At 38.6% G+C, this 72,089-nt stretch overlaps 1 protein-coding gene across 5 annotated transcripts; it reads left to right on the top strand.

Annotated features, from left to right (window-relative positions):
• The first annotated feature begins 17,935 nt into the window (after nt 1–17,935).
• Nucleotides 17,936–59,125, top strand: NAB1 (NGFI-A binding protein 1). Of its 5 annotated transcripts, XM_030916522.1 has the most exons (9): nt 22,340–23,128; nt 23,524–23,621; nt 28,502–29,339; nt 37,075–37,208; nt 39,845–39,896; nt 50,505–50,594; nt 52,232–52,394; nt 53,988–54,104; nt 56,599–59,125. In XM_030916522.1, exons 2-9 carry the CDS (start codon nt 23,584–23,586, stop codon nt 56,685–56,687), a joined length of 1,521 nt encoding a protein of 506 aa, XP_030772382.1. In that variant the 5' UTR covers nt 22,340–23,128; nt 23,524–23,583; the 3' UTR covers nt 56,688–59,125. The 5 variants fall into 5 exon arrangements, with proteins under 5 accessions (XP_030772383.1, XP_010378057.1, XP_030772381.1 ...); XM_030916523.1 differs by lacking the exons at nt 22,340–23,128; nt 23,524–23,621 and adding an exon at nt 17,936–18,007; XM_010379755.2 differs by lacking the exons at nt 22,340–23,128; nt 23,524–23,621 and adding an exon at nt 18,132–18,410.
• Nucleotides 59,126–72,089: the final 12,964 nt, after the last annotated feature.

The raw sequence follows: 72,089 nt of genomic DNA, 5'->3' as shown, positions 1-72,089 counted from the left end.
AAGGAAACAAACTTTAGACACTGTCAGAGACCAGTTACAGGATCAAGTGGTTTTTTTTTTTTTTTGAGACGAAGTCTTGCTCTGTCGCCCAGGCTGGAGTGCAGTGGCCAGATCTCAGCTCACTGCAAGCTCCGCCTCCCGGGTTTACGCCATTCTCCTGCCTCAGCCTCCTGAGTAGCTGGGACTACAGGCGCCCGCCACCTCGCCCGGCTAGTTTTTTGTATTTTTAGTAGAGACGGGGTTTCACCATGTTAGCCAGGATGGTCTCGAACTCCTGACCTCGTGATCCACCCGTCTCGGCCTCCCAAAGTGCTGGGATTACAGGCTTGAGCCACCGCGCCCGGCCTGGATCAAGTGGTTTTATAAGATTAATGTAAAAAAATCTTTATATTAATATTTTACTACTTTTATTTTGAATATGTACCAAAGAGCATACATTATATTTTAAAGCTAATTTGGTAATTTAGAATAAGACTTATAAAAGCAACTTTTATCAGATTATATATTAACACATGTTGATTGCAGACTATTTGGATAATATAGATCAATACTGTATGACCTAATCCACAAAACCACTTTATTGTTATAGTCATGACTTTTATTTTTGTAATTAATTTCTCAAATCCTCACTTACCCTATCAGGAGAAAGTCTAATATAGACTCTCCCCAAATTGTCCAAAGACACTATGGGCTGGGTGTGGTCGCTCACGCCTGTAATCCCAGCACTTTGGGAAGCCAAAACAGGCAGCTTGCTTGAGTCCAGGAGTTCCAGACCAGCCTGGGCAACATGGCAAAACCCCATCTCTACTAAAAATACAAAAATTAGCTGTGCATGGTGGCACACATCTGTAGTTCCAGCTACTTGGGAGGCTGAGGTGGGAGAATCACCTGAGCTCAGGAGGTAGAGGCTGCAGTGAGCTAACACCACTGCACTCTCTCCTGGGCAACTGGAGTAAGACCCTATCTCAAAAAAAAGAAAAGAAAAGAAAAAGCCTGTAATCCCAGCACTTTGGGAGGCCGAGGCGGGTGGATCACGAGGTCAGGAGATCGAGACCATCCTGGCTAATACGGTGAAACCTCGTCTCTACTAAAAAATACAAAAAACCAGCCGGGCGACGAGGCGGGCGCCTGTAGTCCCAGCTACTCGGGAGGCTGAGACAGGAGAATGGCGTCAACCCGGGAGGCGGAGCTTGCAGTGAGCTGAGAGCCGGCCACTGCACTCCAGCCTGGGCGGCAGAGCAAGACTCCGTCTCAAAAAAAAAAAAAAGAAAAGAAAAAGAAAAGAAAAAGACACTATGGTCTTACTGGGTCCAAAGAGTGACAAGGGTGAGTTGTGTTTCCATTGCTAGGTCTAGAGGGAAGTGGGAAGCTTGACCATTTCACTAGTGCTCTCCTTCCTTGTAGCCTCACAGGGCTCTCTCTAAGTATTGTCCTGCATGGTCCATGCTGTGGCAAATGCCCTTGCTGCATCTGGCCCTGCCTAGCCATGGTGGGGCTCCAACCTGGGGTCCTACAATTATAGCTCTCTTGGAGTCCCTGTCAGTCAATGATAGTCACTATTTCCCGTATTCTCAGCATAGAACCAGAGTAGCTGGGTTCCAAGAAGCTTCTAACTTAGCCACATGCTGTGCTTCCTCCAAGAATGCCTAGGCCCTTAAATTTATCCCAGGATGTCAACTTAGGTTTGCTGATTCCTAATGATAATTTTATTTCAGGTCCTCATTACTGTTCTCTGAGAATGGGCCTTGGCCTGGTTACCCTGATCAATCTTAAAAGAGCAGGGTAGAAAATGTGTCCTTGCCTTTCCAGGTGGTCAGGGCTCCATCCTCATACTATCCAACCACTTCATCGGGGACCAATTTTGTTAACCCTGGGTTTCAGAGAATAGCATAATACAAGAAGGATGGGTAAACTCTACTCCCAACATTTCCATAGCTAAGGGGGCAACTGGAATGACTTGGAAGGCTACAAATGAAATCCTCTTATGTCAATTTAAAAAAAATCCATGACAAAGCAGTAATATGTGGTCACTGCAGAATATATAGAATGTACAGAATATTACAAAGAAGAAAATAAAAATCCCTCATAATCCCATCCACAGATTACCCGTTAATGCTGTAGAGGACTCTTGTCCTAACTTGCCTTCCCACCCACCCTTGCAGTACTCTCCCATACCCATCCAACAATTCAGACAAGTTGCTGCTCTGAACACTCCATTCTTTACTTCTTTGTGCATTGTATTTCCTTGTCCTGCAATGCCTTCCTTTCTATTTTTGCCTGTTGAAATCTACTTCTTTTAACGTCCAGATTGAATGTCACCTTCCTCTTAAATGCATTCTGCTCACATCCTCTGAATGAAGCTCCACCTACTCGGACCACCCACAATTTGTACTTTACTTGAAGCACATATATCATGCCTTTGAATTGTACTAATTTTTGCAATAGTGTCAACTCCATGACTAAAGTGAAAGTTTGAGCGAATTCCTACTTGAGAGTAAGAATTTTGTTGCACTCAACGTTTCCTTTTTTTTTTTTTTTTTTTTTTGAGACAGGGTTTCGCTCTTGTTGCCCAGGCTGGAGTGCAATGGCGCGATCTTGGCTCACTGCAGCCTCCTCATTTCAGGTTCAAGTCATTCTCTCGCCTCAGCCTCCCAAGTAGCTGGGATTACAGGTGCCCACCACCATGCCCAGTGGAGATGGGGTTTCACCATGTTGGCCAGGCTGGTCTCGAACTCCTGACCTCTGGTGATCCACCTGCCTCGGCCACCCAAAGTGCTGGGATTACAGGCATGAGCCACCGCACCCAGTCTGTATTCAACTTTTCATCTCCCACGTCAACTGGTACAGTGCAAATAGTTATGTACTCAGCAAATGTTTGTTAAAAAATACATGTGTGTACCTAGCAACAGAGAGATAACATATCAATTAAGTTGGCCTAGTCAAATTATTTAACTTTATTAAAATAAAAAATGATAGGGCCAGGTACTGTGGCTCACACCTGCAATCTCAGTGACTCAGGAGACTGATACAGGAGGATCACCTGAGGCCAGGAATTCAAGACCAGCCTAAATAACAAAGCAAGACCCTGTCTCCACAACAAATTAAAAAATTAGCCAGGCATAGTGGTCACATGCCTATAGTTGTAGCTATTTGGGAGGCTGAGGCAGGAAGATCGCTTGAGCCCAGGAGTTTGAGGTTACATTGAGCTATGATTGTGCCACTTCACTCCAGCCTGGGTGACAGAGCAAGATTCTGTGTCTTATAAAAAAGAAAAGTATCAAATGTCTGTTATATGGAAGACTCCAGGTATTTACTGTTTCAAACTTTTCTTAAATTTATTTTTTAAAAGTTCAGATGCACAAAATTATAAATAATAATATAATAAACACCCACATACCCAGCATCCATATTAAGAAACAAAACATTACCAGTATAACTGAAGTCCTGTAAATTCCATCCTTAACGCACCCCTTTATGCCTCTACCATAGTTAGGCAAATTCTGAACTTGGGGATTAATCTTTCTAAGCATTTATTTTTATTTTAACCATACTACACATGTATTTATAATGTATGTTTGTTGGATTATTTAAGAATATTCAATTCTGCTATACAAAATAAGACAAACACATAGGGAGAAAAAAATGAAACTAAGAATTGAAGCAAGTAGCTTATGAAACAGGCAAAATTCCTACAAAATGTAGTAGCGCATTTGCGTAATGAACATAATTAGAAAGAGATGGAAAGAGCAAGAAACACATAATAGTCATGATACATGAGGCCCTGAATCATCCAATTTTCATGACGCACTGAAGATACTTAAGGCATATCAGGCATTCTCTATTCAAAAGGTTTTAATTTGGCCAACCATTGGCTCCTTGCATCCTCTGCAAAAGAAATGTAAATAAAATTCATAGCTGTTGATGGGGTTAACTGACAAGCTACCGCCGTCAACCAGACCTACTTTGCTCCCAAGACTTTAGAGCAAGTGTGTGTTTTGACCCCAAACACCCCTGTCTGTAGGGCTGCTTTGGTTAAATCTCAACTCTGATCTTTGCAAGCAAACCCTTGGTTAGGAAGGCTGATGTGGCAAGGAGAGACAGGACTGAGGATTCAGGTGTTGTCATCTTTCCACCCTGCTTCCTGTGACACATCTTAAATGTGTTAACCCACTCCATGTCTTTCACCTAGCTTCTTATGGTGTGTTTTAAATTGATTTAATAAGCCAAGTGATTTGAGGATTTTGTTTTGGTTCATGAGCCTTTCTTGTTCTACAATCCCTTGAATAGCTTGCCTGTTAGTGTACTTACAGGCTACCATTGCAGCAACAATGGTTGTTGTTTCCCACACAATAGCATTTGCAAGTTTTTAATCTGGATAGAAATATATTCTACACATTCAACAGAAATTTTTTTTTTAAGAGACAGGGTCTTGCTCTGTCACCCAGAATGGAGTGCATTGGTGCAATCATAGCTCACTGCAGCCTACAACTCTTGGGCTCAAGGAATCCTCCCACCTCAGTCTCCTGAGTAGCGAGGACCATGGGCATGTGCCACCAAGCCTGGCTAATTTTATTTTTTGTAGAGCAGGGCCTTGCTATGTTGCCCAGGCTGGTCTCAAACTCTTGGCCTCAAGAAGTCTTCCTGCCTTAGCCTCCCAAAGTGCTCCCAATTTACAGGCATGAGCCACTGTGTCTGGTCTTGCAACCTGATTTTTGGTCAACTTGATCAACACCTTGTTTGTGAGATTCTTCCATGGGAGATATGCATATCTATTTCATTCATTTTCATAGCTATATTCATTGAATATTTCACAATTCACCCATAAATTCTTCTGTTGATCTAATGCACATCATTTCCAATTATTTTCTATGCTGCTGTGAATATTCTTGTATGTATCTCCTTGGGCACAGGTAAGAGAGCTTCTCAGAGAATATACCTAGGAGCGCAATTTCTGGCTCACAGAGTATGCACAGCTTTAACTTGACTAAATACTGCCAAATTGCTCTCCAAAGTGTTTGTGCCAATTTATACACTTACCAGAAGTAAGTTCCTATGTTGTTTGTTTTTTGAGACAGGCTCTCACTCTGTTGCCCAGGCTGGAGTGCAAAGGCATTATAGCTCATGGCAGCCTTGGACTGCAGACTTAAGCAATCCTCCCACTTCAGCCTCCCTAGTAGGTGAAACCACAAGCGTCTGCCATCATGCCTGGTTAAGTTTTTATTTTTTGTAGAGACGGGATCTCACTATATTGCTCAGGCTAGTTGCGAACTCCTGGACTCAGGTGATCCTTCTGCCTTGGCCTCCCAAAATACTGGAATTAAAGGCAGTTCCTATGTTCTTAATCCCAGCCAACACCTTGTGCTGTCAGACTTTAAAATTTTTACTGATCTGATGAATGGATGAGCTCTGCTCACAAAGAATCATCTTATGGCATTTCCTCAGTACTTTAATTATGAGGGAAAAAAATCTGTGCAAATTTTGTGTCAGATTTTTGGATTTTCTCATTCTCTGCTTAAGGCCAAGTAAGGTTTCCTCTTTCTATTTCCATCACTGTCAGCACCAAAGGAAAAACTTTGCAACAAAACTTGTTATATTTTTTCAGAAGGATTAAAGTTTGGAAGAATACCATATTGGAGGCTTTAAGTCTCAAAAATATCCCTCTGATTATACAGGGGCATAAGAAAATGAATTTAACTGCATCCATGCAAATCAATCATCACTAAGCCTATGTCATAATGATGGTAGGTCAGTAGTGGAACAACTATGACTCACAGGCTGAGAATGCCCTCATTTAAGAAATTCTACAAAGTTGCTCCCTACCCCAGAATATCTACCCCAGGGGCTTGTTCCATGCCTCAAATTCAGCTACTAAAGTACTGAAGTCCAAAATTTTCATATTTAAGAAAACTCCAAAAGAGAACACATCTCAAAAAAAATTTGTATAAGTCATTAGCACCTTATTTGTCACATCTCTTAAAAACACAAAAGGAATGGGCCACAGAACCTGCAAGTGCTAATAGGGCATAAGGTGGAGGCCACCCTCAACTTCTTCCCCTCCCTTTATCCACAACATTCAGACAGACAAATCTCTGTTCTTAGCATCTTGCTTAAATATTTTGGATGGCTCCCCAAAAGGGCTACCTGTATTCTCCAAGTGTAGTCTAGGGGTCCCTTCTGGCTTCAGGTCCTTCACTAAGGTAATCATTTAAAAAGTACAGATTTCCCAAGTGCCAGCCCAGGCCTACTCAATCAGTATGTCTGACAGGGAGATCCTGGAATCTGTTTTCAATAAATAACCCAGTTTGATTTTCTTAAAGAGTTTTTCACAATTGAGAAGTACAGTGTACAGTAAGTACAGAAAGCATAAATGTGCAGTTCAATGATTACAAAGTGAACATCCACATAACCATGGTCCAGAACAAAAGAGAGAGCCTTGCTTGCCAGCACTTCAGAAGCCCCCTTGTTCCCCTTTCAATGATTTCTCTCTTCCCTTAGTCATATCTATTATTCTTATGTCTGACACTCACAGCTTGATTCTTGCACTCACTGGTAGCAAGAACTACAGCTACAAGATAAAGTCCAGACTGCTTAGCATGTCAAAGGCAGCTCCTGCACAATTTGGTCTCTACAATTTCATCTTCTGCCTCTGCCCTCTTCGTATGTAATTCTCAAGTCATTTGGAATCAGTTATGCTTCATTTTACAATGATTTCCCTAAGTTACTGCTCATGCTGCCTCACTGCCTCTGTGCTTCTGTACTTGCTGGGGAGTGCCTGCACTTCCTGAGTCTTAATTTCATCCTTCCAGGCCTGTCCAATTGTTGCTTGCTTACAAGGCCTACTGACTTCCACCCCTCTGCCCTACCCAAATCAGAACCATCACTCTTTCTTTGTGTGACTAAGAACATCTTATAATGTGTGCAAGTGCTTGTTTAATGTGTATTCCCCTTTCTAGACCAGGAATTAGGGCAGATATTTTTTAATTTTCTTGTGCATATAGGCTTAGTGTGTATCCCTCAGTCAGTGCTTAATTGTTGAACAAGCAAATAGTCTCCAGGTATAAACATCTTTGGAAAAGTAGCACACGGCAACCTTAATAACTCTGGGTATATTTGGATCAGATCACGTTCTTCCTTGTCAGGAAACAAATGCAGACATCAGTAACACACTGGGTGCCTGAGAGGAAGGTGAAAGCAAGTGAAGAAAATGGGATGAAACACTGCAGGAGCAGAAGCGGGGGAGCTAGTGATGTTGTCTGAAGGGCTGCCAGAGCCTACAGAGCAAGGGACAATCAGAGTGCTCCCGGCAGCAATGAGCCTTCCCTTCTTTCTCTGAGAGGAACTCTCAGTTGTCAGACCACTTTGCTGCATGGGGAGCGTGGACTGTTCCAAATTCCTTACATCTTTTCCTGCCTCTGATTGTCCTCACATTGTCCATCTTCTTCTCTGAGTATCCATTCTGCTTGCAAAATGCCACCTTTTAAGTAAGTAACCTGCCTATTTTTGACCTTAGCATCAAAACTCCTATCCATCCATAGTATGTGAGTGGGAGTGGAAGGCGACAATGAACCAGCCACAGAGAGGGGCCTTGTGTAACTGCTTGGTGCTCAGAGGATCTGGACAGAAGCATCTGGGCAGCCTGCCACGGGAAACTTCACAGCAATGTCAATAGTCCTGACGAAAACGAACCTTGACCATTGGCCAAACTGAGAGGGTGGAAGGACAGGAATGAGCATCACTTGAAATCTACTGATGCTGGAAAAGACACTGTAAAGCAAAATTTAAAACCAAAAAGTAGTTAATAAATTTAGGCCCCTTCTACTGTATAGGTCTGAAAGAGAGCCATCACTGGTGGTTTGATACCTGGGGAAAGGGTGAGGGCAGCTTTGAATGGAGATGATCAAGGCAGGTCTGGAGCCCACACTTGGGAGATGCTTGCATCTGCAAAACGAAGAAAGAACTGCAGTCTCAGAGAAAGGGGGCTCTGCTATCCTCCCCTAAGGAACCATAGCAGCAGATGGGTCTCAAGCAGCACTGGACCAGTTTGGCACATGGTGGGCCAGTTTTCTGCAGCTAAACAGGGACCAGAACAAACAAACAGGGCATCAGAGGTGGCCCAGATGCCAGTTCTGTCATTGGGTGTGAAAGCCCAGTGAACGTCACATTTTGAACTGCAAAAGCTCTGGGACTGCATAGGTCCCTGGAACAGGAGGATCCTCAAGAAGATATAAAGAGAAACATGCTTGAACGATTAATCAGGAAAAAAAGAGACTATTTGTGACATCAGATTTAAAGCCGTTCAAGCCAACTCTATATCTGTAAATATATATAAAATCAATATTAACACATTCAATTTTTTTGTAGCTAGTTGGGTGATAAGGCAACTCAGGATTGTATCTGAATCAGCATGGTGAAAGTATTTGGTGTGGCGGGGTATCTATGTCTTGAGGGTCCACCATGTGTCAGATGGTATACCCTCAAGACATGCAGTTATACAGGACAGATGACATACTAAGTGCTTGACAAATACTTTTTGGCTCCCAGTTTTTGTTGACCTCCTGGTTTTTGTTGCCCTCTGCAAACAAGTGGATAAATACATACAATTTTGTTTTCATTTTTATTTGTAAACTGCTTTTGAAGCAGGACCTTTGTTAAAAAAAACATTTATTTTTTTTTCCAGATTTTCAAAGTAATGCATGTTTAATGTTGAGTTGTGTGTGTGTGTGTGTGTGTGTGTGTGTGTGTTTTAAGACAGAGTCTCACTCTGTCACCAAGGCTGGAGTGCAGTGGCATGATCTCGGCTCACTGCAACCTCCGCCTCCTGGGTTCAAGTGATTCTCTTGCCTCAGCCTCCCAAGCAGCCAGGACTAAACATGCCAGCATGCCCGACTAAGTTTTTGTACTTTTAGTAGAGAAGGGGCTTCACCGTGTTAGCCAGGATGGTCTCCATCTCCTGACCTCGTGATCCGCCTACCTCAGCCTCCCAAAGTGCTGGGATTACAGGCGTGAGCCACCGCGCCTGGCTGAAATTTTTAAAAATTGAAAAAAAGCATAAAGAAGAAAATAAAAATTATCTATAATACCATCACCAGAGATAATTACTGCTAAAATTTAGTAAATTTCCTTCCATGTTTATATAGGTAGAGAGATTACAGGTTGTTTTGTTCTGTTCTATTTTTACCCATAACATTATGAACATTTCCCAATATTATTAAATATTAATTGAATATATTCCATCATATAGATGTAATACAACTTATTTAACCAATACATTTTTGATTTTTTCCATTTCACAAATAATGTTGTAATAAAAATGTATAAACTTAAATGTGTACAAACTTAGCATAGTATCTTAGAAGTGAATTTGTTGGCTGAAATCATATAGACATGTTGAAACTCTTGGTTCGACTTGCCAAACTGCTGTTCTAAAGGTTGTTTATTTTTTTTTACCAGCAATGATAAGCCCCTAACCTCTGCAACACTGTGATTATTTGGAATAGTTTATTTAAGGAATATAATTTATAGTTGGAAAAAACCCTTACTCTGCCACTATGAGAAATTATTATAGTAAGGAATGAAAAAATACAATAGCTAGAAAACATTAAAATTTTTGACTACCACGTATTATTGCTAGTCCTGGGTAAGCTGAGTCATGATGTATAAGTCCAAGTATACAACAATATAATTCAAACTGTAAAGATGTAACTTTGCAATTATACGCAAACAGAACTACGTTTGATTTATCTGTATTTCAGTAGTTTAAAAGTCTCTCATTGTAGGATACATGCATTGTCCTTTCAAAGTATCCGCTCCTAGAAGGCAGTGTTGAGTAATTTGTTGTGACAGTTTGCCAACTCATCAATATTAACACATTCAATTTTTTTTTTTTTTTTTTTGGTAGCTAGATGGGTGATATGGCAACTCAGGATGATATCTGAATCAGCATGGTAAAGTATTTGGTGTGCTGGCATAGTTTTTGAACCCATTCTCCTTTTCTTTCCTTTTCCTGACACTTACCTCTTGTAATCCAAGCGAAGAGAGAAGACTGGCTGCTGTTTCTCTGTCCCTTCTCCCTGCAGATCTGTCCCAACTACTCCATCCCAACACTCCCATCTGTCCCACGTCAAGAGGCTGGTGTAGAGGAGTTTATGTGAGGACGATCTCTTCTTTGCCCACTCTGCCTTTTCTTTCCATTTTCTTTTTCAGGGGAGCCCTGCACTTGGTACTTTTTCTTTGGCTTTTCACTTCTCCCAAAATAGTTATGTCTACTGTAGTCACTTCTTGTAAGTACAGACACATCTTCTGTAATCTCCATTCTCTTTCCCCACTTCCTTCTAATTCTTGCCCATTTGCTTCAAGAAGGGTTCCCTTCCTTAACATGCCCTCTTCCTATTTCCTTGCTCCTTTCATGAAAAAGCCAACATCTTGGCTGACAAGTCACACACCTTTGTCAAGGAAACAAACAAAATCCTCCATCCACCCTCATGTGGAGTGCTTCACAGGGGTACTCTAGCTGCTGAGTCCTTTGGCTGCAGTCCTTTGACCTAGAAGAATAGAGAAGCCCAGAGACTGAGCTGGGAGAGTGGGCACAGATTTGACATTGATCTCAGCAAACCGGGTGGAGAAGGACAAAGCCAAAGCTGGGACTGTGAGGAATAAGGCGGCCAAGAATGCAGTGTGCAGTGGAAGACGGTTTGAATACATTCCAGAGATGGGGAGCAGAGCACTTTAACCTACTCTCCACCCTAGCTTGTGTTGTTAACAGACAATTATTAATGACCAGGAATGAGCGGACAGTAGTCAGTGTGGTTGAGGCCTAAAACAGTGTTACAGATTAGTTAACTATACAAGTCCTCACAGTGGATGCTGGGAGAAAAGGGAAGGAGTGGGAAGAGAAGATAGAGTTGCAGAGTTTTAACCACTGTTGCCAAAGATAGGGGATAGAAGAGAAAGAAAAACAAGGCTCTAATCCTTAAAAAATTTCCCAAATTTCTCTTAAGAAAGTCTTTTCAAAAGTTTCCGTTTACATTTCTTCTGTCTTAAACACAAATTTTAACCATAATTACTATTCAGTCAATTAAATGTTTGGTTGTACTTACTGCCTAATATATTTTTCTACTCTTTCTATAAGCAATGTGTAGTATAAATTTCCTTATCTGTAGAAATCAATTGGATTAGATAATTTCTAGGATCCCACCTAATCCCCCAAAGTTTATAATATGGTATTTTCACTTGTATTTTATAAGCACTGGTAGCCCATCCTAGGAATCTAACCATCTTGGGTTTTTTGTTGTTGTTTGTTTTTTCTTACAACAGAGATTGCATTATAAGTTCAAAATAACCAACTTATAAAGAAATAAACAACTGGAAACTAAACTAGTTGCATGTTGAATTTCTGCAAGGTATTTGAATATATTTTGAATATACGAAAGAAGATGAACTAGGTAAATTTTATAATCCTTTATACCTTAAAATTCTATAGTATTTTGTAATAAAATACAATGGATGAAGGTTTGCTTATTTTTCAGCAAAGCAGATATTTTTAAAGTTGTGGCTCTTAAAATTATGAGTTATTATATATTCCTATTGTCTTTAAGAAACTTATCTATAATCTGTACGTATTTTAAAATATTCCAATTTCCATGCATTTAAAAGTTTATTTAGTTTACAACTTCCAAAGCTTTGAATTTCATATTGCAAAATAAGGGAAATTTTAATTATATTCTGGTAATATGAATATTGTACATGACTCAGTTAATTGTAGGGCTACCACCACAGAGAGTGGAAAATTTGTTAAGTATAGAATTGTTCTGAGGCAATAATAGGCAAGAATTATACTGTATCTTAGATCTTGTAGGTTACAAGCCATAATGTTATTCTTCCTCTCCTCTAAGAACATTTTAAATCTATTCTTTTGTTTGGAATTACTGAAGCATTTTAAAGCAAGAAATCTTTCCAAAAGTAATAAATTAATGCTCTTTCAGTGAGATTTTCATTCAAAAGTCAAAATCACTACCAACTTCCTACATTTTTTTTTCGCTGAAGACTTTTTTTAGTTTCACAAAGTGGAAATTTTTTTTTTTTTTAATTTGTCAAAAGAATCCCCTATTTTTGCAAATGCTAAAATAATGCACTAATCATTGAAGCAGTTTTAATAACAATTTCTTAAAACCCCTTTTAAACATATATTTACTGAATTCAAGAGAAGTATAAGGCATAGCTGCTCTGTCCAAGGGGGCATACTGTATACTTAGGATGAATATAAATTAAGTAAAAATGCATAAATAACTATGAGCCTTCCATGTGGTACAAAAGAGAAGTGGAATCGGAGTTAGGGAAAGCAGAAGCTACAGAGAAAAGTGGAGCTCACGGTGATCTTCAAGGAAGTTAAACTGGACCTTTAAAGATGGGAGAAACACTTGTGTCAGTGTTTCTGAAACCTCCAGCACTGACTTGGCTGCTTAGAGCTATTTGTGTAATGGTCCAGACATAGGCTGTGGGACAGAGCTCTTGGCCTCAAAGCCTGGCTCTCCCATGTTACCTAAAAAGGTTATTTTAGTACCCCACATTTCAGTTTCCTCAGTTCTACCAGAGAATGAAGTGAATAATACTGCACACTTTATAGCACTGTTACGAGGATCAGATGAATTAATACCGATAAAGTGCTACAGCACTTATTAGGCACTCAATACATGTTAGTTATTATTTTCTTGCACCACTAAAATAGCATTTACCCTTGGGAGGTGAGCTTGAACCCAGGAGTTCGAGACCAGTCTGGCCAACATGGTGAAACCCGTTTCTATAAAAAACACAAAAATTAGCCGGGCATAGTGGTGCGCCTATAGTCTCAGCTATTTAGTAGACCGAGGTGGGAAGATCACTGGAGCCTGGGAGGTTGATGCTGCAGTGAAAGCCGTGATTGTGCCACTGTACTCTAACCTGGGTGACAGAGTGAGACCCTGTCTCAAAAACAAAAACAAACAAACAAAAAAAGAGTTTACTTAATAGTTCTCATTTTAAAATTAAGGGTTTTTGCTCAAGGAAATCTATTTAAAAGGTATTTTGAGATCATTGTTCTAAATGCATAATGAATCTAATTTGCCTCAACAGAAGATAACCATAAAAACAAATACAAGGAAAACAGTGCTATTAAATTCTAGCTATATACTGAGGCCTGCCAAAGGCTCTGAGCTGAAGCCTGTTTCCTCGTTGTGAAAAAAAACAGAATTCACCAAGTATTAGAGGGATTACAGACATACTGGCACCAATTTAAATTTCCTCCTTCAAAGGACTGAAAGAATTGAAAAGGGAATAGCTTGTTTCAGTATGTGGTTTACTGCTATTTAATGCCAACGTTCATCTTCCATATCGAATCATCTCAGCATGCTTCTGTGCTTTGACAGAGCCATCAGAAGATAAAAGTGAAGGAGCAGTGTTCATTTACCATTGACTGGTCTTGTGTTCAAAGGTGTGTCATACATACTGACTGTATATTTTCAGTGGCATACATTATATTCTATTTTCCATGAATTTCAACTTCCATTCAGAAGCAGAAAGAAATTATTCCTTTTCTTTAATTTTTAAACCTGAGAGCAACCATAAAAAAAGAACGAGTTCATGTCTTTTGTGGGAACATGGATGGAGCTGGAGACTGTTATCCTTAGCAAACTAACCCAGGAACAGAAAATCAAATACCTCAGGCTCTCACTTACAAATGGGAGCTAAATGATAAGAACTCATGGACATGAAGAAGGAAGCAACAGACACTGGGGTCTACTTGAGGGTGAGGGGTGGGAGGAGGGAGAGGGGGAGAAAAGACAACTATTGGGTAGTGGGCTTAATACCGGGGTGATGAAATAATCAGTACAATGAACCCCAGTGATACAAGTTTACCTATGTAACAAACCACATGTGCCCCTCAACCTAAAATAAAAGTTAAACAACAACAACAACTTGAGAGGGGAAATCTGGTTTTCTGAGAGGGGAAATATATCTGGTGATTTGGCTGTGAACTGTGACACACTCCACAGCACGGATTAAAATTATGAGCAGGCCTGTAAAATAAGCTTCTCCCAAATCTACTCCTAACAGGTAAAAAAAAAAAAAAAACCAAGTCAACAACCTGAAAGAAGGCTTTCAAATTTTTAAAAAAGTGTTTTCAAAATTTAAAACCGTACAAGTGATATTTATTTAAGCCATCAGAAGTAGCTCTGTCTTGCCCTTACTTTTATAGATAAGGAATAAGCCTGGGATGATATTTGCAAGAGATAGAGTTAAGAATAAACACATGAATAATAGATAAAAAACAGAATTTGATATATTTCTCAGGCCACTTTCCAAATGGTGTTAAAAATTCAGAATCTGGTGTATTTATTAACACTTTGTCATTCATTTAAAAAGAAATTCTGTACCTGAAACTCTAATATGAATTACTTTAGGAACATTCTAAAATTACTTCACAATTTACACACTGCTTCAAAACATATTGTAACTCTTAATATTTTATTAAAAATGTTATATATTTAATCAGAAGTAGGTATCACGTATTTTAGACACTTCTATTAGGAAATACAATTCATGCTAATAACATCTACAAAATACAAAAACTGTTAGTTCATGTTTTCCATTTCATTTATTCAACAAATATTTATTAAGTGACTACTATGCGTCAGCCAGTGTTCTAGCCACCGAAGATACAGCAGTTAATAAAATGCCATAGCTAATAAAAAAATTCTGCCCTCTTGGAAATTACATCCATGTCCTTTAGGCTCTTGTTGAAATGTAACATGAAACATGATTTTCCATTTATAAGAAAATTATTTTTATTTTACTGTGATTTGCATTAGGAGTATTACAAAAATAATGTAGTCTCATTCCTCAGTAATTAGTTTTTATATTCATCTTTTAGAGTGCATGAAAAGACAATAAAAACTATAAACAGAGACAAAACATTTTCCTTTGTCTTTTAGACTTCCTTTTGTTCTCCTTATTTTCACTGTTTTATAGCAAAGCCCTGGGGGCAGGGAACCATCCATGACTTACTTGTCTTTGTGTTCCAAGCATCCAGCCCTAAACCTGGCACATTCTTGGTGCTCAACAAGCTGTACTGAATAAATGAATAACTTCAATGTACAGGTATTTATAATAAAATCACACCAGGAGAAACCAAAACTATTGCATGGACGTTTAACAAAAGATATCCAAAGTGGTCTGAATGGGAACTATTTGTGTTACCACATTCTTAACACCTGTCTGGGATGCCTCCAAGAACACTCTAAAGCCTTGAAACTGTTTGATCTCTTCCAGAGGGCCTTCAGAGGATAATCAGACACCATAATTGTTACCTTCCAGGATGGAATGTGCATCTCTTTGCTTTCCTCTAACAAATCCTCAGGGCGTGGGAGTGGGAGAAGACTGTGTGTGTGCTGGAGTCGAGAGGAGGTATTAGGGATGGCATGAGTGACAAAAACTGGTAAGGTAGAAAAAAAGAATCCATCGTCTGACTTGTCTCAGATACAGGCGATGCTTCAGTTCTTTTTGAGCTACCATATTGACTACAGTGTTGTCATACAGACATATAGAATTGGATGCTTAAAAGCTTAAAATTTTATCTTTCCTTCATTTTCCTTCCTCCCACCACTTCCCCCAGCACCATAGGGCATTTAAGGCAAAGTAAAGTGGGCCAAAAATGCCATTGTTAATGTGGGAAGAATACACTATCTAAATGTGCCCAGAAAACAAACAAGGATAGATTCCACTGTTTAACTGTAGAAATCAGTTACAAGTCAGAAGAAAAAGTTATCTGCCCTGACACATTTCCTTTTCAGCATCATGTTCAGCCAGACACAGACAAGCTTGGGAAGAGGATTTAATGTTGTTTCTTCCAACTCTGGAAACAATTCCACTTGAAGGCTCAACACTTCAGGTAAGACTACTAATTTCGTAACTCATGAATCAGTGATTATATATCTTTATGGAAAAAAGTTCTTTTTCTCTAGCTGTTCAGAACCAACAATGTTTGCAAAACATCAAGATTCCAGAGAGAAATTAGAAGAGAATTTTGCAGATTTCGTTGCCTGAACATTACCTTCCCCAAGAGCCAAGAAATTGCCTCAATCTTCTTTAACATAACCACCTTTCTCTTTAGTAGAACAGGATCCACAGCTGCAAAAACCGTGACAATTAGGGAGACTAAGAGAAACTTCCAGCAGTGATTTCTGCAGTTGAAGAATTTCAGGAATTAAGCAGCCTTACTCTTGAAATATCAACTCAACTACTCCAGACAAAACCTGTCACTAATACTGAAAAGATTTAACTTTATATATATATACCATTGTGGCATTACTCATTTCTATAACATGATTTCGCAAAAAGAAAAAAAAGGTTCTGTACTTTATTAAAGTCTTTTTCTTTCAATATCATCATCATCCTATCCATTGCTGCAACATAAAGATGTGGTTTGAAGAATTTCCCATCTCAAAGAATGCCTTGTATCCCCATCAGCGAAGTAGGCACACTCTGGGAGGCCAGCCAGGATGTGGGAATGGCCTCCTATAAAACTGAATTTTTATGTGTATGTTAAAATGGGATTCTACCTGTGTTTGCAGTAGTTTTATATTAACGAATGCTCTCTAATCTTCAAGAACACAATGCTAAAATTCTTTAATTTTTCCATTGTTTGCAAAGAATGGAAATATAGATTTAAAAAACAGACTTCCAAAATTTTTTTGGCAATAGCTTAAGTACTTTTTTTTTTTTTTTTTTTTTTTTTTTTTTGAGACGGAGTTTCGCTCTTGTTGCCCAAGCTGGAGTGCAATGGCACGATCTCAGCTCACTGCAACCTCTGCCTCCCGGGTTCAAGCGATTCTCCTGCCTCAGCCTCCCAAGTAGCTGGGATTTCAGACCTGCGCCACCACGCCCGGCTAGTTTTGTATTTTTTGTAGAGAAGGGATTTCACCACGTTGGCCAGGCTGGTGTCGAACTCCTGACCTCAGGTGATCCGCCTGCCTCGGTCTCCCAAAGTGGTGGGATTACAGGCGTGAGCCCTGGTCAGCTTAAGTACATTTTTAAAGGTGCTTTAATACTCCGGTTAGCAAAGTTTATGCAAACCAAAAAATTCTATATTGTGCCTTGGGAACTCTAATTTAACACACACTAGCACTATACTAGCGCCGTAGTTTTTCTACACCATGGACACAGAAAACATTAAACAATAAAATAAAAGGCAGATTTTCAGGAGGTTAAAAAGGTTGGAATGAAGTTACCCGGCTAGCGCGACAGTTGTCAAAGGTGTACTTCGGACTCCCTGGTTCTAGTCCTCCCTCCTCCTCCGGTCCCAACGCCAGGGCGGAGGTGAGGAGGGGGCATGACGGGCGAGGCAGAGATGCTCTCCCAGCCGCCGGTTCTTTCAGCGCCGCGCACCTGCCGCCCCTTCCTCTGTGCGGTCGCTGCCACCCTCCCGCCGGATGCCTCTCCCCCCCCGGGCAGGGGCGCACCTGGATCACCTGCCTCCCCGCCTCCGCCCGGAGCTTGCAAGGGCGAGGGGAGCCCGGCGCGCTTTTTTTTTTTTTTTTTTTTTAAGTCAGCCTCCTAGGGAATGTTGGATTTGGCGGGTGTGCTCTTTGAAATACTATATCGGGAACCTCACACATAATTTTTTTTTTTTTAATTGCAAATCTTCCCAGTTCACTCCGCAGCTGGAAAGCAGGCCCGAGGCGGCGTCCCCCACCCGTCTCCCTCCAGTTGTCCCCTCCCCGCGCCCGGAGCTGGACTCGCGGGAGCCGCCCACTCCCGGCGCCCACTTGGTTCCTCCCAGCTGCCGTGTGAATGGGCCGCCCTCCGGATTCCGCGGAGGGGGCGGTGGGAAGGGGCCGAGCCCCGAGCCCAGCGGCCGCCCCCGCCCCCGCCCGGCGGCGGCCCACGCCGGGATCTGCGTCACTCGGCCGCGCGTGGGCGGGAGCCGGAGCGGCGAATGTAGCAAGAGCGGAATCTCCCAATGTGACATCGCGGGGTGGGGGAGTGGAGGCGGCGGCGGCGGAGGCGGGCGGGGGAGGGGGAGGAGGGTGCAGCCCGCGCGGGGAAGGAAGGGTAGGGGAAAGCAGGGGAGGGGAGGGCAGGGCGCGGCGGGGGAGGCGCTGCCGCCGCCGCCGCCCGCGCGCCGCAGCCCGGAGGAGCCGCCGCCGCGGCCAAGCGAGCGCCGTCGGGGCGGGTGGGCGGGAAGAAGCGGCGGGCCCGAGCTAGCGGGGGGAGCAGAGAGAGCGCGCCCACCACCTTCCCTTCCCCCTTCGATGGGAGCGGGGGCGTCCCGGCTCCTGCAGCCGCCAGAGGAGGGACAGCCGGGGGCCGTCGCTTCGGAGTTGGGGCTGAGCAGTCCTCGGGGAGAGCGCGCCAAGACCGCTGCAGCCGCTGGCTGAGTACGTACCGGAGCGGACGGTCGCCACTCCCGGTCCGCCAAGTGCGGGACGCTTTCGCGGCAGAGCGGCCGCTGGCGAACTTGGGGCGGCGGAGTCGCGGGGCCGCGCGGGCACTTTGGGGTCGGTGTCCGGGGAGTGGGCTCCGCGCGGCCGCCGCCGGAAGGAGAGGGCGGCCCCGGGCTCGAGTGGGCGATTCCCGGAGACATTCGGTGTGCCAGGGCCGCGGGGAGCGCGGCCCTGACTCGTGCATTTTCCCTCCGAGAAAGCTTGGGGTGCCGAGTCCGTTCTGCCAAGGGGGCTGGGGGCGTCTCGCGGCGCTCGGAGGAACCGTGGGGCGCTGTGGGGGTGTGCGATGTGGGTTGTGAGCGCCAGCCCCAGAGTTTTGCAGTCGCCTTTGTCAGGGCGGTCTTTTTGTTTGTTTACTTTATAAAAGTGCTGCACTTACCGTCTCGATTTTCTTCTTGGGTATCCTCCCCTTACGAATATAGTTTTCTTTTTAAAAGCGGAAGGAGAGTTTTGCGTGGAAGTGGCTTACAGAAACTTGGCACTGAGGTGCAGGGAAGCGAGAAACTCTTTGTGCCCCTAAGGCCGATGAGGAATTTGCAAACATGTGGGACGCACAAGCCTTGGATGCAGAGGTGTGTGTGTGACCTTATCATGGAGAAACACTGAAAATACTATCCAATCTTTGTGGTCTGCAAGCTCAGAGTTTCCAAAGCTTGAGATAGGAAACGACACTTCTGATAAGCCTGAATGTTGAAGGATCTTGGGGAAAGGGATAGTTGAGATGGAATATGCATTTGTAGATTCTGCAGACCAAGTTTTGCAGCAAGTGATCCGGAGGAATCGTAGAGTTGCATGTACTTACTCCTGGCTTCCTGAGATTCGGGAGGCACCGAAAATTTTGCGATGGCTGTTAATTTAAAATTTCATCTGAAAGAGTCGATTTGGAGTAACTTGTCACTACCAGTTGGTTTGCCAGTGACGTGTCTGCCAACTCAAGGAGTGCAAAGATCAGAAGCTGAAAGAGGAATTCTCAGATCTTGTTTAAAAACATTTTGGCAGTTTTAATAGATAATATGAGATTGCATAGGAACAGAGGAAGCGAATTTAAAATAGATTAGTCACGTAGGAAATGCTTAGCTGTTGTTAAAGTATTCACGCAATGACTTACCTTCCTAGGTTTTCACTGTTTTGAAAATTTTTCCCTGAACAACATACTCAATTATGATATTTCATAATCTGTGTGTGTGTTATAAGAAGTATGAGAAGAGAGGATGCATAGGATTTGCTTTTTTTGTTTTGGGTGGAGATTGAGCTTTTCCTGAAGACCTGAAAGAGCTGCTCCTGATCTAATCTGAGTGCCAGTGAAAGTGGCTCTTAGATGAAAGGCTATCTTTTTCTCCTCCATATTTGTGTCCTTTGAGACATTTAATATTATCCTTTCATTTTTAAAAGTATTATATTTTGTCATGGGTATTAACATACAAATAAGGGTTTTCATGAGACTTTGTAGATGGCTGGCTAGGTCAGCCTTTTTTATCCCTGATTTGGTATTACATATTGGAACATTAGGTCTTGAAAGAAAATTTCAAGGAACTTCTGGAAGAAGCGTTCTTGTTTCAATTTTATTATTTTTGCCATTTTGCACTAAAGTTAATATGCCATTTCGCTATTTAAATTTTTTTTTTCTTGGCTCTGATGGTCTCTTGTTACTACTTGTGAAGGTATCAGTAATAATAGTAATAATGAAAACATTGAGGCACTGTAGATTTTTATTTTATTCTGCCTGCTAATTATGAATGTAATTCAAATGACAAATTCTTAGAATTACTATGGCTGTTACAAGGACGTTTAGTAAGCTTATATGTCTAGCAAATAACTTGGTCTATCTAATAAATACTTTATCTCATCTTATTTCAAAATTATTAATTCAATTGAGCAATCTCTTTTTTGTAAGTGGCAAATATCATCCACTGTCGTATGAGAAAGTTAATAGATGTTTATTCTCCTTAGAGAAACAGTGAAAACATTAGGTATTTTCATCACGCTATAGCTAAGAACCTATTGGTTTATTAAATATTTGGGGGGTTTGCACTGTGGATACTTCTTTGAAAGAAAAAATTATAAAGTGGGGGACATCTTTGACGAATTTGTTAATGAACTTTAAATATTTAAAGTTCAGGTTGGATGAAAACAGAAGTATGTCAGTTTCTAAAGAAAATATAGACATGGGGTCTCGCTATGTTGCCCAGGTTGGCCTCAAACTCCTGGGCCAAGGGATTAGCCCACCTTAGCCTCCGAAGTTATGTCAGGTTACATTGGCCTAAGACTTAGGACTCATTTATTCCATTATAACAAGCCTGGAGCTGTTTTTTGTGAGTGCTATTTATGTGCATTTTTGGAAATGAAATCTTTGTAAAATTTACCTTTAAATGCAAAGCTGTGTTTTGGATGGAAGTGACCATTTTATAATATGTTTTAAACAGTTTAAGATCATGCTAATGTGGAATCAACCCGTCTATGCATATTTCATGGTGGAATTTGCTAAACATATTATAGCATAAATACCCACTTGAGCATAATAGAAGGTTGTTAGCCCCTTTGCTTCGGATTTATTTTTATCTTACCTGCTTCTTTTATCCTTTTCAACAATAGAATGGTACAGTTACTATATTAAATGCAAATTCCCTTTCTGATCTGACATGTTCAATAAGTCATACAACAGTAGAATATACTCCTTAAACTTAATGGAACAAGTTGGAAATTTGAGAAGTTGATGCTTGGAAAAAATAGTGATCCTCGTCTTGTAAGAATTCGCAAAGCTAAAACATACCATTAAGCTTTCAAAGAGTTTGTCATTTCTCACTACATTGTATTTAGGGGGTGATCCATTAATTTGCATAGTATATTTAATGATTTTACAGAGAAACTTCTGAAAAGGTGAAAAAACTTATAAATATTGCCTGCATACTCTGTACACAGTGGGTACTTAATGTTTGTTAAATGACTTGATGGTAGGTTGGTTGAGGATTTCCAGCCATTATATGAAATGCTAGTATTTGCTTATTGTTGTTATAGTTAAATGAATACATAGTTATTTAGCAAAATAAATCTGGTTTAGTTTTTTCTAATTTTGGAAAATAAATTTAATCTCACACTGAAAATTTTTATTAAAATTTTAAGGTGTCTCTAAAAAATTTTTTTTTTTGGAGACGGAGTCTTGCTCTGTGCCCCAGGCTGGAGTGCAGTGGCGCGATCTCGGCTCGCTGCAAGCTCCGCCCCCCGGATTCACGCCGTTCTTCTGCCTCAGCCTCCCGAGTAGCTGGGACTACAGGCGCCCGCCACCTCGCCCGGCTAGTTTTTTGTATTTTTTAGTAGAGACCGGGTTTCATGGTGTTAGCCAGGATGGTCTCGATCTCCTGACCTCGTGATCCATCCGCCTCGGCCTCCCAAAGTGCTGGGATTACAGGCCTGAGCCACTGCGCCCGGCTCTTAAAATTTTTTTCCAGCTTCATTCGGGATTTAGAAACAAATCAGTAAGAAATGACATTTTAAGTTTCCCAAATTACCCTCAGTTCACTAGAAGGTATATATTTAAGTCATAGCTAAGATCCAAAAGTGTCTTGATTTATATGGTACACCGCTTACTAATATGTGCCTAGGTAAATCATTTGGAACTTGAAACACACATGGGAGTTAGTACTTAGGGCAACCCCGCAAATGTAGCTGAACTACATTTAATCATTTTAGCTTGAGTTCTGGGTTCTCGGATGAAAATAAAAGCAAAAATAATTAATTGCATAGAGCAAGCTTGTCCAACCTGAGACCTGTGGTTGCACGCAGCCCAGGAGGGCTTTGAATGCGGCCCAACGCAAATGCATAAACTTTCTTAAAACATTATGAGGCTTTTTTGCCATTTTTTTTTAAAGCTCATCAGCTATCGTTAGTGTATTTTTTGTGTGGCCCAGGACAATTCTTCCAGTGTGGCTCAGGGAAGCCAAAAGATTGGACACCCCTGACATAGAGGCTCATCCTTCCCTAAGTCAGATTCTTGCTTTTCGTAAACCTTTTCAGTTTCAGCCTCTGGTGTACCCATTTCACCCTTCTCCCAGGCCCCTATACCTTCAAGCTATATTCTCCTAAACTTGGACTACTTCAGAGGCTCTAAGTGTAGTCTTTCTGTCCTCAGATTTCCTATTTTCATTGTCCCCATTTCTCATCTCAATATTTCATTAACGTGCATCAGATCTTGTCTAGATGTTAAGAGGAAAACAATCTGGTGGAACTAATTTACCTTAATCTGTAAATGACTCATGAGCTCTTAACTCTTTCCAAGGTTTTTCACATTTTTCGTAAGTCTGTAAGAGGTTGCTATTGACTCAGATAATTTTAAAGTAAAAATTGCAGGCTGCGTTGGGGGAGAGAATTTCTAGTCTTCTGCATAAGTAAGTTAAGCCTTACTAGGATTTTGCCCTTGGTTACTTCCCACTCCTGGAAGTGTGTGCATATGTGTATTGCTATATATGTTTGTGTATGTGTATATAATAATGATTCTCATAGCATGGAGGGGAGAAGATGCAAGAACAGTGATTATAAATCCCTTTGACTATATGGATTATTAATGAGATACATATTTGATGATGACTTACACTGTGTTTATAGGAACAGAGAAGCAACGACCTAGGATCTCATGACTGAACTTGAATTCTTAAAAGGCAGGTGTTGGGGCCGGACTCGATCCATGATGTATAACACTAATCACTTGTAGTTCCTGTATTGGGAGAGCATCTTTTGCTTTCTTGGGAGAATAGCCATGTTATAGGAGTGCACCATATAGCTTTTTAAGAAAGAACAAGTATTAAGGATGAGAGAATGAAAAGGATTGTAGCTAAAGTAACAGGATGCCCTGTTATTGGATTGGCAATTCATTGAGATACCAGTTTACACAGAAGGCCCCCGTTTTGGAATATGAAAGGTTGCTGATCAGATTCTGACTCAAGACATTGAGTTTCATTGCACAGCAACCTTTCCAGAAATGTTACTTATCATAGAAACTTTGCTAGGAATAAAGGGAGACAAAAGAGTAATGAAACCTAATTCTGCCCTCAAGGTGCTTATAACCTAACAGTGACTTGTTCTGCAGAGCCAGGCATGTTGCCTTCCTTGTGCCATGACTCCTTCACAGCTGCACAGCATTTACCACATTGTGTCAGTCTCCGCTGCTTGTCTTTCTCCTTGCTGATAACTGACTCTCCATGAAGAACTGTCTTTCCTCTGTTCCCCGGAACTGGCTTAGTTCATGGTGTATTTGAATAGTTCAAAATATAAGAGAGAGAGACAAAATGTTGTGGAGTTGGGAGAAGGGCGAGGACAGCTGCAGCCAGGGGTAGTGGGAAAGACGTTTTGGGAAAGGCTGTGGAGGTTGGAGGGGGAGAGGATACCTGGCACAGGAGCAGGGAAGTGGAATGCATATTTGAGGAATGCCTAATGTATCTGCTTGGAACAAGTATATGGGCATGTTAAGGAACAGAGAAAGGCTGGAAAGAGATAGGCTTGGGTCTGGGGTGCCTATATGAGTAGTTTGGATTTCTTTATGCACTGGTGGAGAAGTTTGCAACTTTGTAAACTTAGCATTGCAGTGCGGGATCTATTGAAGGTGAAGGAGCTTTTTTCAAAGTTGGGGCAAGAAACAAACACTAGAATCTGGTGCTTTTGAGGCAGAGAAAGAAGTGGTGTAGCCTAAGGACATGTAGATTTGAGGAAGAAAGAACCAAAAGCAAAAACGGAATCCAAACTTACTTAAATCCAGGAAACTGAAAAGACTCGCGGTGCAACTGAAAGAACTAAGAGAATTGGAAAGAAGTAGACTTGGGAATCTGGAAGAGGGGAAGAAAATGAGAGAATGTACTTGCTTTCAGACACATCAGATTTGAGGTGTTGACAATGCCCAGGTGGAACGCCAAATTACAGTTTAGAAGAACAATTTGGGCTGATGGTTCTGAACTTTCCAGGTGTGAGGATAGCTTTTTAAATAAAAAAATTGCAAATATTCATGACTACTTTTAGTATTTGTTTTTTGAGAATACATATAAAGACAAAACAAAACTTAAGTTATACTTTTAAGTGAGTTTTATTTTCCTAAATAACAGAAGTGTCTGTTTACCTTCATTTGCAAAGTAGACGTGTGTGAGAGGCATCTTTTTCACTCAGCAGTCAGTGCTTTGTGTGCATTTGGATTGGAGAACACTTGGAGTGACTCCATGGCCCTAGTCCAAGCTGCAAATACAGATTTGGAGGTCATCTGCCTATAGTGATAATTAAAGCCTGGAAATGGGTGAGATCATCAAAAGAAAATTACAGACACACAATAGAAAAGAGATGCAATATAAAAATTTGGAGAATTCTTAGAATATAATGAGAGAAAGAAGGAAAAACAAATAATACAGCATTACCAAAGTAAGGCGAAGACCATCTCAAGGAGTGATACCATGTAGCAGAGAGATTAGTGAGAGAGAGGCCCAGAGTTTTGATAGAATGGTGAGCCCAGAAAACAAGCTGGTCTGAGTCAGGTTCAAAGGAATGGTTCTTCTTTTCCCTAGTGACAAAGGCCTCTGTCCTATCAAAAAATCCTCACATCCCAGCTTGGAGACTGTTAGGGAAATTTTGTTTTCCATAGCGAAACAGCAGTTGACCAGTACTTTGTGGGCCAGACTAGCTCCTTACTTCACTTAGCACAGTTGGAACCTGGCAGGTGACTGATGCTACCCTGTAAGGAGCCAAAGTGAGTTTTTAAAAAAGTTTTGTAACAAATGATTACTGTGTAAAAGATCAGTGAATAACAACAACAAATGGTCTTAATGCATTGTTTAATTCCTCTTCCCCTGACATCATTGGGATTCTTTTTATTGGGCTGAGCAGGGGGAGGAACATTTAAGCTGGTGGAAGTAGAAGTTTGCTGTACATTGGCAGCAAGGCCTCAGAGTTAACTTTTGAATGCAGTTAACTGGTTTCTCTTAACTGGAATTCGTTGAAAAGTCAGAGTGGTCGTTCCAGGATATCTTGAAAAGGTCAGGTAACAGTAGTTTTCAGCTGAGTAGATTTACAATACTATAAGCTACCTGTATGTAACGTGTTAAGGACCCATTTTATATTTACTTCAGATTGGAGAGATACAGGTAGAAGCTTTCTTTTGATTTATTTGACCTTCATGTTGAAGCATTAATGGTTACAGATTTTGTGAAAACAAAATCTCGTAAAAGTTTTCTTTCAAATCACATCAGGTTAATGTATGAAAGGGTGGGTGTTTAAATTATCACAGCAAGCTTTGGAAGGAAACGGAAACATTGTCTTAAAGCAAAAGCTTAGTAGGAAAACTCCTTTCCCAGTAGTAAGTGTGGGCCTCTAGAAAGCCTCCAGGGACTGAATCGGTTACTTAGTTATCTTGCATCTATTATCTTGGCTTTGGAAATATACACTTGGTCCTATCAGTCTTTATGGAGATATTATATTCATAACTACTTTCTTACCCATACAGAGGGCTTTCTCTTAAGAACTAGGGGGTTTCATTTTTTTTAAATCGGTAAAGATGAGAAAGGATAAAACTTGAAAATTGTTTTCTAAAATCATTGCCTTATCTCAGAAGAACAAAATATAAGCTTGGGTGTTTTCATTCGTAAGTTTCTCATTGGTATTTGTCTAACATATATTTTTTTCTTATTGCTCATAAAAAGATGAAAAAGTATTTTTCTAGATGTCCTCATGTAATCTCTCCTCTATTCCATAATGTGAGAAGTACATATGGTGAGTTAATTGATCACCCTGTAAACCTTGCAGAATTACAGTCCTCTTATAGAAAAAAAAAAAAAGACTGTGTGTGTACTACTGGGAAGCCCCACGTCTTGGAACTTCTGTGTCTTCCACAGTCTATTTTGATCATGTGTATGTATATACACATTATACATGTCCTTTTTTTTTTTTGTATTCTTGCATCAAAAGCCTATGAGGAATTGCATGAGGTATATGATAGGAAAGTAAGTTTCCTTTCTTCCACCTCTGACACTTTATAGCAGCCCTTCTATTTGGTATAGTGTAGTTTAATAAAGCCCTAAACTTGGGTCTGTAACTCCTGAAAGCTCTGTTGTTGTGAGTTAGTGCCCAGGTGGGTGATAGACTCTCCCTGGAGTGGAAGGACACACAGAGCCTCCTTTAGGTGATTTAGAAGATGCAGGAACGTTTTTTTATCCGGAGGACTGAGGTGGCATGAATGTGAAGTTTGACCTAAAGAATTACCTGGATCATCACAGGACCTGTAGGAGTTTGTGGTGCCTGAAGGATTTATTAAGTAGGAATCTTGTGCAGTTTGTCAGATTTGCCTAATCATAGGAGTCTCCTGAGATGCATCTCAGGCACCTGGGAAACTGTATTTTTCAAAAGCACCCCAAGTGATTTCCTGGGTGTTAGTAGAAGCTACGGGGCCCTAATTCAGCCTTTGTTGTCTTTTGGGAAGTCATCAGGTAACCTGGTTATGCCCATACTCACCCTTGCAAAGAAAGAGACACAAAATTTGAGGAAGTCAAAACAGATTGTGGATGACACACAGGTTCCAGGAGATGGGGCTTCCAGTAGGCAGTGCTTAGAGTGGTAGGGACACCCATTCTCCTGGGTTGGAGTGGCTGAGACTAGAATTTTGTGTAGCATTCTGATTGGTGGCAAAAAACAAAAGTCCCAAGTTCGGTGACTTCTTGGCTTCCAGGGATGTCCCAGTTAACTATTACTGCATACTGTCAGAGTTGAGAGTGGGCCTTCCATTTTTCTCTGATGCACATGTTCTTTTAGCCTTCTGTTATTTTCTCCATAGAGGGCTACAGGGTACTTTTAATCCTAAGGGTGCATTTGATTACAAGTTTATTTGTTTCTCTTAAATGGAAGTACTTGGCCAACTCCTCTTTGTATGTGGGAGGTCTCCAGGCAACTGTGAACAACTTTTAAAGGCTGCTAAGAGGTCAAGAAGTACTTTGCTGAGTCTTGTTCTGTCTCTTTAAAAACAGACTTCTTTGTCTTGCTTGAGCTCTAAAAGTATGTTTCTTCTTTGACTCTGTCTTAGGCTTTCTGCTGCTGCTTTGGAGGGATCACTCACCCTCCTTTTTTTATCCTACAGCCCTCTCCCTGATACATAGTTAGGTTCTAGTCTATTATTTTGCATGCAGGGCCGTTCTACATAAGCATTCTACCCTGTGCCATGTGCGAGTGCCATGTGTTTGAAAGGGAATCCCATCATCCTTATTTTTCTGTGTCCCTAATGCCTGTTAGATTTCTGAACTCTCAGATGTAATCTCATAGTTACCTGTAACTCTCCTTAAACCACAGAGTGCAAATAAACGGTAACTGTTGTCTTCATCAATAAATGTCAATAAAGGGTAACTTCCTTCCTCACTTAGATCTAAGTGATCACCGAGTCTTCTCACTTACTTGTTTGACTTTTCTCTACCTCTTCTTTCTTGATTCCTGAATATACCACCTTCTATTTCTCATCTCCAATTCATACTGAAAGCTATCTTCCTCTGCCTGCCAGACTCATCTTGCACATTTTTTCTCTATAAAATGGGAATAACTGTACCTGTGTCACAGGGCCCTTGTGAGAATTAAGACATGTGTAATATAAAGTGTTTATTGTATTGCCTGGCACAAAATAAGTATTCAGCAAATGGTAGCATCCTCTGCTTCTTACCTCCTGCTAAATTTGATTGTCTTTCACTCCACCTGCGTCCATACCTTGGCAGTAGCAAAGTATATAGCCAAAAATACAGGACATGAAACCCTTGGTTTGAGCCTTGGTTTGAACCTCCAGATTCCTGCTTACCAGTTATTCTCTTTTGGGAAAATAGGTCAGTTTAGTTACTGACCTATAAGATTGTTAGGAGTGCAGAAAGAGATAAAGTATGTAGAGAGAATGCTGCCTTCACAGGCAGTCACGATGCAGATGCTTCTTATTTTTGTTCTTAAAACCTGTAGTCTAACCTATTTGGTGTAAGAAGTTTGAAGCAAGTATGATGAGTTTTTACTTTTTTTTTTTTTTTTTTTTTTGGCAGGTTAAACCCATCCAGAGTAATGGCTGCGGCCTTACCCAGGACCCTGGGGGAGTTGCAGCTGTATAGAATATTACAAAAAGCCAATCTACTTTCTTATTTTGATGCCTTTATCCAACAAGGTGGGGATGATGTCCAGCAACTCTGTGAAGCAGGAGAAGAGGAGTTTTTGGAAATCATGGCACTCGTGGGCATGGCTAGCAAGCCTCTTCATGTTAGAAGGCTGCAGAAGGCTTTGAGAGACTGGGTCACAAACCCTGGGCTTTTCAATCAGCCGCTGACTTCCCTTCCTGTCAGTAGCATACCCATCTATAAATTACCAGAGGGATCACCGACATGGCTGGGAATATCCTGCAGTAGTTATGAAAGGAGTAGCAATGCCCGGGAACCTCATTTAAAAATCCCCAAATGTGCTGCTACCACCTGTGTGCAGAGCTTGGGACAGGGGAAGTCAGATGTGGTCGGGAGCCTAGCACTGCAGAGTGTTGGTGAGTCCAGACTCTGGCAAGGCCACCATGCCACCGAGAGCGAGCACAGCCTCTCCCCAGCAGACCTGGGCTCCCCCGCGTCCCCAAAGGAGAGCAGCGAGGCGCTGGATGCTGCCGCTGCGCTCTCTGTGGCTGAGTGTGTGGAGCGGATGGCCCCCACACTGCCGAAAAGTGACTTGAACGAAGTGAAAGAGCTGCTAAAAACCAACAAGAAGTTGGCCAAAATGATAGGTCACATCTTTGAGATGAACGATGATGATCCACACAAAGAGGAGGAAATTCGGAAATACAGTGCAATATATGGCAGATTTGACTCAAAGAGGAAGGATGGGAAACATCTCACGCTCCATGAGGTACAAAGCCCACGTTGTTCTTTCTCTGTGTGTGTGTGGCATGCTGCTAGTCGTTAGAGATAAATTTGGTTAATAGTTTGCAGCAAATGTGATACACTCCCTGAAAGCAGTACTAAAAACACTGAGGTGTTAGCAACACGTAGCTCTTTTGTGAAAGTAGACCATGTTTATTGTGTTAGGGGTATATTTGTATTGAACTTGAACATGTTTGAGCTTTGGAACTACAGTATGAGGTGACTTTTAGAAAAATGTCAGAATTTAAGCAGTGAAAGCATAAAGTCTTTGCATTTGAAAGGCAGTTTGTTTTTTAATTAAGAAGTAAAACTAGGTTTTAAATATAACTTTTAAAAAACATTTTCATAGGCTTTTTTTAAAGAAAATAATTTTGTAAAAATAACGAGAACTTAAAGCAGTTCTCAGCTAGCATAGAAAACAATTAGATGAATGTTGGAAGAATTCTTGCTTTGAACATCGTTTTGGTTTGATGTTTGGCATTAAACATTTTTATCTTTATAGTAAGTACTGTAGACATAGTCTGCTTAAGTTCATGTGTGTATATATGTGTGTATAGACACAACATTTTCTCCATATAACATGTATACTTTATGTGTGTGTATAAACTGACATTTACGCCTTTTCTTCTCGTCTATCTGGTCGACACATCATCTTTAAAACTCAGCCCAGAATAAGCTTAAGTGTTTTCTGTTATCTTTTCCTTCAGTTAGAATGACCTTTCCTTTCCATTTTTATCCCTACATATACTTCTGTCACAATAACGTCAACTTCTTATTGTACTTATTTGTGTAGTGGTCTGTGCTTCACAGTATACTCTGGGTTTCTTCAAGGCAGAGATAATGTGTCCTTCATCTTTATATTCACAGAGTCTAATGTACACAATAAGTGCTTGGAAAATAAATATGTTTTCAAAAAATAAAAAGACTATTTCATAGCTAATTTATTTTTTATTTTTTATTTTTTTTGAGATGGGGATCTCGCTCTATCACCCAGGCTGGAGTGCAGTGAGTGCAGCCTCGACCTCCAGGGCTCAAGCAGTCCTCCCTGCTCAGCCTCTTGAGTAGCTTCAACAACAGGTGTGTGCTACCACACCCAGTTAATTTTTTTTTTAAGTTTTTTATAGAGATAGGAGTCTCTCCATGTTGCCCAGGCTGGTCTCAAACTCCTGGGCTCAAGTGATATGACTGCCTTGGCCTCCCAAAGTGCTGGAATTACAGGTATGAGCCACTGTACCTAGTCTGATCTTTTTAAATAAATGATTTTAGATGTGAATTTTGGAGCTTGAGATCAGATAATTGGTTAGCAGAATGACTTAAGTTATAGCCAGTCTGTGACTTGATCTATTTGGGGAGTATCCTTTGAACCAGTAGAGGAATCCACTAAAAGGGCTATATGGCTGTCATTAGTAGAAAAACAAAAGGCAAATGTGTTGGCAATTTTAGTTTCATGCTTTAATCTAGTTTTCTTATAATTTTTAAAACATAGCAGATGAAACTCAACAAAGTTGAGTCAAAATACCTGTATTTTTATCAAAATAAAAGTATTTCTAAAAGATTAACAAACCTAGTTAACCTGAATTTAAAAAAATCACACCCTACTTTTAAAAAATCTAAAAGGAATTATTTTACACTTAGCTTTCGCTAAGGGGCTCTTTGCCTCTTTAGATAAGTAGGTACATATGGTATTTAAGTAATGAGACCGTGGGTTTCCCAAAATAAGGAAATACTCAAACTGAATGCCAGTAGTCTAAAATGTGGGGGTGGGGGCTCTGGGAGTTGTGGCTTGTGTTTTTGAAACTTAACTTAGGCCTACTTGTTACTTGTAACTCCAGTATGTGAATCTGGTTCAATAATATAGTTTAGGATAAATGTTTGTGAATCAGGAAGCTTTCTTAAAACTAGTAAATATCTAAGATTTTGGAAGAAATGACAGAATCCTGAGGCAATTGAAAGAAGGTACTATTAGGTATATCTTTTAGGTATTATGAGAATTTTGCTTTTTTTCTCCTTATTATTTACAATTAGCAGTTTTTTTAGTTCTTCTAAGTTCCTGAGATTAAAGAATGTTGCTAGTTTGTACTCAATTTCCACATAAGGAATATATGACTTATTCTTAATTCATTGTTGGCTTAATCTCACTGTTCTGAGGGTTTTCTTCATATAAATTGTGTGGATACTGTTCTTTTTATCTTTCAAGACATAGAGCTATATGTAGGTCACTAGTGGATGAAATTCAGGAAGCTATCTATACCTGTAAGTTTTTTTCAACTGTTCAGTACATAAGATTATTTTTCTTGTAATAAGAAAAAAATGTTTGTTTATATATTTATAATAACATAACTTGTTTCCAAATGTACACCATAAAGAATTATGGAATGACTTATTGTTAAGCCCTCCCCCCCATTTTTTTTTAAAGCTAAAGAATCAGTGATAGTCCTACCACCTGGCTAAGTCCGGTCTGTTATATAGGTGTCAGATTGTGAAGAGAGTGAGTTCTGAGGCTTAGAACCACTCACGTTGCTGGTGTTCGGCAGGTGCTAAGGGACAAACCCAGAAGCAATGTCAGAAAAAAGCCAGCAGGCAGTGTTGCATCTGTCATAAAAGGTGTTAACAGATAGTAGGTGGTAAACTAGGCAAGCAGTGTGCCCCCAATCTTAAATCAGTGAATGGATGAAGAGAGAGCAACTAAAACTTGGAAACAGCAAGGCAATAGAGAATGTAGAAACTTGTAATACTTAGAAATGTAAACAGGTAATTTGGCATTACAGAATATTTGTCAGCAGATAAATATCTCTCTCTCTCTGTTTCTCTCTCTATCTCTCTTTCTCTCTCCCCTTCTCTCTCTCTCTCTCTCTTTCTCTCTTTCTGTCTTCTCTCATTCTCTCTTTCTTTCTTTGTCTCTCTTTTTGTAGGGACGGGGTTTCCGTGTTGCCCAGGCTGTTCTCGAACTCCTCGGCTCAAGCAATCTATCTGCTTCAGCCTCCCAAAGTGTTGGGATTACAGGCATGAGCCACCACACCTGGCCTATTGCCTATTATATCTTTATGTCATCCTTTTATTTTCAGCCTTTCTGAATCCGTGTTTTATATATATCTTTTATAAATACTGATCAGTTGGATTTTAAAGAACCCAGTCAGACGTTCTTTGTTTTTTAACTGGACCATTTGGTCCATTTACATTTATTATATGACTAATGTTTTGGATTTTTTTCCATTATTTTATTTGTATCTCCCCTCTAGCCCTGATACACTTTAGTTTTTTTTCTGAGAGGGGCCAGTAATGGTACCTAGCCTTCCCAGTGCTGGAAATGAAAGTCCTGATTGCCTTTTGAGCCTCCCTAACACACAGTTGTTCACAGTGTTTTTGTGCCAGCAGTACTTAAAGTCACAATCATTTAATTGTTGGAGATTATAATTTTAACAACCTGTAAAGAAAGTTTTTTTAGGAATCAGTAAATCACTCTTTTTAAGGATAAAGATAACTGTAGTAAGTCCAGTTTTTAAGTCCAGTTATAAAAGATAGAAAGCTAACTTTAAGAGGCCGTGCATGGTGGGTCACGCCTGTAATCCCGGCACTTTGGGAGGCCAAGGTGGGCGAATTGCTTGAGGTCAGGAGTTTGAGACCGGCCTGGCCAACATGATGTAACCCCGTCTGTACTAAAAATACAAAAAAATTATCTGGGCATGGTGGTGCATGCCTGTAGTCCCAGCAATTTGGGAGGCTGAGACAGGAGAATCGCTTGAACCCGGGAGACTGAGTCCGCGCAACTGCATTCCAGCCTGGGTGACAGAGTGAGACTCCATCTCCAAAACAAAAAGGAAACCAACTTTAAGAAATCTTTCGCATAGGCCGGGCGCGGTGGCTCAAGCCTGTAATCCCAGCACTTTGGGAGGCCGAGACGGGCGGATCACGAGGTCAGGAGATCAAGACCATCCTGGCTAACACGGTGAAAGTCCGTCTCTACTAAAAAGTACAAAAACCTAGCCGGGGGAGGTGGCGGGCGCCTGTAGTCGCAGCTACTTGGGAGGCTGAGGCAGGAGAATGGCGTAAGCCCGGGAGGCGGAGCTTGCAGTGAGCTGAGATCCGGCCACTGCACTCCAGGCTGGGCGACAGAGTGAGACTCCGTCTCAAAAAAAAAAAAAAGAAATCTTTCACATAAAGAAATGAGTGGAATTTTGGTATTTTGGGCCACAAAAAGAGGAAATGGAGGAAATAAGTAAACCAGTAAGGGAGAATATCTTGTTACTTTATCCTTTTAGCAAAATTAGAATATTGGCATTCAGAAAAAGCTAACAGTGCTGCAGCAAGTGACGAATTGTTTGGGAATATTTTCATTTTTCTTTTGTAATTATATCATAATAGTTATTGATTTCATTAGCAACTAGGGAGCATGAAATCTAGGTAACACTGACAGAACACATGTTTTTAAGGGAGAGGCTTTATGAATCAGCTTTTTATTACAACTCGGGGGTGAGCTAGAGTTATTTCTCCAGCCTCAGTTTTTTACCAGGTTCACTGAGGGCCTGGAGTTTAGTCTACTTTTTTAGTTTGTGGGAGCCTGAATTCAGTGACAATGAATGCATTGTGTTTATTTTTCTTGGTTTCTGGAAAGGTAATAGAAAGAATACTAGAATATTCTTTTCAATTTATGTTGAAAAGTTACTTTCTGTGGTTGTGCATAAGCTAGTACCTCTGAAACGTTGTCAATTAAAACACCTTACTGAAAATCAAACGTTTCCTTAGTAATTTAGATTTATTAATATGAAAAAGAAATTGCTACATAAAAAGGTATTTGAGAATCCTCTTCAAGGTCATTTAGCTACTGCCATGCTGAAACTGAAGTTGATTTGTTTTGAAAATCATTATTTAAAGTATACATTTCACTTTTAACTCCAATAACATTGTGCCTTTCAAAGGCACTTGGGGAGGAATTTATCTATTGATGACTCTTTAGGAGGAGGGGAGAAGGCTGAAAATAAATTCTTCCTTCAATTGTGCTTTCATATTCAGCTATGGGTTTAAAATAGGAAACTTGGGTTTATTATTATAACTTGCTGTCAGTGGCCAAATTAATTGTTTCAGAACAATATAAATTACAGTTATAAATTTGGGGAGGAGGATGTTAGATGTCTACATCATACCATATACCATAACACATTCTAGACGGTTTAAATACTTAGGTGGGAAAAGTAAAACGATTAGACTAAATTATGGAACATTTATATATTATTAGAGTAGGAAGAGTTTTTCTGTGCCTGTCACCCACAGCATGGAAACTGTATGGCTAATGACAAACTTAAAAAAAAAAATCCCATTACATATGATGAAGAGTTAATGCTGTTAATAAAGAATTCCTGAAGTTCTAAGAAAACAAAACATTGTAATGAGTCAAAGATTTAAGAAAAAACTTTAGTTTCATAGTCAAAGAGATGCAAATTATAACCAAATGCTGTTTTAGAAATGTAAAATTGGTAAAGTTTTAAAAAGATAATAACTAGTGTTGGTCAAGATTGTAGGAAATGTACTCATCATATAATCATTGTGACAGCATTATGATTTAGAGCAACTTCTCTGAGGGTATTTTGGTGGAATGTATAAATTTCTTAAAATTTAGTATACCCTGTGACCTAGCAGGTCTATTTGTAGGAATGTATTGCAAAGAAATAGTTGGGTATGTGTGCAAAGGTGCACATTTAAGAATCTCTTATGCAGCTTTTTAAAAAATAGTACCTGGAAAACTGGAGGTAGTTCAATGTCCAGGGCGATGGTAGTTTAAATAATATATTGCTGTTTTCTACAATGGAATATTGTATGTGTGGGTAGTAAAAGTGATATTATAAAGGATTTTTCAATTCATTCATCAGTCAGCAGATTTATGTTGAACTTCCAACCCATGCCAGATGCTGATATAAACAAGCCGTGTCTCTGCCTTAATACATTGGTAGAAATAAAAAATATAGCATATGTAACTGAAAAAAGTAAATTACAAATTTGTATGTACATATATATTTAATGTTTATAAGTACACTGAAATATTGGAATAATGTATATTAGAATATCGTCATTCTGGATGGAATGATTGCATGCTATTTATTTTTGTTTTCAAAAATTTTAAGTAAGAAAAATTATTCTAAATAAAGATGAGATGCCTGGGTAGGGAGAAAGGGTGACTACAGTAGTCCCCTCTTGTCTATGAGGGACACATTCCAAGACCCCCAGTTGGATGCCTGAAACTGCAAGTGGTACCAAACCTTATATACACTGTTCGTCCCTATACATGCATACCTATGATAAAGTTTAACTTATAAATTAGACACAGCAAGAGATTAACAACAATAACTATTAATAATAATAAAGTAGGACAATTAGAACAATATGCCAGCATTACTGCTCTTGCACTTTGGGGCCACTGTTGAGTAAAATAAGGATAACTGGAACATGAGCACTGAGATATCAGAAGAGTCCATCTGATGACTGAGATGGCCACCAAGTGACTGACGGCCAGGAGTGTAGACAGTGTAGATGTACTGGACAAAGGGATGATTCATCACTCGGACAAGACAGAGTGAGATGGCACACAGTTTAAAACTTATGAATTGTTTATTTGTATAATTTTTCATTTAATATTTTTGGGTCACAGTTGACCACAGGTAACTGAAACCTCAGACAGCAAAACTGTGGGTAAGGGGGTACTGCTGTACCTGATTTCTTATGAAAACGAAACAAGAGCTAACACTAACCACAACCTTGTGCCAGGTGTGTCTCCTCATCTATTCTTGTTAGAGCCTTTTGGGATAGTGATATTATCCCATTTTGCCTCTCAGAATACCAAATACCAAGCCTCTCAAAAGTTTTGCATGTCCAGAGTCATAGCTGGTAAATGATGGAGCAGGACTCTTCTCAGGTCTGTCTGCCATCACGTCCCATTTTCTTTTTGCTAATCATCATGCCTTGGTTAAGTACATCTTTTGCATATTAAAAAAGTTTGATATACCTCTTGACAATTTCCTATATCTATATTGACAAAATTATGTGAAAAATTTTCTACTTTGTTAAACAATTAAGATTTTGTGTTTATGATAACAGAATTTTAGTACAAAGTGTTTGGTCAACTAGCAACTCTGTATTGGCAATATTTAATAATTATTGAAATATGAAAGCGTAGTAGAATTAGATGGATCTTAGAGATTAGTCCAAGACCTTGATTTTCCAGTATAGCCCTAGTACGTGATAACTCTATTTTTTACTAAGTGATTTGATAAATGTTTAAAATCATATGGTCTTGATTCCTTTTTAAGAATTTTCATGTCAGTTCATAGAAAGTCTGTCAGACTATCTACATTCATTTTTGGTTAGAGAAATGGTGTCGGCAAATCCTGTATTCTGATATTTTGGTTTTTTTATAAGCAAGATGCAGAATATTTTACACTTTTTATTTTCTTTGTTGTCTATAAACTCTCCTACCTAACCAAAAAAAGCATATAAATAAATAAAATCAAGATGACTATCATGATTAATTTGGGCTCTGTGAGATGGCAGATTAGTTGATTTTCTTCAGAAATTTGGCATTAGGAATAATTAGGAATAAATACCATTCTGATTTTTATGAATTATGATTTCATTATATAATGGTGTGACATTCTTATATTTTAAGTGAAACCTTTTGCATTTTGATGAAATTAAAATGTTCTTAATTTTGAAACTCTGTTTTGGATGTCCAGCTCACTGTTAATGAAGCAGCTGCTCAACTCTGTGTGAAGGATAATGCCCTGCTGACAAGAAGAGATGAGCTTTTTGCCTTGGCTCGGCAGATTTCTCGAGAAGTCACCTATAAATATACTTACAGAACCACCAAGTAAGTATTTAACTAACTGTCAGTATTTTTGCGTTGCTTGATAGAAGTAGAGTTTGAAACATTTATTGATAGAATAAACATTTCTGAAAAAGTAGAAGTATGATTATTGTTCTATGAAACTAAACGATGCAGTGACTTTTGAAAACATTGCTAAGGTGATTTTTGTTGTTTAATCCTCCTCTTTCTCTTTTGAAAGGCATCATTCTCTGGGTTACTATAGCGTTGTTCTGGTAGTGGTTTTAGACATTCGTCTCACACACACACTTTGGTTTTGAGTGTGATGAGGGGATTTAGTCAGCATTATAGATGTATTTGTACGCCTGCTAACTACATGAACTTGTTGAACTCTGAGGAAATAGAATGGTCCTTTTTGCAAGGTGTTTGCAATCTGATGAGATTAGCTGAATATGTAAAACTACTCTATTGACTAATATCAAGGGAAAATTGAAAGGTACTTCTGTTACTAGCAAATGGGTTATGGAACACAAGTTTGAAATAAAATAAACTGTGATGTTAGAAGGCAATGGTGGTTTCAAAATTTAATGTAAACACAGCATATTTTTCTTCACCTTATCCTTACTTGAGCCATAAGCATTGTCTACAGGATAGGATCATTTGATTTTGTTCACTTGATTCCACACAGACCCTGATTTCCAGCCCACATTGTGTTGTGCCTGCCACTGCCTCTCTGGATGCAGATGACCGCTGCATTAGAATAACTCTAAGTTTTTGTTGAAAAGTCACATTCTGAGCATCCTCTCCAGCCCTAATAAATCACATTCTTTGGGGATGGAACCCTGGAATCTGAACTTTCACAAGCATCCCAGAGCATTCTTGTGCATCCTAAGTTTGAAAACCAGCACTATAGGCATTTGCCATCATTACCATTATTTTTCCTAACTCACAGCAGTTTTATTTTCTGCCCTACGTCAGTACCTACATATTTATAACTGACAAGTGAAATCATGTAGACTAAATGAACAGGGTAAGAATATACAGCACATTCTATGGGATTATTTATGAGGTTTTTTTTTTTTTGGAGTTGGATAATCAAGAGCTGATTCACTGATTTTTAATTTTCTTCATTGTATTATACACCATTTTCTTTCTGAGTATTTAAATAATATTCTTTAATCAAAGTGATACATGTCCACAGTTTAAGAAGTCATACAATACGTAAGGCTTTCAGTGAAACTCGACGATTCCTCTGCTCTGCCTTCCCACTTCTCACTTCCACGTTCCAGAGGCAACTGCCTTCAGTGATTTTTAGCTGTTTCTTCTAGTATTTACCTTCACCTTTCTTTTTTTTCTTTTTCTTTATTTTTTTGAGACGGAGTCTTGCTCTGTTGCCAGGCTAGAGTGCAATAGCTCAATCTCAGCTTACTGCAACCTCCACCTCCTGGGTTCAAGTGATTCTCTTGTCTCAGCCTCCCAGGTAGCTGGGACTACAGGCATGCGCCACCATGTCCAGCTAATTTTTGTATTTTTAGTAGAGACGGGGTTTCATCATGTTGGCCAGGATGGTCTCCATCGCTTGACCTTGTGATCCACCCACCTCAGCCTCCCAAAGTGCTGGAATTACAGGCATGAGCCACCGTGCCTGGCCTAATCTATCCTTTTAAAGTTAAATGTACTTTAAAATATATTAACACTTCTACATAATTTAGAAGCCACCTTGGACTCCTAAGGTGCCCTCATTATTTTTTACGACTGCATGGTATTGAATTGTGTGGATATGCCGTGATTCATTTAGCCCCACACCCTATTGATGGCTACTGGGGTTGTGTCTAGTCTTTCATTGTAAATACTATAATAAATAACATCATACATAGTATGTTTTGTTGATTCTGAAGTGTACTTTTTCACATTTTAACATCTTTTATATTGAAGTATAATGTAATTGATGGCTTGTCATAGTTTAATTAATTTCATAGTGGTACATGAAATAATTATGTGTCTTACCATTGATGGAGCATCATTTTATATATGTGTAGGTACCTCTGGGATAGGTTTTCCCAGCAGAGAAATTGCTGGGTCAGGGTAAATACATCTGTAGTTTCTGTAGATAGACAAAATGCATTTTAATCTCATGTAGCCATAAACATACATCTTAAATGGTCATTTTAGTCATTTTATCCTAAATTATTCCTACTGAACCATAAAGGGATATCCTCCTTGATTTTTTTTTTTCATTATGTGATGATCATTAAATATTTATTAGGTGCTAGGTTGGGCACAGTGGCTCATGCCTGTAATCCCAGCAATTTGGGAGGCTGAGGTGGGAGGATCATTTGAGCCTAGGACTTTGTGGCTAGTCTGGGTAACACAGCGAGACCCCGTCTCAAAAAAAAAAAAAAAATTATTGAGTGGCTTTCATACCAAAGCCAGAGGTGGGGAGTTCTTAGGTAGTGTCCTTTTAAAATGTATGATTATATCTGTACATTCCCCTAGTGTTAATTTGGAAATGATGAAAGATATTTTCTTCATTATTTTAATGTTCATTATGAATATGTCATTTCTGGTGTTGGAGTTTCAGGGTATATATTTTGGTAGAAGATTATAGGCTGAGATGCCGTTGGAATAAAATCTGTTACTTTCTCAAGTTTTTGGTTTTTTTCCTCTCCCCTTTCCCTTAGGTCAAAATGTGGAGAAAGAGATGAATTATCCCCAAAGAGAATTAAAGTGGAGGTATGGTCATATGTTACATTTTCTTATGCTAATAATGTTTGTTTTTGTTTTAAGATCAAGCAAAATCTTAACTAGCTGAGACAAAACAAAAAAGATGGTCCCATAAACTGGTGAAAAATGGCTTTCAATAAATCTTTAAAAAATACAGAATTTTGTAACTTTGAAATACAATATTTACAGTAATTTGAATTAGCAGACCAAGGAAAATTTTTTTAAACTTTTTTTTCTTGTAGAGATGTGGTCTCACTATGTTGCCCAGGCTGGTCTTGCACTTGAACTCCTGGGTTCAAGTGATCCTCCCTCCTTGGCCTCCCAAAGTTCTGGGATTACAGGTGTGAACCACCATGCCTAATCCAAGGAAATTCTTAAAAGAAAACTTTGGTGACTAGTCCAGTCAGTTTATCAAAGGTTGATTTGCAGTTGGTGTTTCTTACAGATTTAAAACTTTACTGGTTAAACCATTCCTTGTATAGTCTTATTTACATCATTAGTCATCAAATACAGAGGAGCTAACTTTTCATTTCTTTATATTAACTATCTAAGGGAAATGATAATTTAGTAACTATAAATTACAGACACTAAAGCCTCTTTTAGAGGGTCACGGTTGAGCCTGCTCTTTTGACTTTAGATTTGCAAGTGGTAAGGTGGGAGTTAAGAAAAGTATACTTTCCTTAGGACTCTCAGAACTATAGAATGGTTTCAGAACTATTATTTCTTACAAATACTTTTTTAAAAGTCTAGGTTGCAGCAGAGTGGAAATCTGGTCAGGCGGCTCCTTCCTTTCTTTTTCTTTTAGGCAGGAGATGGAGGTCAGTGTTCTCTTAACCATCCTATTATTTAATTTCAAGTTAAAGCAAATAACTTATACTTGACCACCCTGAATTTCTATAATCAGTTATATCTACAGAGTATCTATCTGTATGGCAGTAATCCTTTATTCATACCTAAGCCAGAGTTATCTTATAAAAACTTAAATCCCTTTCTTTCTTAAATCTTTTCAGTGGCTTTCTACCGTACCTGGAATAAAATCTAAGCTTTTTTTTTTTTAAAGGATCTAAGACCCCACATACTCTGACTGCAGCTTGCATCTCCTACCTTGTCTGCTGCCACACTCTCCATTCTTACTGTGTTCCAGCCACACTGACTGACTTTCTGTTCCTGAACATGCCAAACTCATTTATGCCTCAACACTCACTATTTTCCCCCTACCTAGACTTCTATGTCTTTAGATGGCTGGCTTCAAGTTAACAGCCGTGTTTCCCCTGACTTCCCTGCCTCTCTTTCTAAAGGGTCACTCTCTCCCCGTAATCACACTCAGGCTTATTCTCCTGGTTTGTTTTGATAGCATTCACCGGTATTTGAAACTATTAGATACTTATTTTAAACTTATTATTAGTCTGCCCCATTGGATGAGAATAGATCTCTTATCTGTGAATCTGCTGCTGTATACTTAGAGTTTATAACTGTCTTGCACCTAATAGGCATTTAATAAAATCTGTAGAATGAAATAATGAATGGCTGCAGATAAGCATCTTTGACTTAACACTTTATCCTAAAGCAGTGACTCTCAAGGAAGGAAAGTATTTTGTCAAAAACAAAAGCCACATTAAAAAAAGAAATGTGGGCTGGGTATGGTGGCTCACACCTATAATCCCAACACTTTAGGAGGCCAAGACAGAAGGATTGCTTGAGCTCAGGAGGTCGAGACCAGCCTGGGCAACATGGGGAGACCCTGTCTCTACCGAAATAAACCAAAAAATAAAAAATAAACTACTTATATTTGTAACCTACCTCGCTGTTAGCTCTGGAGTAATGTTTAAGATAGTTTACTCAGAAAATGTTGAAATTATCTAAAAGGCTACATTGATATAACTAGTGAGATGTGTTATCTCTTGCTCCCCCAGATAACAGGTTACAGAGGGTCCCTGTGGATTTGGCTGTTAGTGACTCACTGCTACTGAAAGGGAAAGGCAGGTGAACATAGAAACAGCTAAGAAGGCATGTGCCATTGGAGGGTTGAGAGGAAAGAGAGCACAGAAACTACCCAGGGGCCAAAATATTAGTTGCTAGGCTAGAAATACATCTATATCTGTTTTTCACTATTGGCCCTAAGTGTGATCATGATTCAGGCTGCTCACATTTAAGCCACACTTGTCTAGCTTTAGAGGTCATTATTCAATATTGAAATTTGTGATCATGAATCTCATGGACTGTTTGAGCTGCAGTTGTTTCTTGATGAGCTTTATTGGTAAGTCTTTCTGACCCTCTCAGAGGCCTTGTATTTCATTACAGTGCTTTCAGTTTCTTATTAGAAGCCCAGAGTATTGGGCTGTAACATTAGATGTGACCTTTCTGTTCCTTTAAATATACTCCACTAGAGATACTTGAAGTTCTATATGGTTAGTTTATTGGTTTACTGGAGTTCACAAAGCCACTTGAACAGCTCTGGATTCAAAATTAAGATAATCAGTGTTTCTTTTTCCTGTGAATAACTCTTCTAACCCTTCCTAAAGAAGACAAGTGACAATCAGCCTCAGGCTTCTTTAAATGCCTTTATAGACACTAGACTCTTGATTTTGTTTCCCAGAAATAAATAGTAACTATACCTTTGAATTTAGGACAGTGGCTCACTTTTTTGTTGTTGGTTTGTTTTTAATTTTGTTTTGTTTCTCTGTGGTTTCTTAAAAAGCCCTTGTGTATTGCAGGTAATCAGTATCTCTTGAACATGTGTGTGTCTTGTGTGTATGTATACCTACACATGTAGATGTTGGTATGAATCCTTGTCTGTGCTGTACTATAAGTCAAATTTGAAATACCAGAACTATTGCTGGAAGCTGTTATGAGGTAGATAGTACTGGCTGTATAAAGTTACCACTCCCTTAAAACTTTTCACCAAGTACTGGTGCTTTATGTCTACCTTCTGTATGACTTCTGGGGAGAGGGAGAATTTCTGGTATGAGAAGAGATCAGGGGAGACTATTGGGAAGGTGTAATTTGAGCTCGGTTTTTTAAAGAAGGGTAGAATTTCAAAAGGTAGGGATGTGGGGAGGGGATTGGGGTGGCATTATAAAGATAGACTAGCATGGGCAAAGACAGAGATAAGAAGATACCAAGCATGTTTAGAGAACATTAAGTTTGTCTAGGGAATGTGATTGACAAAAAGGACCTCATAAATAAAACTAGAAAGAATTTAGAATGCTTTTAACATGCTTTTTCTCTTATTTCATTTGAATCTTTCTCTTGTGATTCTCAGCTTATTAGTTTCTATTTAAAGAAAGTAATATACAAGGCTGGGCATGGTGGCTTACGCCTGTAATCCCAGCACTTTGGGAGGCTGAGGCAGGTGGATTGTTTGAGTCCAGGAGTTCGAGAGCAGCCTGGGCAACGTGGCAAAACCCCATCCATACAAAAATTAGCCAGGCGTGATGGCATGCGCCTGTAGTCCCAGCTTCTCAGGAGGCTGAGGTGGGAGGATCACTGCGCCACTGCACTCCAGCCCGGGCAACAGAGCACCCCTGTCTCAAAGAAAAGTTTTAAGTAATGTACAAATAAACTTCAGCTTAGCCCATTTTAAAGTGTAACAGATTTCTGATCTGATGAGACAAGTTTTTCTCTTTTTTTAAATCTTTAAGCGTTCTGCAATCCTTTATAACAAACAATAAGCATACGTGCCAAATTGTTGGCTTTTTCCATCTTAAAAAGATAATTTTTACAGTGAACAAAAAGAAATATAATGTTGAGCAGATGATTTGACATCAAAATAATTTGACCTGTAAAGGAAAGAGAAACATTTTATTGCTTGTCATTATTAATGCATTAGGGTACACTAATACAAGTAGGGCTTTGTTGAAGCTCAGTAAGATCTTTCGTTGCTCAATACTGTATTTTCCTGATCTGTACCTGAAGGCTTGGGTGGAATGAAGTTTTAACTCATTCACTTGTCTGATTTTTCTACCTGGAGAGCTCTTATTTATGTAGTAGGTTGTTCTCCCTTAAAGGATAGTTAGTTACTTATTTGATTTAAGCAAAATAGCAGCATACACATTGCATAGAAGAACTCAGGATAATCTGTTGTCCTTAAATAGTGTTCGTCCTTACAGGATATGTTGAACATTAAAAAACAGACTTTGAACTTTAATTCCTAGAATATGTGAAATGGACATGGAGAAAAAGATCACCTGCTAGCTTAGGTGTGCCTTAGGGAACCTACCATTTGGAATGAAATCTCTAGGGAAATGTGTCTTCAGCCCTTTATGCTACTTAGTAAGTGAGGCTGGGAATCCTTCTGCTTAGCCTGGATGAATAACATGTCCACTGGAACACAGCCCTCTGTGAGTCCACTTTCAGGTGAAATGAAAATATATTTTGTTTATTCTTACTTATCTTTTTCATTAGATCTTCTAATTAAATCTTCTAGTTCTGGGGCAGTTGTAAAAATCGCTACTTTGTATTGCTTTCATTTTGTGTCAGTCCCTACTAGGCATTTGGAATTCATTATCACAAACATTCTTGTCTAACCTATGTGGAGGCTTTATGATTTCCGTTTTACAGCCAAGGAGAGACCCAGACAGGCTCAGTATCTTCACCCATGTTGCCAAATTGCTATCCAGTAGCAGAGCCAGGGTTTCCTATCTATGTCTGATTACTGAATGTCAAAGCAGTACCACCTTCCTAGGTGCTAATGATCATTCACAAAGCATCTTACCTGTGAAAAAAACACTATTGGGATTATACCTTTCCTCCTAGTGCCGTGTGAAGGGCGAAATGTGTGCAGAACTGGTAGTCTTTGGAAAGGGTGGATAGTGGCAGTTATTATTTTCTAATGCAAGAAATTTTATCTAGTAAACAGTTATGAGTTTTGAGTAGAAAATTTAGCAATGTAAGTTACAAAATATTTAAATATAAGAAATTTTCATTTGATATGCCGATTGTTTACAATGAGTAAAAACCTTATGTTGGGAAGATAAACAGAATAAATCAGAAAAATTAGTTTGATTTCCTTATGTCCTACCTATGAAAGAACATATTTAAGGTGGCTTGACAGCTCATTCAAGGAGTTGAAAAATCAAGAGCCGAAGTCCCCTGGCTCTCTTGTCTTCTCCTAAATTTTTTTAAATGTTAGTTAAAAGTGAATTCAATTGGTAACCTTTCTTTTTCATTAAGAACACACTGAGGTTCATGAACAAATTAGTCATTAACTCCAATGTTATAAGTAACATCTTAGAAGAGAGGAAGGATATATAAAGCTACAGTCTCCGAGCTGGTGATGGCAGCTGACTAACTGGACTGAGTGCTATATCTCATTTGAGTTTTCTTCATTCGCTGAAATTGCTGGAGACTGGGCAGAGATGGGAAATGACAGCATTCTTGACCCTGTGGGAGTCAGAGGTGCAAAGCATTCAGAGATACGTGGATGAAAGAAATGAGGTTTGTTAATAGAGCCCAGGAAGTCAGAGAATTGAGGCTTGAAGAAGAAAGACCTAAAGGAAACATCTGCTAGCAGTTCCAGCAGGTGGGGGTGGGAGAGCGAGGAAAGGGGAGGAAAGAGGGTCAGAATATCCACCTACGCTGCTACTAAGCTTGTTGACAAGAAAGCTGGTCTAATTTGACGTAGACTCTTCCCCTCTGGATCAGAAAAACAGAAGCATTACAATGTGCTATTCATACAGAAAGTGTGATTAGAAAAAAAGAAAATGCACGTGTGGGGTTGAGAACATCTGCTGTAACAAGTCATCTAGAGACAGCTAAGCAGTGGCTTTAAAGCAGCTTGCTAGTGTTTGGCAGAAAGGATGAGGAGGAATGGGGATGGAGACCAATGGGAAGAGAGTAATTAGGTCATGCACCAGCCTCCGTCCTATATCTTTTATTTTCTCAGTGATCAGACCCAGAGTCTCGTCAGCAAGGAAACACTGTGATTAATGGCATCAGCCAAAAATATGACATGGAGATAGATCGCTCATAGCATGGTGCAGCTAGCTGGTGCCTGGGAAACAAGCTTACGAGACATATAACAAAAGTTGTGCAACAAACATAATGTGAAAAAGACCAGTTTCTTGGGAATGTTCTCACTTTTATTTCTAAGTCATGTATTTTGGGGACCTTAAATCTACTTTATGTGACATGCAGTGATAGCTACTCGATTTTGTAGTTTTTCCATCCACAATGAACTGTCAAGACTGGGAGTAAATAATGACTGATGTACTCAGTTGCAGAGAGATCACTGATTACTTTGGATATTGTTATTTATTACTTATTTTAGGCTTTTATTTATCTTTATTAATGATGGGATACTGTCCATTTTCCAGCAACTTTCACATGTAGAGTTTGAGGTTCCCCATCCAGCCTTTTCAGTATTCTCATGGTTGAATAATCCTGACTTTGGTGCCACCATATATTTATATGGCAATGTGTACTTTTCCAAGGTTCACGTATTTGCATTACTTTATTTAATCCCCACAAACTTCCAATGGGCAGATACACAGTGGTGTAATCCTAATTTAAAAATTTGGATCACTGGAAATAATGAGATTTACTTTTTTGCCTGAGATCACGCAGCTGGTTCCTAATGTAAAATGACTAGATCATACCTTTCTCCCGCAAGCTCTTCCAGAAACAGTATTGAGGCGTTGGGGCTCATGGGGATTCTGATTGGTGCACTCCACACTCCACTCAGATTCTACTAATGAACTGATAACCCTCTAATCTGGGTCTCCAGCCCTGATTTTACCCCAAGCTCCAAACTCACTGCTCCTGCTTACCTGGCTTATCTACACACGGAGATCTCACTAGCAAATGAGCTCAACCGAATTCATTAGCTTTCTGGCCCCTCCCAGACCTCGTGATCTTGAGTTCTTTATTCTAGTAAATGTCATAACCAAACTCTCAGTTGCCTTATTTCTGCGGCACCTGCCACTGTCCAGGTCTGGGCCTTCACCAGCAGCCCTCTAACCGGTGTCCCTGTCACCACCCTGAACTCCCCTCCTCCACATGCATTCTCCCCATCACATTCACATGTGCTTTCTGAAATGCAAATCCGATCAGTCTCTTTCCTGAGACTTTCAATGGCTTCTCTTTGTATTTAAGATAAAATCTAAAATTCTTAACATAGCTTACAAGGGCTTACAGAATCTGGCCCTATGTTTCCACCTTCCCTTGCCACTCCCTCTTTTTCAGTGTATATTGAATATTTTCCGGCTTCCCAAAGTGTGCCCTGTTCCTTTTGCCTCCAGGCGTCTGTACCACCTGCTTTCTTTTAGAACTCTCAGCCTAGACACCCTGACCTCTGGGACGCCTGCTGTGCCACAGCACCCTCTGCTGTGCTCTGGATCTCCGTCCATTTCCCTCCCTGGACTGTGTTGTCAGGAGCGCCCGAGGCATGGCCATCTCGTTTGCCATTGTATTCCCATATTGAGTACAGTGTATGAATCAACTGTGTGGACATGACATTCTTGTTGAATGTATGAACACATGTTTCTAGATTTCCAGTGTTCTTTTCACTGAGATAGTTCCCCAACAATGTGCTCAATATTCTCTGGTTGATTTTAGTTATTAAATTTTGAGTTCTTCCTTCTCTAAGATGTCTATACTTTGTAATTGTCCATAAAATTTCTTTTTCCCCCAGTATCGTGCTTTACTCTGATTATATCTGGTGGCTTTTTGGATGAACTTAACAGATATCAGTAACAAACATTTATCAAGTAATTCCTATGTGCCAGGCACTGTGTTAAGTATTTTTCATGAATTTTCTGCTTCCTTAAAATGATTCTGTAAGTTAAGTACTATTGTTATCCCCAGTTTATAGATGAGAAAATACAGAGAGATGAAGTAATCCACCCAGTATCACAGCAAATAAGTAGTAGAGTTGAGTTTTGAACTCAGTGCAAGTCATACAGTTAAAGCCTGTTCAGCTTATGAAAAACAGAGCTATAATTTCTGTTTATAGAAATGCCTGTATTCTTGTGAGTTTCATAAAGGTTGTAACTGTTTGAATTTATGGACTGAGTGTTGGCTTTGAAGCTGTAAAAAAAAAAAAAGGGAAACCCAGTCTTGAATGTGATGAAGATTAAATGAAATAATGAGCATAAAATATAGAACATAGGGACTGGTACATTGTAGATTCCTGGAAAGCGATAACCGTTCATATTGAAATTGTTCTAACTCTTCTCCTAGCTTACCTCACTGAACTTGAGAACTTAAGCAGTTCCAGTGGGGTGGGGGTTTGCTAGAGAGAAAGTTGGATTTTTCAGTCTAAATAAATAAGAAAACTTATTTATAAGAAAATTGAAATGGCTAAGAAAAAGTGAACTTTGGATTTAGCTTGGACTGTATACACTTGTATGAAGTTCATGTTAGCTTGTTTTGTGATTATGTTCCATACACATCTGTGAGCCAACATAGAAACCTAGCAGAGTGGCTATTTTCAGCACTTCAGAAGTGCTAATTACATACTGGCCCACGATAAAGCTATATAGGACCATCTTAAGATGTCAAGTTCATTAGCTCTTGGCTGTATATCATGTCTTTGAATTTTAAAAATAGCAAATTATTACTTGGGGAATGTATTTTGATAGATAAAATTTTTGAAAATGTGAAATCTGCAGTGGAGAAATAATTTATTGAAAAGACCCTGATGGGGGAAAATTTTTGAACCACTATCTTATATCCCAAATAAGGTAAAATAGTTTGTTATTATTACATCATTGCATCTTTTTCTGCTGTATATTGTAAGAACTTTGGTTTTTAAGGATTTGCCCTTTGCTGCAAATATATAGCTTATCAAAGAAGGGGAGAAATAATGTTTTGGAGTTTAATTGTTAATGCTAATTTCTGTGAGGAGTCCTTTAGGTGGTTTCACTAAAGTTACTAAAACCATGCTGTCATGATATTTTGTAGTTATAATGTTCATGAGCAATAAACAGCAGAAAAAGAAAACTTTGAAAAAAGTAGTAGGTGGAATACCAAGTATAAAATGGAAATAATTTAAGTTGAAGTATTGTCCACTGCCCCCCAGATAGGCCCTGTTTATTATAGGAATTTAGTATGTATTGATATACCTGTTTAGTAGTTATTTCATGTTGAAGGCATTATCTCACTTGCTTTATCTCATTTGGTCCTCACAACAATCCTAATAGATAGGTTGTCCTGTCCTCAATTTTCCTATGAGGAAACTGAAGTTCAGAAAGGTTAAGTTACTTATCCAGTGTCACATAGCTAGTGAGTGGTGGAATTGGAACACAAATACAGGCCTTTCGAATTCCAAAACTCCGATTCCTGTCATAGGATATGATAAAGGAGAAATCACAAGCCAACATGAAGGAATCCTTGAGCAATTCAGGTTGGGATTATTGGGTAGCACTTTAAAGAAAGTTTAGTTTGGATCGTTAGCCACATTCCATGTAACAAAATTAATTTCTGATAGGTTAGATGGTTAAATTTTAAAAACAAATCAAAGTTTTAGAAAAACTAGAGGGTAGATTTGAATACTTACCAAATTTCTGAAGCAGAATTTCCTGAAGCAGAATTTCTCTAAACTTTATAGCAGCAGTTGAAATCACAAAATAAAAGTATGTACAACTATAGCATATAAAACAGGCATATAAAAATTAAATGATTTTTTAGTATCAGAAGTATAGATAAATTGGCATAAATTAAGAAAACAAGAATACTTAGTGCTGACAAGGAAATTGTCATATATTGCTTGTGGTATGATAAACTAGTAAAGGCCCTCTATAGGTTTAGCAAAAGTATGTAAGCACAAAAATACTATCTCTGCAGTAATTCTGCTTCTGGGAATCTTTTGTAGTAGATAATCTAAGCTATCGAAAATGCTATCTCTATGAAAATATTTTTGCAGTGTTTTTCATAAAACCAAAAATTAGGAAAAGAATAAAAAATGTCCAATGCGAGAATAGTGGCTAGCCAAACGCCCCACTGGGTTAAATGTTTTTTATTTTATTTTATTTATTTATTTATTTATTTTTTGAGAAAGAATCTCACTTTGTCACCCAGGCTGGAGTGCAGTGGTGCAGTCTCGGCTCACTGCAACCTCCGCCTCCTGGGTTCAAGCGATTCTCATGCCTCAGCCTCCCAAGTAGCTGCCCAGCCTCCCTAGTAGCTGGGATTTCTGGCATGTGCTACCATTCCCAGCTAATTTATGTTTTTTTGTTTGTTTGTTTTAGTAGAGATGGGGTTTTACCATGTTGGACAGGCTGGTCTCGAACTCCTGACCTCAGGTGATCCGCCCACCTTGGCCTCCCAAAGTGCTGGGATTACAGGAGTGAGACACTGCACCCAGCCTAGGTGAAATGTTATATAACCATTATTATCAATGATCATAAAGCCTGCTTTCCAGTGTGAAACAATGGGTATGATGACATTTTTCATCTTATTTATGTTTCTACTGAGGTTACAGCTGTAGAAAATAATGTATGTTTCATAAAAGGCTGAAATGAAATATTTTATAACCAATGAAAGATTTTATAACCATTAAAATCTTAATCATGATTATTCAGGTAGTGAGATTAAGAGTTTGCTTTATTTTCCAAGTTTTTGATAGTATTTTATTATTTACAAACTCTAAATATAAAGGACTTCTTATTTGACCCACAGGATGGGTTTCCAGATTTCCAGGATTCTGTGCAAACGCTCTTCCAGCAGGCTAGAGCTAAGAGTGAAGAACTTGCAGCTCTTAGTTCACAGGTAACATAAACTCCCAGTTATTATTTCATAATAGTATCTGAAGGTTAAAAAATAAATGACTACTTCAACTAGCTTCAGTTTTAAGTGTTTGAGGACTGACTTTTTATTTCCGGTTGTTTTTTAAAACGTCATCTGAGCCACAGCTGTATCAACATGAGAGCAATAACAACTTGGTTTGATTCAGTTTATGAACGGAATCTGATATGGTGCTACTTATTTATTCTTGTAGTTTTGTAGGAAGTGAGACAGATTCTGTACTCAAGAAAACTTAAACAGTTTGATAATCAGGAAAACCAGCCATGTTGACCCTGGCTGCGTGTAATACAACTCTGAGATAAAATAATACTAGTTCTCAATAAAATATTAATATAAACATTGTAATTATTGTTAAATCTTTTACATTCATATTTATTGAAAAACTGTTAAATGAATACGTGGCTTCAGGTGCTTTTGCCATTAAGTTATTTAATTGTGTCTGTATACTGAAATTAAAATTTTAAAATGCTTTCTGCAAGCATCTTTTAGAAAGCACTGTAAGCTTTTATTCCTGTTGAACAACTTTCTTGTAATAACTTACTTTTGGTCAAATTTAGTACTGCTAAGTTTTGTTTTTTTCATGTTAGAATGAAAAATACATTTTTTACCTCAGATATGCTTATTTAAATTTTGTCAATTTAGTAACAATTTCAAATGAAATGAAGTTGTAGTTACTTTTGATTTGGTTTATATGCATTCAGAAAAATAGTATAAGTGTTTATCATGTTTATTCTGTAAACTAATACATTTTACCTAATGATTTTTACATTGTGAATCAGGGCTTTTTGTAACCAATTTTATATAGAAGCTTTCTTGTCCTACACTTTTATATAGCATGGTAGTGATTCATATCTGTGCATTTTGACTATTATCTCCTTGGCAAAATACCACAAATACACTGCTCTGAATATCACATATAAGTAATTTAGAGCATTGAAAAGGAACTTATAAAACACATGCAGAGATAAATTTATATGTCAGTTGACTAATTGTATATTTAAAATATGCCTTTTTATGATTGGTTGGGAAATACTGCAGTTTCATGATGAAGGTGAAAATGCTTATTGGCACTGATGTTTTTCTGCATAATTTACATTGTTTAATTTTAGTGGGAGGTGTGTTTGTCTTGTTCTTCTAGACAGCCGTTTTACACCTTTTCTCCTCCAAACATATTGTCATCATATCAGAGTCTGTGTACTGCCAGATCCTAAAATAAAAATGCCAAGATTTCGCCCCAAGTGTTAGAAGTAGTTTATAGCAGATGTTGCTGTTGCTTTTAGATTTCTTTTTTAAAAATCCTTTAAAGGACTTAGTACCTTGGAAAACAAAGGTAAGGTTGTGTTGCTTTTGAACTGACATGGAATTCTCTTGAAAGAATTGAGAAGAAAGCTTTTATCTTTTGTACAATATCCAGCCTTTTATGTTTTAACATGATGATATAGACATCTATGCATATTTATGGAATTTGTATACCACGTGAAGTATGAACTAATTTTAATGAACACTAAATATATTTGCTGGAGTCTGAAATTGGCATCTTTAAACCATTAAAAAATCTAGAATGTTTCAGTTACTGATCTGATTTTTGCTTTACTTACTAGCAGCCTGAAAAGGTGATGGCAAAGCAGATGGAGTTCCTTTGCAACCAAGCTGGCTATGAGAGACTACAGCATGCCGAGAGGAGGTTGTCTGCAGGGCTTTACAGGCAGAGCTCAGAAGAGCACAGTCCTAACGGCTTGACTTCCGATAACTCAGATGGACAAGGTACATCTTTAGAGTATCCTCCACCTTTAGGGCCACTATGTGCACTTCAAAGAGAAACAGAAGACAGTGGCTGATTTTTAAATTATGATATTTTGTAGAGATTATTTTACAGGTTCTCTTATCAAAGTTAATTTTTAAATTCTTCATTTTCTAAAAAGGAAATAATTTATCCTGCAAATTTTAATTTGTAAATATTTTAATCTTTAAGCAGTTGGCACCTGAGATTGACATGTATTATTTTGTAAGGAGTTGGTGGGAATGTGAGATGTCAGCAGTACAGATTATTTTCCCCAAGAAACAGATTCCAAGAGAGATGTTTATACTTTTTAAATGACCAAAACTTCATATTTTTTTAGACTTCCAAAACAAGTTTGTGAAATTTACAACATTTGCTTCTTAAAAGAATATGGTAACTGCTTCTAAAGTATTATGACAGAGTACAACTCAGGTTTAGAAAGTCATGTGATTCGTGAGTGTTTTTACCATTCTACGAAGTGCTTCATTCTTTTCACATCCTCACATAGAGAAAATCCCAAGCCATTGTTATTCGCTCATTCAACAGGCATTTTATTAGCATTTCCTACGTTCCAGGCACTCTCCTAGGCACTGAAGATGCAGCAGAGAACAAATCTCTTGTTTACCTGGAGCTTACCTGGAGGGAGATGTACAGGTTATAAGTATATACATGTATCCCCTAGTTTCAAATAGCAATAACTGTTTGAAGAAAAAAATAATTTTATAGTGCTTCCTTTTTATATGTTATTGTTATACTTTTCTAGAGAATGGTTATTATTGTAAAAAAAAAAAAAAAAAAAAAAGAATTTCTAGGTAAGAATACCATCTTAACAAGGATTCTCAAGCCATGGAGTGAAATATTACATGTGTCAACAGATCAGAGTACTGAAAGAGAAGAAAGTTCTTCCTTTTAAAAATATTACAGGAACCTTTGAGTTGAGGTCTTGTTTAACTTCTCCAGTTGTCCTTAACATGTTAAGAAGCAAAGGCGGTTATTAAAGATTTGGTGACTCTAATTTGTGACACCAGGATAATTCAGTGTGGGGTGACAGTTTGCTAATGTGGTAGATTTCAGTACATGACAACATGATTGGGTGTATAATTTTTTCCCATATTTGTGCTAAATCTGTTTTTTCTTGGATTTTGCTGTCATTTTGTTGTTTGTTTTTTTTAATCTGTAATTGGCTTGAAGCCTTCTCTGTCTTTCTAGTACTTGTTATTCTATGATTAATGACATGCCTTGGTAAAATGGTTGCACTAGTAAGAAAATGTCTTATAGAGGAGATGTATTATATGCCAAAACTGGAATGCTTACTGGAATTCCCAGTCTTTTGTTTAGCTCTTAAAAATATCCTGGCAGAATTGTAAACCTTGGGACTAGCATGAAATGACTTGCCATTTTCCTCTTAAATTATTATTTAAAATGTTTTTTCCAAGTCTTATTTAAATTCTTCAGTGCTCGTTGACTTTCCTCACTTTTTTCCTAAGGAGTGTTCAGGCAATTTTTGAAAATTTGTTTTTCAGAAAAACCATGGTGTGTTTTTAATATTATGCATATTTCTTTTTTCTTTTCATTAGGAGAAAGACCTTTGAATCTCCGAATGCCTAATTTACAGAACAGACAACCCCATCATTTTGTGGTGGATGGGGAGCTGAGCAGACTTTACCCCAGTGAGGCAAAGTCCCACTCATCAGGTGAGAACGTGCTATATGATGAGAGGGTAACACTTGAATAAAAGGATCTTTAAATTCTGTTCTCCTATTCCCTCCCCCACCAAAAAAAAATGTCATCACTGACAGTGTTCCTACAGGTTGAGTATGCGCATTTGGAAAATTCGAAATGCTCCAGGATCCAAAACTTTTTGAGTGTCAGAATGACACTCAAAGGAAACCCCCATTAGAACATTCCAGATTTGGAATGCTGAACCTTTAGTATAATGCAAATAGTCCAAAATCTGAAAAAACTTGAAATCCAAAGCACTTCCTGGTCCCAGGCATTTTGGATAAGTGATGCTCAGTTGTCAATTTTTCTCCCCTTGGAAGTGATAGATTGCCATAACACTGGCTGATCTCGCTAGTCTTTTTGCAAACTTCATATTCCGAACAATGACAGGGAAAACTCATAAAAGTTGAGATTACTTTGATTCACCATTATATGAATGGTGATGTTTATATGAAAGTTTAATAATAAATAGCTGGTTTGAGTTGTGTTACTACCTTTTTGGGCAATAACATAATATGAAATTGATGGACTACATGTTTGCTTTGAGACTGAGAAAACCTTGTGTATCAAAATCTAGACTTTTCATGCAGATGCATTTTGGAGGTGATACTCACATTTCAGAAGTAAACTGAATTCCATAAAAGGATGAGCAGCTCCTTATCATAGTTAGATATTTACCTATTTTTACCCAAGTAAAGTGAGTTAGACCTAGTTAAAGCATTAGAGACCAGCACCATTTGAAAGAATCTGTTATCATTCCAAGTCTTAAAGTCGCTTTAGGAGTCAATCACAGTCACTGATTTTATAGATGAGGTAGCTAAAGTCAAATAAATAGCTCCAAATTTGCGTTGTAAGTCAGCGGGAAATGTAGTTTTACAAGCATTAGGATTAAACCTGACTTTACATTCATGCTATCTAGATAGAATGAATTATGTATTTACTAGAAAAAAAGTTATCAAGAGCATTTATGTCTTTCAATTTTAGATCATACTCTTGGTAGCAGATGCTAAAAAGACAAGTTCTAAATAATGTTCTGGTGCTGTGACTTTATAGCATGCTATTGCATACTTGATTGTAGCCACTTTAATAATGTCAGAGGGAGGTTGAGAAATTGAAATCATCCTAAAAAGCTGACATCTTGGTCTCATGTTTTCCACAGCACAAAAAAAGTGATCTATTCTTTAAAGTTCTTTAAAAATGAACAAAAAACCACATTTTACCAATTTATATTCCTTAGAAGACTATATAACAGGAATACTCCAATTACATCCATCATGTGTCTCGTCATGGGGCATATTTACATATTTCATGGAGATACATTACATAGAGATAGAATTGATCTAGGTCTTTATGTAGAACCAAATGAAGAAATGCCTGAAAAAGCCTTTTTCTTTATTTTTAACTGAATAGAAATAATACAGTTTTCATATAGTGCAAGCTTGGGTCCAGATCTTAGCACTGATACTTGACTGAGTGACCCTGACTGAGTTACTTAAATACCCTGTCCTTCGGTTGCTTCATCTGTAAAAGCGAAGTAATTTCTACCTCGTAGGGTAGTTATGAGGATTAAACAATATAGTGTACCTGCATCGTACACTATCTATTCCAGCCAGCAGGAATTCAATAAATAGAAGCTACTTTTTTTATTACTCTTACACAGAATTTAAAATCCCCTTCTGTTTAGAGAGGATTCATAAATTGAACTATTTAATTTCAGATAAGCTATTAGTATTGATTACTTTCTAGAATCCAAGGTGTGAATGTATGTGATATGGATATTTGCATGTATATGTATGTGTACATATCTCCCAGTATTTGTACTTTACATAAAGGTTACATTTGACTGTTATTATGTAGTGTTTGTGTATGGTTGAAATAACTATACACATAGAACTCCATGGAATGATTTCTTATGAAAATAGTGTTCATTATTTTATCCCTATTTCTCCCACCTTAATATGTCATTGTCAGAAGAACTTTAAAAAATAGTTCCAAGGTTATGAAGATATTTTTCAGTCTGATTCCTTCATTGATGGTAAATATTTAACCAGTAACAGTTACATATGAATAATCAGTTTCCTTTTATATATTTATCATGTTGGATCAAGCATTAAATAAAAATTAATATGTTCTGTATGCTAAATGTTTTATGTGCATTTCATTATTTAACTTTCATGCCACTTTATGTAGATACTATTCCTATTTTATAGATGAAGACAGTAAGGCTTAAAGAGGTGTATAACTTGCCCAGAGATGTATACACCTAGTAATTAGCAGAGTTGAAATTTAAATCCAGAATCCAAGCTCTTAATAGCTCTATGAACAGAAATTTTATATGGAATTGCAGAATCATGAATAGTTGATACTCTTTGGTATGGAGTGTGGGGGTTTGTTTTAAAACTTTGTTTGATTTTTGTAGTCCATTGATTTAAAATATCAACTCACTTTGTTTCCATTTTTATGTAGAGAGCCTTGGGATTTTAAAAGACTACCCTCACTCAGCTTTTACCTTAGAAAAGAAAGTCATCAAAACAGAGCCTGAAGATTCAAGATAGCTGTGATTTCTCTCACCGTTTTCTGGAAATGGCATCAGATTTAAGGATAATACTCCATCATAGAAATAAGCCTTAATAACCAGTGTTGCCTCATTCAGCTCAAACAGATTTCATAGCCAAAGCAAAAGGACTGGTACGGTAGTCTGTGGAAACTGGGAAGATAAAACAACAGCCACAAAAGACAAAATCAAAAGAGTGTTGCAATCTATAATAGTAATATTGATTCATTCACATTCCTGTGTTAAGTCATTTTATATGGAAAGGCTTACAAATCAATATTGTAAGCATTCATTATTTAAGAATGTACGATGTATTTGTGTAATTTATAGAAGTAAAATCTAGATGTTGAGACCTGTTTGGTCCAATAGATGTGGATACAGTTTATTTTACTTGAAATTTTGTTGTCTACTTTGTGTGTTTAACGTAAATATATGTCAGAGTTTAAAATCTTTGCCTGCAGTTGTGAAAAAGAAAGCTTAAGTGATGTAGTTATTGGCAAGATTGCAATGATTATGGAAAAATAGAAAGCAAATACTCAGTTTAAGCCAAGGAAAATATTGTGGATTTAATATTTGATAAAACTGATTTTGTTTAACAGGAAATGTTTAGCATTCACTCATATAACATCTGGTTATCAATGCACGTTTACACAATAAATACTTGAGTGGAGGAAAGTTAAAAAGATGAGCAATAGAGTAGAAAATATCTCTTAAACTAGTTGACCTAGATTGTATTAATAACTATTTGAGATGTTTCAAAGATAGGAAGCTATTACGTGGACAGAGAACTTGAAATAAGTGGACCCATGTATAAAACCTTTGACTTAAACATTGATATTTCAGAATGTGTTAAATAGATTAAGACATAGTAAGTTAACCCTACATGTTATAAAGATGGCGACTGTTAACAAAGGCTGTAACAGATTAAGTACTATTTTATATCCAGAAAGTCTTCTCTATGTAGAGAAGTCAGAGAGACTAGATGCTTTCACCAGGGAATGTCTTCCCACCCAGCCATCACAAGTGTGGACAATCACTGCATCCACATCTGTAGGCATATTTCTATGGAAGTTTAGTTGACAGCTATATTCATTATTTATTTTACAATTTCATTTTTCTACACCTTTGAGATTTATGAATGCAGTTTTTTCTTAAAATTTATTTTAATTTGACAGTATGTTTTTAGTTCCCCCAATTTAATTAATGGACCATATGCATATATATGGGAGTATGCTTACATGTTAATAATATACTTGCATACTTACAAGAATTTCACATTGGAATTCATAATGGTAAAAAAACATACATCTGCCAATATACGTTTTTTCTGTTGGTTTAAGAGAAGATAACTGACAGCTTTACCTACTTCCTACAGATGCATCTAAACCCAGATATTGCTGAGAAGAGTGTATTGACTCTTTGAGTGTAAGAGAGTATGTGTTTTTTTGTTTTTAGTTCTGCTCTAGATCATAACTGTAAAAAATATTAAGTCATAATCTGTTACACTAAAATTTGTCAGCCAAATGTTAGATGAAATGTCTGCACTGTAGTCTCAGATCACTGTCACATATATAAATTGCTTCTTCATTTTAATTTGTAGAAGTACTTTACAGTAGGAAACACCAGTAAACAACTTTTATACTGTTAAAAGGCTTTTTTCCCCTTCCTAAATGTTTTAATTGTATCATAGTGTTTTGCTCACTGAAGAAGCTTTTTATGGACCTTGCAACTTTGTTGCTAGCTTGAGGTTGATTATTGTGGTTGTATTGTTCACTGTGTGTAGAAATAGTATGAGTACGATTTCAATAGACTGTTCAGTTTTTAATATTAGCCATAGCACTGGTTAGTATCTCAGTAGTTTCATGAAACGTTTCCTGTATTCTAATCTATTTTGAAACTTTTTGTTTTTTTTTAAATTGTGTCTTACAGTCAAGTTTGTAGATTTTCATAAGCCACAATTTTAAAAGATGCAGTAATCTTCCAACTTCCAATATTTATCCATTCGTTGTGGACCCACACATTGCATCTTTAAATTCATAATAAGTTTCCTTAACTATCTTATGTTTCTGGTCTTTTAAGCTTAGTGATAAGGTGGAAGCACAAGAAAAATTTCAGTAGAATACAGTTTTTATTTTGTAAACACTAATGTATTAAACTTGCTATACATTAAAGCAAATAATATATATTTTTATTTGAATTGTATATGTGAATTGGAAGTTATAACTAGTTGATTTTTTCATTTTGTTAGAGGTATTTTCACTGAACAAGGTCAATTGGTTACCTCAGTATTACAGCCAATATAGTCCAAGGGACCATTTCTCCCCGAGTCTCTTACACTTTATTGTGCGATGTCCACGTTTTTGTGACTCTTCAAGCTGTTGGTGAGATGGGACGAGTGCACTTGCTTCCTGTGGCAATAAAGATTTTCTGTGCCTCACACATTTATGTTTATAGCATTTTCTACATAGCAGTTTTCCACAGTGACTAATATTAACCCACTCTGCCTCGCTTATCTGCTTATTTAAGCTGGGTTTCAGTATTAGGGGACAAGAACTTATGTCTTAAGTTGGAACTAAGTATTGTCAGCTACCGTCATTTCTAAGAAGTCATTTGGTAAAGAGGTTCTCAGTAGACTGGTCTGGCAGAGAGAGGTCAATTTATATTGTTCTCATTTATGAGAAGTTTATGAAGACATTTTTAAAACTCCGCCATTTCTAACTATGAATAAAAGGAGGAACATTAGGATTTAACATCTATAAGACATATTTGTAAAATATTAATGTGATTTGGGTTCAGTATTATGGGCTAATTATATGAAATAGAGCTAACCTGTAGTAAAGAACCAGAAAGAGCCTTTCAACAAGTATTGATGAGTTCTGTAGAATAATGAAGATCATCAATGTGCCAAGCACTGTGCTAGGTGCCAGGGAAGAGGTAAAGGCCCCAGATGAAATACATGATCCTTGCCCAAAACCTAGTTGGATGGGAACTAATACCACTCACATAAAAATAAAAATTTCAGTGCCTTACATATTGGGATGAGGAGCTGGCATTAAAGTGCATTCTGTATTAGGCGGACATCATGGTAGCGGGCACTTCACAGGTGAGAGAAAGCACTTTCAGTGAGTGAGATTCAGAAGAGATCGGCCAGGACTAAAAACATTTAGAGGTGGAATTTGATAAAAAGCCATAGTGGCAGTACATTTCACTTTGAGGCTGCCTTTTTTTTTTTTTTTTTTTTTTTTTTTTTTGGTTAAATTACGGTACTTTTATTTTGAAACTGCATGGCAGATCTGCTTGCCTGGGTAATATTTCCTTTGACGATCTATTGAATCTGTCAAAAGGTAGCGGGGAAAGGTGCTTTTCATCTGTCCTTAATTAGTGAAACCACTTGGGTAAAAGCTTTAGGATTTGGTAATTATGATACTACTAGCACCTCGTGTACCTTTACAACTATAGTTGACACTATTTAAGACTTAAAAGCTAAATAAGTATGCAGGGAATTTCCTAAGGTCTGCCCACTTGGGTCTCAAATGGTTAAGTATTACTAACACAATGCCCATTTTGCTTGTGACTTCACTTAATATACTACATCGAGTCTTCAAAAGAAAACCAAGATATTAACCAACCTGATGAAGCCAGAATGTCTGCCTCTTTTAGGAAGTGAATTCAATTAGTAAGTAGCTGAAGTTAGAATTGAACAAACCTTGTATGTTTGTAACAGCTTGAATGACCAAATACGGTAGTTGTTCTTTTACTAAAAGCCACCATATGGTCCAGCTGTGCATGGGTGGTGTTTCAGGGAATGCACGCTTGTTATCTGTGGGTGTCCTCGTAAATGAAATTTGTAAGCAGACCTCCAAAGTTAATAAAAGAATGATCCAATGTCCTGACATTTTTATTGTAAATACAATTTAATATCAAAAACCTTACTGTTAACTATGTCCCTAGTGATCCAGTAAGACAATTTTTATTTCACGTAGAAGTGATCAAAAGCAAAATACTGGAGCTAGGATTTTTCTTATTGAGTATGCAACAGTTAAACCTTTAAAACATCTTTGGGAGGCCAAGGTGGGTGGATCATGAGGTCAGGAGATCGAGATCATCCTGGCTAACGGTGAAACCCCCGTCTCTACTAAAAAAAAGAAAACAAAAAAATAAGCCAGGCGTGGTGGCAGGCGCCTGTACTCCCAACTACTCAGGAGGGTGAGGCAGGAGAATGGTGTAAACCTGGGAGGCGGAGCTTGGAGTGAGCCAAGATCACGCCACCGCACTCCAGCCTGGGCGACAGTGCAAGTCTCCATCTCAAAAACAAAAACAAACATCTTTTGGCATCTGTTTCTGCTGACCTATAACTTTCTTTTGTGGTCACCTCAAAGGTGTTTTTTATTTTTTGTGCAGAAAAACCTAATCAGAAATTTATTTTTTAAGTTCATAATCAACTTATTAGAGTTAGAATGCAAAAATGTATTGTGCTTAAGGTTAAGTTCAGCTTACAAATCTTTACTTTCTAAGTTTAGCAAATCTTAATCACTTTTAAGGGAACTGTGAACTGGTTCTGTTTACAAAGTTGGTGAATTACGCCTTATTCTTCTATAGTCTTCCCATCCGTTAGGTCACACAATTCTTAAGTGTTAAAAAGATGTCCTGTTGAATTCTAGGTCTCCCAGCTATGTTTGACTATTTGGTCACAATTTCCAAATTGTTTTTCTGACTGCTAAGTGATTTACTTTCAAAGTATTGCTTCAATAATGTTAAAGGTCTAGCTTCTAGCACTTCATCTTAAAGGAATGTTTAATGAGTTTTTTGGTTTTTTTGTTTTGTTTTGTTTTGTTTTTTTGCAATTGGGATAAAACCCTCAAGGAACATCAGACTCACATAAAATAGTAATCAGCTCTTATTTTAACATCCATTTGAAATCCTTAGTTACCATTATTTTTTCATTTTATTCTTTTAATTTTAAAATATTTGACACAAAGATATTAAAGTATACAGTGTGATGGTTTTTTTATACAAGTACATTGTATACTGATTACCACAATCAAGTTAAGACACTAAAGTGGGAAATTACCTCTCCTAATTTTTGTTGACTTTGTATTGAGTGCACTCTAGTCAATTTAGTTATTAAATATCTTAATAAAGAATAACTTTCAGTAAAATGTTTTAAAAACTTCCTCTGCACAGAGCACTATTCTACATTTATGTAAACTGAGAAATCCACCCAAATACAGTTTTAAGTTTTAGAAGTTTCTATTGAAATGTTTGCTTTATTACACAATTCTATTTAAGTTTTCCATTCTAACTTATTAAAAGAATCGGCTTCTTCACAGTCTCTGAGAAGTAGTGATAGTTGAATGTTGCCATCAAAACATAATGTTGCAAAATGTAGATTAAGTACATCACATTGGTTCAAGATGGTAGTGCCACATACATTAAAATCATGAACCCAATAATTTTTCTCACTTATTAAGAGTGACAAATTTTATGAATTTACTGTTAATCCAAACAATTTGGTAATCAACGTAGCCCAGTTTTCCTGTGGGTGAGCACTAGTGACGATATAAATTAGAATGTGCTTCATATGTACACATTCTGAAACCTTGTGAGTCATCTTTGCATTAAAAGTTTGCACCTCATAAATTTGTTTTTTAAAGTGCCATGTTCAACACCCACACATAATCCCAAGCAAGCATGGCCATTCTCTTGTAACTGTCACAGACACCCTATATTGGCAGGTCACTTAGGCTGCAGTATGTAGGAAGCTAGTTAAGTAGTGCACACGTAGGTGGAATCTTACTGGTAACTGTTTCAGCAGAGACATTTTATAATTTTCTGAGACTACCTATCATCTTTAGCTGTACTGTTAAACCAAGCGTCTGTGGTCTAGCACCCACCATACCCTGCTATTATCCTTCCCAAAAGACAAAGTGATTTTTTTGGTAGCATGTTCTTACACTGTAGGCTCTTCAGAGTCTCATCGTCTTCATTATTCCCCCCCCCCAAAAAAATATGTATTTTCCATCCCCAGATCCCTGACAACATCATGTAAGCATGTTTTTCATCAGCAGTTAAAATGGACTAGGTCATTCATTTTCTTTCTGAGTTCAACCAATGTTTCCATCATCAGAAAATGCTCATATATTGACTTTTCTTTTGTGAGTTTCTTTTGCATATATTGGCTAACTTTCAAGTTGGACCACATCTTTCTGATTTTTACTGATGAGAAGGCAACAGAAAAATTTGTATACTGAGATAGGGACATCGCAGATACAGCCAGGTACTTAATTGCAATTCTTAGGATAATAAAAGGCAATTTCCACTTTAAAAATTAACATTAAAGGGGAAATTAATTACAGGTTATATAATTTATTCAAAGAAGAACAACTTTATATATTTTAATATTTAAAAGTGAGAAGAGAGGATTCCATTTTTCAAGACTTTTCCATTTCATGTCACAGGTATGTGACAGCTGGCTTATAAGTGAAGTCACTTTTTCTGTGATTCCTTATTTAAAAGACAGGATCTAGTTCTGCCTTGCAAAGCGAAACATTTAAAACTCAGGCTTATATTCTTAATCTGGTAGGTAGTGCTATATAACAAATCCACCATTTCTAGCACTGGGCCAACTGCTTTACAATGTAATCCTCTGCAACTCCAGGAGGTACTTATCACCCCCATTTCGCAGATGAGAAAACAGACGTCTCAAGAGATAATAGTCCACAACTAGTAGTAGGAACTTGGGCCGGTCACTTGTCCATGAGCACCCGATCCTGTCAAATATCCTTTGAACTGAGTGGCCTGTACTATGTGTAGACATTTTACATGGTAAACACTTTTAAAAACATAGATAAAGCTTGAATACACACATGTAGAAAGAACTAGGCCTTATGTGAGTACTGATCAGCTGGCTGTTAGTGGTGGCTAGACTGCAGCAGAGGCTTCCCAAAGGAAGTAAACATCAAGCCATTCTGAAGGCAGCTACTGAAGCGGAGAACTGAAAGGGCATTGCATGGCTTTGGGATTAGCATGTCTGAAAGGCCCAGGTTGGGAAGCAGAAAAGACACATTCCAATACCACTGGAAAATGTAATGGACTAAAGCAGAAAATTCAAATAAAAGTTTAATTAGATATAAAACATCTAGAAAAGAGTGCCTACTGAAGGAAATCCTTCGAAACTCATACAAAGTTCTCATTCAATCTGGGAAACAATTAGAAGTTGTTTTGTTTGTTTTCGTTTTTTGAGACAGGGTATTGTTCTCTTGCCCAGGCTCGAGTGTAGTGGTGCAATGTTGGCTCACTGTAACCTCTGCCTCCTGGGCCCAAGCAATCCTCTCACCTCAGCCTCCTGAATGGCTGGGACTATCGGTGTGCGCTACCATGCTCAGCTAATATTTTAAGGTTTATAAGCTGTTCCAAGATGCCCCCAAAGGGCTTAATTCTGGCTATGTTATGTGGAGGCAGTGACTAGGAAGCTATTGCGGTTGTTCAGTCTTCAGGTGGTCAAACTTGAGCAGTGACAATAAAGACCAAGGGGAAAAAGGGTGAAGGATATGCAATTATTCAATAGTTCATTCATTCAGCAAGCATTTGTTAAGCCACCTGCTTAAAAATGCCCAGGCACAGTGTCAGGAACTGCCCTTGAGGGACACTCACATCTAATAAAGGAAGACAGAAATTGTTGATGATGAAGTGGCAGGACTTGATGACGAAGTGGCAGGACTTGATGACAGATTAATTGTCCAGCTCATGAGAAAGGAACATATCGACCAATTGGAGAAAAAGAATTAATGGTTGTGACCCTAGTTGAAAGAATAGTAGCATCACTTTCCAAAACAGAATTTAGGAAAGAAAGGGAGTTTGGTGCTCAGTAATACTTTGTGTCAGTTCAGTTTGGGGGTCGTTGGTATATGTGAGTAGGGCTGTCCTGCAGGCAGCAACAAATAACAGACCAAAGAGAGTATACAAGATTCAAGCTGGAGGCCGGGCGCGGTGGCTCAAGCCTGTAATCCTAGCACTTTGGGAGGCCGAGATGGGCGGATCACGAGGTCAGGAGATCGAGACCATCCTGGCTAACACGGTGAAACTCTGTCTCTACTAAAAAATACAAAAAAAAACTAGCCGGGCGAGGTGGCGGACACCTGTAGTCCCAGCTACTCCGCAGGCTGAGGCAGGAGAATGGCCTAAACCCAGGAGGCGGAGCTTACAGTGAGCTGAGATCCCGCCACTGCACTCCAGCCTGGGCAACAGAGCGAGACTCCGTCTCAAAAAAAAAAAAAAAAAAAAAAAAAGATTCAAGCTGGAGTAGAGGAATTTTGAGAATTCAAAGTCATTTTCCTAGAGAGCTCCACCAAGAGCAAAGTTAGTTATAGATACATGATAACCTTTTTTTTTTTTTTTTTTTTTTTTTGAGACAGAGTCTCACTCTTGCCCAGGCTGGAGTGCAGTGGTGTGATCTTGGCTCACTGCAACCTCTGTCTCCTGAGTTCAACCAATTCTCCTGCCTCAGCCTCTTAAGTAACTGGAATTACAGGTACACGCCACCACGCCTGGCTAATTTTTGTATTTTCAGTAGAGACAAGGCTTCACCATGTTGGCCAGGCTGTTCAAACTCCTGACCTCAGGTGATCCACCTGCCTCAGCCTCCCAAAGTGCTGGGATTACAGGCATGAGCCACCGTGCCTAGCCTAAAGAAACCTTAAAGAACCCCATGATTAACGGTTGAGGTGTCTTTTGTAGGTGTTATTTAGAGGGCAAGGAGGAAGGAGGATTAAATGAAGGAAACAAACAAATTAGCTAGGTTTCAAACTATGGTTTAACTTAATTTGCATCTCCAAATTTCATTCACAAATTAGTTATTAATTGCAAAGGAGACAAGTCAATTTTACAATTGTGAAGTCTAGACTATTCTCCTTTCTTGCGCTAAGTGGAAAATTCTATAAATAACACCTTTATTTAAAAGTTGCAAGGCTATCTTTATCATTAGTTGTGACCTAATTAATCCTTTACACAAACCAACAAATTTGGCACTATTATCCTCATTTTATGAAAGGAGAAACTGCACCGAGAGATTTAGGAACTCATTGATACCTAGAGAAGAAATCAGTTTGCAGGTGATAAGTATTATTTCTGCTCTAGTTTCTGTCTGTAATGAGAAGGAAAAATCAGATTGTGCATTTTAAAAATACAGGTTTTCTCCAGTTCCTTGATGTGGGCCAGTGTGACGGCCCTAATGAGACAGTTGTGCAGAGACTGAGGAAGCAGCAGCACAGCAGCATAGATACTGATGACTTGAGAGAAATTCAAAATTAAATATAAATATTGTATTTTACTTGTTTCTTAAATGGAGGGTCCTTTTTTTTTTTTTTTTTTGAGACAGGTTCTCACTGTCACCCAGGCTGAAGAGTGCAGTGGTGCAACCAGGGCTCATTGCGACCCCAACCTCAACAGCTGGGACTGCAGGTGCTCATGCCACCATGCCTGGCTAATTTTTTGAATGTTTTTTAGAGATGAAGTCTCACTATGTTGCCCAGGCTGGCCTTCAACTCCTGGGCTCAAGCAATCCTCCCACTTTGGCCTCCCAAAGTGCTGGGATTACAGTTGGGAGCCATTGTGCCTGGCCATTAGAGGTCTGTTTTTAAGATGGAGAAATGTTTTTAAAAACTCAAGAGTTTCCTAAACACAACAAAAAATTATCCTCATTAACATTTTTAGGCACATCTAAGGACAAGGTGACCATTAAGAACAAATTAAAATATGATTGTTGAGCTTGAAACAGTTGTAATCTAAAACAGACAAGCATTATCCTGAACAAATACAAAGAATGTAATAAAGCATTATAAGCTGCCCACTACTCAGACTCATTCTCTGCTTCATACCAGGAAATGGGTGCCATTGGGGGCCACCCAGGAGACTGCCTTCCACAGTGAGGGAGACAATGAATTCGATTTGGGACCTGTGGAGTTTGAGAAGCCTTCAGTTTATTTCAGTGGAGCTATTTAGGATTCACTTGGAGACAAAATTCTGGAGATCAGGAAAGCCTGGAATTCAGGTCAAGACCAGGATCTTAGATTTGATAGTCATTGGAGTCTCCTAATTGGCTGCTGAAACCATAGGAGTGAATGAGACAACAGGAAAATAAAAGAGAAGATGGGTAAGGCTAGGTGTCTGGGAAATATTAACTATATGGGATAGGTAGAACGACAACTAAAACCATCAAGGATATCAAGAAAGAGCAGTCAGAGATATGGGAGGACAACCGAGAGAGAAAAACATCCTAGAAGAACAGGCACGAAGTCACAGAATAGAGGGTATTGGGAATGTCAGACTAGGTAAGAGTCAAGCAGGGTGAGAACAGGCTCTGGAAGTGGATTATTAAAGAGGCTACAGTTAACTTTAAGAATGTTAAGAGAGTGCTACCAAACAGGGTAACTGGGAAGAATAATTGATGCAATAGTTTAATTTACTAAAGTAAAACACAGCATACCGAGAGAAGTAAAAAGGAAGAATATGAAAATGAGTAATGGACTCACTATATGGCATCTTTTATTCAAATGTAAGGGTTGCCTATTCCTCAATAAACACCACATTCCTCCTTTATACAGAGAAGGTTGGAGAGATGTTCTTACAGCTGTTTGACACATCCAAGCTCACTAGGCATGCCACCTTTGCACTGTCTGTACCTAAAACGGCCAAAGAAGAATCCCATAGAACAACTGATCAGGCAACACCTAAACTTTACAGCACAGGGAATTAGTGTAAAAGGAAACATTTGTTTTTATTTTCTTTGTTTTTCCATAAATTTCCATAACCGCAATATGTTAATGACTCTTGACCCATGACACCAGGAAACCCTCACTGACATCTGGCTGTTTGTACTAGCCTGTGTTTCTTTGGTTTGAAACACTTTGTTCATCTTATCACTGCGTATCTGCAGTTGTTATGGCTTCAAAAATATGTAGTAAAAATCAAGGCATGAAGAGAAGTTTTAGAAGGCAACACTAACAATTCACCATTGATTTTTTAAAAAAGGACTTGAAATATGTTTAAGCCTCTAAAGTAGACTTGTTTTTCTCCTGTTAAGAGCAGGTTTGACTTATGATCAGAACACTTTAATAGCAGTAGTTCAACCTAAACATATTCTTCCTGATCTCACAGAAATGATGAATTTTTATGACATTTATTCCATGAAAGTAAACTACATCTGCTTCTAGCTTCTCCCATCAAAGAGAATGAATGTATACATGACAAATCCTAGAAAACAGTATGTGCCCAACCACATATCTGGGGAAGAAAAAACCCACTAAAACTCAAAGAATGTTGGAATTGGAAGTAAAGAGCTATCAAATTTTAAAATTTTAGTAGCCTACGGTACACTATTCTTGAACTAAGTTGCAAGGGAATTAACTCATAAAGACTCCTGAGTTAAAGAAATTAGACTGTTGTCGCCTTCATAGTTTGCTACTTTTAACTTAATAAAAATGGCTTTCAAAATTCACTTCATTCTCTCAAAAATATCTCACATGTCCATTGTGTTTGTTTGACTGCAGATAGGGCACCAGAATGCAAATTCTGCCACATTATCACGTGGGTGATGATACACACACAGAAGAATCAAAAAAGCCTTTCCTATTGAAAGAGTGTAGAATGTTGAGGTCACCTGTCCCATTTCCCAAAGCAAATCCAGGCCCAGCTGTTAAGTGACTCGTCAAAGGTCTCACACAGTCAACAAGTGACGCAGCCAGAGACCCCAGGTCCCTGTTTCCCTAGTACAGGTCTTGTTTCCCTGCGGCACCCTTCTTCTCCGCTAGGTGAGATTTTTATTACTTAACAAACAACAACAATATAAACACAAACTTTTTACTATTAGCGGTTAGAGATAATTTAGGAAACAGGAGTTTGAGTCCTGGCTCATCTACTATTTATTTGACTGCCATCAAATCATTTTATATCCCCATATCTACAGCTGCATTTTTCTTATCCAGAGAGGAGCACTTTGGAAGTTCAAAGCCATGGGCTACAGATCAAAGGACGGGGAGTCGAAAAACCTTCATTTTACAACTAGTTTTATCTTCAGATGATGAGACTTGTAAGCAAGTCATTCAAGTTTTTTGAGCTTCAGTTATCTCATTTGTAAGATGTGAATCATAAAGATGCCCTCTAAACCCTGAGATTGTGGTGAGATCGTGGCATACACAAGACATAAAGATGCTGCAAAATTGTCACCGCCTTTTAGGGGGTGCAGATACTTTTTCATCTGATTCCATGCATATCCCCAAGAATCCATGAGATGAATCTTATAAACGTTTAAGTTATTGGTAATATTTACTGAGGAAAACAAATTCTTGGAGTCAGCAAGCTTTGTCTTGCCATTGAAGAGCATGCTTTGCCTGCTCGTTACAATCCCACATTAAAGAGGCTTTTATTTGAGCACTCAGGAGGCACTGCCATGCAGCAGAAGAACACTGGATAATGTTCTGGATGTGTGGATTTCAGTCTTTGACTCGGCCATTGTATTTATGTGTGACTTATCAAGTTGCATTTTTGCTGTGCCTCAGTTTTCTGTTAAAAAGAGATTGGGCTTTAACTGGTTGTTAACTCTTGTGTCAGGTACCCTGTTGGTTAGGTGATGAAACACATTACTCCTTTCCTTATAACAGTGCATGCACTTAAGCCTCAACTTTTGCATAAATTTCACCCAAAACATAATAAAATCCAGGTTAAGAGGCCCTATTTGATCTCTTCTAGCTTTAATCATCTAGGAAATCTACAGTCATACTGTCTGTATCTACTTTGGACAAAGATGATATTCCATTTTCAGTTAGCTTTTCTTCATTAAAGTTCAACCCAACTCCTACAGTTGTCAGGAGCTTTCTGAAACACTACTAAGCATAGGGTCACTCCACAAATGGTTGATATTTGTGAGAGAAAGGATCTGATGGCCTCAATATTGTTTAAAATCAGAACTGCTGAATCTGTCATCCCATACTTTAAGCACTGATAATTTTTTGGTTCTCACATTTATGCCTACAACTAATATATAATGCTACTTTTTTTTTTCTCACTATGTCACCCAGGCTGGAGTGCAGTGGCACAATCTCAGCTCACGGCAACCTCCGCCTCCTAAGCTCAAGCGATTCTCCAGCCTCAGACTCCCTAGTAGCTGGAATTACAGGTCCACGCCACTACCACCTGGCTAATTTTTGTATTTTTAGTAGAGACAGGGTTTCACCATGTTGGCCATGTTCTTGAACTCCTGACCTCAAATGATCCACCCGCCTTGGCCTCCCAAAGTGCTGGGATTAAAAGCATGAGCCACTGTGCCTGGCCATATAATACAACTTTGTAAAATGAATTCTAAAATCTCTGTTCATATTAAAAAGGAAAGTCAGTACATCCAGATGCCATTTTCTACTCTGAAGAAATACATGGAAAGGGAAGAAATCAACTTAAATTGTGTTCTTTTTCTCTCTTTAATGTTACCTGTTTTGAGAGTCACGTGAATGAGTGACAGTCACATACTCTATCAATTATAGAATGACTGACCCCTTTAGTGAGCTATTGGCAAGACTCTGTGATTGAATGGCACAGAGCCCACTCAAACGAGCTTAAGCACAGGGAAGTTTTTGAGAACAGAAGGACATCTTAAGGAACCCCAGGGCAGGAAGTACAGCCCAGCCTCAGGAGGAACTGGAGTCCAAGAAGCTGGGGAATTCAGAAGCAAAGGTCCTCTGCATACCTCTCTGAGAGGCAGAGTGGTTCCCCATTCTCCCTTCCCTTTGCACACTTGCTTTGTCTCTCTCAGACCAGCAATGTCTGCTGCAAGACACTCACGGTTGCCCAGTCCAGCCTGACAATAACTTTCTATCCAAACCCCAATCAAGACTGACCAGAGTCTCTAAAACCCAATTCCAAATTCTCTGCAGGGAGAATTTGACTGCGCCAGTTTAAGGCAGGAATACGTTTCAGTGAGCTGGAAGAAATCTGGCTGCATCACTGCTTGCTAGCGATTAGTAGGAGCTATGGGAGCAAAATTCCCAAGAAGGAGGCTTGCACTGGTTCCCTAAAACGAAAGCGTCGGGGCAGAGTGAAAATAATAGAGAAGGAAAGTACTTTCCTCCCTAGCATGTGGCAGACCTCGAATCAAAGCGAGAGAGTCAATGGCATCAGAAGCGTCATGGCGGCCAGCTAAGCACGGACCTCTGATGTTTGCTCCCATGGTCCCAACACACAGAGAGGAAGACTTTACCTGGGGAAGACGTCCATAGCATAGCAACTACCATTTAACAAGAGGGGCGGAGAGTGTCTGTCTTTGTCATAGCTCTTTCCAGATGAATACTAACATTTAAGACTAATTGCAACCACATTCTGAAATCTTCATCAGGGAAATGTTAACTAGAGGGGCAATAAATAATACCCTCTTTTATAACAAAAGTTACAGGACCATTTAACTATTAGTGTTAATCTCTATAGCGATATTTAAAGATAATTGGGAAAATGTAGCTTAGCTTTGCAACCATGAAACTGTATTAATTAGCACTGTTCCGGTTGCTAAAAGTATAAACTCGAGTTAGCTTAAGAAAAATTATAAATTTATTTTAAGAATAGAATGATGTTTAAGGATCTGGGGATAAAGGACAGCTCTACTTAGACTGAAGCTGGGAATTTTAAAAGTGTCAGGAACCCAGACAGTTCTCTTTCCACTGTTTCCTCTGGTTTTGCTTGTTTGTTTTTGTTTTGTTTTGTGACAGGGTCTCACTCTGTCACCTAGGCTGCAGGGTTGTGGCATGATCTCAGCTCACTACAGCCTCGACCTCCCAGGCTCAAGGGTTCCTCCCACCTTAGCCTCCCAAGTAGCTGGGACTACAGGCACACGCTGCCATGTCTGGATGATTTTTGTATTTTTTTGTAGAGACAGGGGTCTCACCATGTTGCTGAGGCAGGACTCGAACTCCTAAGCTCAAGCAATCCGCCCACCTCAGTCTTCCAAAGTACTAGGATTATAGGCATGAGCCACTATTCCTGGCCTCACCATCTCCTCTGTTTGTCTTTGTGAGTCAGCTTCATGATCATCTCTGTAAACTGGCTTATACCCTCTCCCTAATTTACAAGGTGAAATATGACTGCCAACAATAGTGAGTTTACCCACACAGTGAAATAATTTCTTAAAATATTAATGTGTGTGTGTGTGTGTGTGCGCGCGCGTGTGTGCGCTTCTGTTTTGCATTTCCTTGTGCTCACCCAGAGCCGTCCACACTGACTTAAAGGGAATTAGAGTGATTAGCTAGAGCTAGTATGCAAAAATAAAGAAACAGCCAATGCTTTTTTTGTTGTTGTTGGCAGGGGCCTGTTACAAAATAGGCTTTTTTTTTTTTTTTTTTTTTTTTCCCCTGAGACGAAGTCTCAC

Source organism: Rhinopithecus roxellana, chromosome 14 (assembly GCF_007565055.1).
Source record: "Rhinopithecus roxellana isolate Shanxi Qingling chromosome 14, ASM756505v1, whole genome shotgun sequence".
Taxonomy (NCBI): Eukaryota; Metazoa; Chordata; class Mammalia; order Primates; family Cercopithecidae; genus Rhinopithecus; species Rhinopithecus roxellana.
This window is presented reverse-complemented; position numbering and strand designations above follow the sequence as displayed.

Bases quoted from the DNA above. Each gene is read 5' to 3' on its own strand.
- NAB1 (XM_030916520.1), top strand. From the start codon at position 19,002: ATGAGGAATTTGCAAACATGTGGGACGCACAAGCCTTGGATGCAGAG. The intron at 19,049-28,501 runs GTGTGTGTGTGA...TTTTTTTGGCAG, and splicing joins CACAAGCCTTGGATGCAGAG to GTTAAACCCATCCAGAGTAA. The intron at 50,595-52,231 runs GTAACATAAACT...TTTACTTACTAG, and splicing joins TTGCAGCTCTTAGTTCACAG to CAGCCTGAAAAGGTGATGGC.